Here is a 60,948-nt window from a genome sequence, read left to right as displayed (position 1 = left end):
TGTTAGAAAATAGCATTTAAGATGCCACTCAGCTTTTCCAGAACGGAGGAGTTAAAAAGCAGAGGAGATTTGTGGAAGTCAGTGAACTGCTCTGGACCTCACATTTTTGGGAATGCCTCTGTTTCTTTTGCAAGGGAGCGTAAGTATAAACATGGAGTATTTGCTCTGGTTTTCCTGTCTCAGCTGGAAGAAACTGAGCTGCGGCTGCCAGCTCCAGGGAACACTCATAGGTGAGTACTGCATTTCTGGAAGGTTTGAGTAACTGAGCTAAAGCAGCTCTTCCAGAAAGGTAACTTGTATTCAGGAAAGCATTGAAAAATGAAGGATCGACCATATTTCTTCATAGTTTTTTTCCAGTGAATAAGCACCTGTAATTTTACAAATGCCATCTTGTTTTAAATTTGAATTTGTCTGATTTCTATTTCCATCTAATGCTTTGTGCCTTTCTCTTTTGAAGTGCCCTTTTTTTCCCTGTTTTCTCCCTGCAGAGGTTCTGACACATCACAACCATATTTTCTGTCAATCAGATTTCTTTTCAATAAACTCACACTGGGAGATTTTAAAAGCTTAACCAACAGTGCTAGCCCTCAATAATTCTTTTTTTTTCTCCTTGCAGTAGTCCATATTTTCCTTTTTTCCTTTCAAAATTGCAAGTTGTACATCATGAGCATTAGTCTCACCGATGCAGTAGGCAAAGCCAACATCTGTGTTATGCTCGTCTCCATATATATTCAAAGATCCCATGGAAGAAGATGGTGAGTTTTTCACTAGGGTTTCCAGTGTCATTGCTTTCCAGGGAGTTAAGTGTTGCTCTTGCCCCCTGCACTAGATGTAAGAACTCAACTCCGCACTGACTTTGTACACAGTTAGTGGGAGCCAGCCAACAGAAGAGGCCAGGTTGCTCTGCCCTTGTCAGTATTCACCCACAGGCTGCCAGCTCCAGATTTTATCATCAGAAACTCAATGCTTTACCTCCTGATCGATGACTGAAAGAATGGATAACCTCTTCCCTAGTAACTCCAACAAACAGAAATCAGCAGCGATTCCTTAGAGGGGAATTTTTTATGATCTACTACTAAATCACTTGACTAGTTATAAGGTAAGCGTAAAGAACATTTTTAAAAATAATACGGTTCAGATGGAAAGCATCATGATAAATGTTAAATAAACTAAAGTGAGATTAGGGCTTTTCTCATTCCAAGCAGAATGCCGATTAACCTATTCATTACCCTAAAATGATGTAGTATAAATTATTTATGAGGGAAGGAATTTATTTTTCCTCACTTTTGGGCTCCAGTCATTACAAATTTGGCTTTGCAGCCACAGCTGTTTCTTTTAGAAACTGAATAGCTGAGAAAAACAGGCCAGGCAGAACACAATTCTGATTTCAATTGCAAACACTCAGAAATTTAAAGAGCCAGCAGGTAAAAAAGCATTGTATATTCTTCATTGCTGCAGTGAAAACTCAGCCACTAAGTAAGTTGGAGCCAAATTATCAAGGTGAGACAACCACTAAAATTGAACATATACATGGCTAGGTAGTGCAGAGCTGTCATCCCAAAGGACCCTCTGGAGAGAACAACTGAGAAGCAGCCATAATTTTTTAATAGCACTGATGGATTTATACAGACTTTGGATATACTTGTTCTCAAAGTGATAAAGTTCTGTACTGAAACACTATGGCAGTAAACAAAAATGAAGACGAATAGGAAAAAGAATAGAAAACAAACAAACGAAAAACCTGCAATGGCAAAATTGTAAAGTTGTATCCAAGATGTGAGGGTAAGTTTGATGTCTCAGCAGAATTTCTTGGTGATGTTACTGTTATATAACTTTTTTGACTGGACTGTGTCAATGTGGAGAAGTATTCATGGGAAAAGAATTATCTAACAAATTATAATCTAAGCAGTTTTAGTTCATTGTGTGCTTTAGACCCCTCAGGGCCTGACTAATGGAGAGGCTAAGCTAACTGTTCTCTATTGGTCTGTAATTGATGGCAGTAGGACTATTCAATTCACTGTCAAATAGAATTTGGATTAGTGCATGTCCAGAGCTATACCAATTAACTCTAGCTGTTATCTGACCCATTATTTCAATGCCAATTTACAAACTGATTTTATTTTTTACAGGCCTGTCTACAAAAAGGCCAAGCTGAATCAGCTACTAGAGCGTATATATAGAGCTGCCATCTTAAAGAAGTATATGCCCACAGCCGAGGTAATTCACATCAATCCTAAATTATCACTTCTTGGCTATCTAGTTCTGGGTGCTGTCTGCCTCTGTAAGGAATGGATGTATTTCATGACATTGAAAATGCTAAAATTCTGAAGTAGTTAATCCATTTGTCTGTATATGCTATAGGTATGGAATCTTTAACAGCACAGATCATCTTATTTTTCAGTATGTTAAAAAAAAAACCTCAACAGGACAATAATGTTCTGGCTGAATCCTGAATGTTACCGATTGTTTTCAGTACTCAACTGAGTAGAAACTGATTGTGCAGAGAACAGTTTGCAAAACAAAGCCACACTGTGCATCTGAGAATAAAACCTGCAGTTAAAACAAAAATATGAGGTCACCGAAGGGACCTATCTATTCTTCAAGAAACCATCTCCCATTACTGATAGCACCGCAAATCTAACTTCATTCTTAGAAGATCTGTCAAGATACTTCTGACCAGTCTGCTCCAGTGTAACCTGGATCTGCGCATACTGTCAAACTTGCTTTTTTCTTAGGTACAGAACTCACCATGGGAACATGTGGCGCTGGGCTGTTGACATCAGAGAGCAGCCAGTGTTACCCTGAGAACAGGAGCCGCTGGTGTGTGCCTGGGAGGCAGTCGCTCTCTTCTTGTCCTTCTAGGTCTCTGAATGCTCTTGCATTTTAAGCCAGCCTGGGCAGAACATTACAACTTACTTCTGGAAGCATGTGAAAAAGCTATTTGTCAAGCCTTTAACTTCAGATTGGTCAGCACAACTTTCTGAAAATTCATGTGGTGTTCAGCCTTTATTCTGTGCCAAGCCTGAGCTGCCTACAGAGGAGAACTATACCACACTTAGAGCAACTACACTTAAACTGTCGTGTTCTAGATGGAATCTCAAATGTTTACTAATCAGACAGCCTTCCACAGTTCCATGTATAAATACCTTAAGTCTGGCCCTCTCCCACCACAGTGAAGGAAATCCAAGTGGAAGCTCTGGAGCAAGTTCTTGTGTGCCCATGATACGCTGCAGCCATCAATCAAGCAAAGACTTTTGAAGTCATGTGCAAAATATTGAAGAACAACAGCAAAGAGCTCTAAGAACAAGAGTAAGAATATGTAAGACATTTTACAGCCTTGCCTTTACAGCCTTGTATTAAACATACACTCAGCTAGCATATATGCTGCCAGATTGTGTGAAAAAGTATTCTGTACTCTATCAGTTACTAGCATTGGGTAAATCAAGTCCAGAATGAAGAGCTCAGAATAAATACACATATATGCAATTCAAACAGACCATACTTATTGTAATCAAACATTGAAGTAACATACTCAATGCAAATAAACTTTTTAAAAAACAAGATGGACTTAAGTGGAACAAAGAATTTTCCTGACATTTTCCTCTCTGAAGGCCAAGGGAGTAGGAGGTGGCAGCAGGGCTGTAGAGTGGTGGGGAGAAGCCACTGCTCCCACGTGTGAGGTGTGAGTGCCCTGAGCAGCTCCTGGCAAGAGCTTGCAGCAAAGAATGGGGAACGAGAAAAATCCATGGGTGTGGGCATGGCTTTCCAGCCAGCTAGTAAAGAACAGCTCCATGCCAAATACCAGGTTTTAGAGTATTCTCCTAATTAGTATTGATTTAAGTCATTTTTCACAGTAGCCAAGTCACAACAGTATCTCATTGATCATTCAGTTTCTGCTTATGCTTCCCCTCCACTTCATCATCTATTAGACACTTCCCTCAAAGTGAAGCTGGCAAAAATTAAATGTTCAGACTTCAAGCCCCTTTCCTGATCCTCTCTATTCAGCAGCCTTATTTTCGCAGCTACTCATAGACCTGGTTGATGTTGTAGTTCCAAATACAAGAATTTAAAATATATCGTAAGAGACTGTTGGCAAATTATTGTATCACACTTTAATTTCAAAAGGCCTCAAAGATCCATATAATTAAAAATTACCCATAATACGGGCAAAGCTAGAACACAGTAGTTGTGGATCAGAACAGTGACTCTTTTCAATTAAATGTGAAGAGGGAACTATTGATGAAAGATATGACTGCCTTGTTTGTAGAATTCAAGCTCTTATGAACTACTCAGTGAATATTTGCAACACAAGTCAGAGACTTCAAACCACTCACTCTCTAGCACACGTCGAGAGGAATGCCACCAACAGTTTCACATACTCTTAACTTCTTCGTGCTGTCCAGCAACTTACTCAGGGAAAATTAGAAAGAATATGTTCAGTAACACATGATAACTCATTTTCCACAGACTTTTTTCCCTGTTCTGCATTTCTAGTTAAGATACTTTTTAATTGCACTTCTTTTTTAAAAATCTAAGCAAGTTTGCACAACTATAAAATTATGTATTATTAAAAACTGGAATAGGTGCCACCATATTACAGTGCACTGAAAGAGCCTTAGAACCACAAGTCCACTAAATTTTTTATTAAAATAACACCAAGTTTAAGAAATCAATGCAGTGAAAAGAAACTTCAACTCGTCATACAAAACAACCAACCAACCAACCCACCCCCAGATTTTCCATCCTTAAGTATGGAAACTGCATTCCAATCCTGACATGATTGGCATAAAACAGCAACAGAAACACTGTATCTCAGATGAACATCAAAGTTAAAGACTGGCATGCTGGGCAAGGAAGGTTCTTATTCTTTGCAAGAGTTCTTTCTTTACGCTGTCTGGTACCAAGGCTGAAACACAAATAAGAAAGCAAAAAGGAAAAAAGACAAAATGGAAAATATGCTAATTTGAACCTTTTACAACAGCTACTTCTTTGTTCTTGCAATTCTGTTAATACCTAAGTAACTGAAGCTACTTGATTTTCACATAGCACATCTACATTTTTCCCATTTAAAATATGCTAAAATTGAAGTCTATTGAGAACACAGTTGTTACTGGTAGTTTTTTGCCTAACCATTGTCAAGAAAATTGGAAATTTGAGGGAAAGGATTATTCAACAGTAAACAGGATATAATCACCAGAAACTAGTTGGATTATGCTACTTATTTTCTTCACAAATTTAAGACCAAAAAAAAAAAAAAAAAAATCTCAGCTATCACCTCAGAGTAAGGGTCTTCAGCAAGTTATTTTGAAGGCCTATTTTTATTTAAGATTTAATGGAGTTTCTCCCACTAACACCAAAGCTTATTATAGAGTCTAAGAAGAACTATCTAAAGAAGACTACAGTGTTTCCAGAAGAGATTCAATTTTTCTCTATCTGTATGCTATGTTCTTTCCTTTTCCACCTCCCATTATACTAGTACTGTAAGTTCACATTCTCCCTCTTAAAAAGAACTGGAATTTTAAAAGACCTCTGCTGCATACCCCAAGTTTTCTTGGGACCATTAAGTCAATTAAAAAGATCAATACAGACTAATAACTAAATAATGTAACCTGCAAAAGTAGTGTACACAGCGCATTACAGATTTTGAATGGTTGTCACATAGTACAAATTCACGTTTTATTTGTAGTTAATATCAAACTATTAACATTTTTCCTTGAATCCGACACAGGCAAATTCATAGTACTGCTTTCAAAATACTAAATACAGGTGGATATGTTTATTGATGTACTACTGCATCCATGTTTGCATTTTCTTACCTCTGCCTTTGGGAGTGATTTCTGCCACCAAATCATCAACAGTAACGTGCTCTAATCCTTTTTCTTTAATGACATCTGAGGAAGACCAGGATAGATATTTTAAGTCTTTTAATCCATTTATTAGAAGACAAAATCTGTGCCAATGATTAAGAAACAAAACCTGCATCCATAAGTCATCAGGGAAGGCGAAGTAACTTGTGACCTAAATGTAGGTTATGAACTCAGTACCTACACTGCACTGTACAGTGGATTTAGTCTCTCATTCACACCATAGGTTTAAAGATGGGAAATTGTCACTACTGATGGATCTTGATCAGTTCATATTTTAAAAACAAGCATAATAAAGTTTAAGCTTATCTGAGCATTACCAGATGTGCATATTACGGTTGCAGCAGCTCACAAGTTGGTCCACTTATTTCTTCTAACACATTATTTACATAATAGTGAGAAAGAGATGCAATTGGAAAAAACTTTGGAACATACAGGAAGGAGAGCACAGAGACAGTAAATAGTTACTGCTCTTCCTAAGTGGTTTAAACAAGATCTATTTATTTCAGTGAAGTTAAAAAGCATATCTGAAAGGAAGGTAAACATCTACAGCAAAATAAAAGCTATGATTAACATACACTGTATGGTTAATATATACCAGTATTTAAATGAATTGTCTACTTATAGTGCCTTGAAGTCTACTGAAAAATGCAGAAGTCAATGCTGAGAAGAAACTTCAAGTCAGTAGCATAAACCTACAATATAGTTAAAAACATTAATGTTTAGACAAAATATGCCAGTACATAGCATTGATTGTCCCCAAGACACTAAATATGTTTTCTGAACTGACATCACATGAACTATTTGTAAACTGGTTTTCGTGGCTGAATTATCTGTAGAATTTAATCACGGATTGCTCAGTTATTGGCCCTAATCCGCAACGGCAAGAGGCTCTAGAACAGGAGTGTCAAACTCATTTTCACCAGGGGCCACATCAGTCTCACGGTTGCCTTCAAAGGGCCGAATGTAATTTTAGGACTCTATAAATGTAGTAGTTTGACACCGCTGTTCTAGAACAAGCTACCAAATAAAAAAACTCCACAACACAACAAAATAAACAAACCCCCCAAATCCCTCTCTGTCCTTTCTCATGGGGTTATTAGGCCCTCAACAGGGACAACTGAACTTAGATTTGCATCCTCAGCAGCTGCAGTTACAGTTCAAAGTACTAAATGTAAACCAAACAATTTTATATAACTTCACTCTAGCAGATTATAAAGTGCATAGATGAGAAGGCAGAAAGCCATTCCTTTTGCTATCTGTACTATAGAAATAGGTAATTGCTGGCAGTAGCACCACACAGACAACTGCAAGCATGAATCATTTCAGCCTTCTCTGCAAATCCACCTATGAAAACAATTTAAACACTCAGCCCTAGAAAAAGAAAAACTCTGTAATGGAATATTGAGTTGCCAGGCACAATAGGCCAAATCAGAATTAAAGCAAAAGCTCAAGGGATTTTTTTAATTTGCTTTAAGGAAATTTCATCATGTGGTAATGTTCTTAGGTGCTTAAACACTGTTTATAACAGTTTCATACAATTTACAAGCCAGGAAATTGTAGTAATACTAAATACTTAAAACTAAATATTTGGGTATTTAGAGGTTCATCTGCTTGTTTTCTCTTTAGAAGATAATCTTATTTTCAAAAATTGTATTCAGGAGTACGAATGCACTCCTTTCTCTCCCGTATGTGGACAACAAAGTTCTCTTAAGTTTCTAAGTTGTGTACCACTGTATTGGCTCAATTTTCCTTTATCTTGGCTTTTATTTCCTGGGATAAGTGATCTCTCTTAAAACAAAAAGCTGTATCATCGTGATTATTTAGGGAATACATTCCAATACTTTTCTCAGAAGCTTAATAAGTTTCAGATGAGAGAAGAAGTTTCAAGATATTTTTGCCAAGATGGCAAGATGCTTTCTTGCATGCAAAACCAAGTGCCAGGGATACTTTCTCCTCTTGCCCAAGTCTCATTTAAATTGACTGTTAGGCAGCAAAGCTTTCACCTGGGGCTTTCATTTGGCCAAAACCTCAGTTGATTACAAAGGATATTAGTTATTTGATCACCATTACCTTTGCAGTGTGCCTTCAACTGATCCTTCCAGCCACATTCAATTAATTTGGCTCTCAGCAACTCTTTAAGGCTGTTAAAAAAATACAGAAACTTGTTAGGAACAGCAAACATGCCCGAGAGCTTAAATACGGTTCAGTGTGAAAGTTAAGCCTACAATTACTACTCATAGCAGCACTCCCAGACCAACAGCAGAAATGGCTGAACAGCATGTGAATCCTAACTCAAATGAGCACCAATTTCTATTTAACATGGACTATGAGGAGGAGTGGGCTTAGGAACTAACTCACATATTTCCTCAAGCAGCATTGACGCTGCAGCTACAGCAAAGAGGTAGAAGCCCTTGAATCACTTTTACTGCCCAAGTCTACCCTGTTAGCAAATGTATGCTTTCAAAGTTAGGAGTATTTCACCTGAAACCAGGCCTTCAAAATAAATAAAACCTTCCCCCCTCCTTTCTGAGAGGAGGAGTCTGTACTACTGTTTTCAACAGCAGGCTCCTCTCCCCAGTGACAGAATCACAGAATGTTAGGGATTGGAAGGGACTTAACTTTTTACTCCATTAATTGTGTAGAGGGCAGATGAACTGATGACAAAAAGCAGAGTAACAACACAGGTGAAATTTACTGCTTCTGCATATTTCTTAATTCAAGAAATCTATGTGCTCTGTCTCTGATCACAGTACAGCTCGGATAAAGCTTGTTTATAAAACAGCTTCAGACATCCTGTCAAAACTCTGCTTACACTTAAATTATAATAAAACAGTTTCCAGTACTATTTCAAGAAATTGTTTGCTCTGGTGAAGCTCTGTGCAATCTCCAAGGAGATGGTGACAACCAGGAAAGCAGTGGAGCGCAGACACCATATCAGTCTACAAAACGTTACACTTAGGTACAGGGCTATGCAATGCAAGATGACTCCTTCTCATACTGGCCTTGAAAAATGAAGAAAACGGAGCTTTTGGTGCATGGTGCTACAAATACAGTGAAATGGTGAGGAGGGAAGTGTCATAAGCACAATATAGTTATATGTAAATACAATGCAAATGGAACAGACTGAAGAGACAACAAAAAGCCAAAAACCAGTTGCCACACTACATTGCCTTTACTGGGATCTCTGCAATAACTTGCACAAGTGCTGTTTTACGTGTTCTACTGTATATTTCCCTAACAGGTAAACAGATAGGAACACAAGAAAAACTTAGAAGAAAAAAAAGATTTTTCTCCCATTCTGTTTCTCAGCAAATAACAAGATTTAACTGCAACAAGTTGCCGTTAGTGGTAATTTTTATATGAAGCAAGAGCTTTCCAACACAATAAGCCAGAATAAAAAAAAGCTTTTGAGTTCATAAACCAACCACCCTGTCCTTTGTTTTCCGACCTTCTCAAGTGTAAAACTAAAACTGTTCAAAAGGCTTTTTTTTAAAAATATACCTTTACATAATGCATAAGACTTTTGTATGCAGACATTTGAAGAATTTAGGGTTCAAATTTACTTCACTTTGCAGTGAAGTAAACTTCACAAACAGTTCCTGTTTGATAATATGCAAAGCCTCTCACTGGCACGGGGAGGCAGCCCACTTACCGCTCACGCTCTCCTGTTTCTATCAGCTTCTGGTTAATGGTTGCTCTCATCTGGGCATCTTTATTCATTTTGGAAATCTAGGTTAATCACAAACCTGCACAGGGCAGAAGAGTTGTGATAAATATCGGCGTCACTAACGCACCAAAGTCACTCGCACAGCTACACGCAGCGCCAGGCCCGTGCGCACACCCCCGCCGCTCCCGGCCGGCACAGCAGCGGGCGCCAGCGCCGGGCCCGACACGGACACGCACACGCTCCGCAGCGCCGGCACGGCGCTCACCCGCCTGCCGCAGCGCCGGGGGGCCGGCAGGTCAGCGTGGCGCGGCCCACCCCCGCCAGGAGCGGCCTCCCCGCAGCCCGACCCTCCCGCCCGGCGCCGCTCCCGCCCACCCAGCGGCTCCCCCGCCGCGGCCGGAGCGAGGGCGCGGAGAACGGCGCCGACAAGCCCAGGCCCGGCCCGGTGCGCTCCCGCCTCACCCGCCGCGGCGCTGCCGGTCCCGGGCGGCAGGAGGCGGAGCCGCCTCCCGGACGCACAACCCGCCGCCTGCCCCGCCTTTTCCGCGCGGGCGCCGCCGGGAAGCGCAGTCCGGGGAGGCACCGCCAGCCCGGAGACTGCGGCTCCCGGCGTGCCCGGGGATCGCGGCCGCGCTCGGGCCTGGACTGCGGCTCCCGGCGTGCCCCGCTGCCGCCCCGCCGGCAAGGCCCTTCCCGTGGCGCTTCGCGGCGGTTCCGCGCGTCCCCCGAGGGGCCGCCAAGTTGCCGCCGCGTCCCGAAGTTTTGCCGGAGCCGCAGCATGGCGGGCGCCGCGCACTGCTCCCTGCAGGCCAAGCGCCTGCTCTTGGACCCCAAGTTCGAGGGCTACAAGCTGTCCCTGGAGCCGCTGGCCTGCTACCAGCTGGAGCTCGACGCGGGTGAGCAGCGGGGTGGGTGCGGCTGCCGGGCCTCCCCCTCGCCCTGTGGCCCGGGCGGCCCGCTGGGCAGCGGGCAGGGCACCGGCGCTCGGTGCGAGCGTGCCCGGGGGCGGGGAAGGCCCGGGCCGCCGTGCCGGAGGCCTGCGCGCCTGTTCTCTGTCGGGAACGACGGGCGTTGGAGAGACGCAGCGCTTCGTCTCGACTTTTCTCCTTATGGTTGGGGGTAGTGTTGCCATTGGTGCCCTCCCCCAGCCTCATGCGGCTTCGTGGTGCACCCCGGTCTCTGAGTGTTGTCAGATCGCTGCCTTACAGCTCTGTGAGTTTGAGCTTAAGTTTCCAAAGGGGTAAGAAATTCTGTGTGCTAAATCTGGTCTTGGCTTGCGCACGCGTGGCGAGGCCAGATGGGCAGCTGAGGTGATCCCAAGTCATGGCGTCTGAAATGAATGCATCTGATTTAGACAACTATATATGAAAATAGTATCTCTACAAACTTTAGCGAATTAACCACTTTTCCTTCTTACTCTGCCCACAGTTCCAAGGTGGATCTTCAGGCTATTCATTCCACGCTCTCCTTTTTCTGTTAAGCATTATTAGCATTTGAGATACTGGTCTGTTAATGGATGATTTATTTCATTGTGTTCTCAGTTCACTGAGAAGAACATTAACACAAAGTCTCATTGGCTATGTGCCCGTAACCTTAGCCATGCCCTCTGAAATCTCTCTGTATTCCAACTTTATTAATTTGTGGAATTTAGGTCTTTTGTAAGATGGATAAATTACTTTCCTTTTTTGATAAAGCTGGGACAGTAATACACAATTTGGGTGTACTGCTCTCTAGCTGTATATATTTACCAAACAATATACCTGTATATAGAGTTATGTGTTACTTTAGTTTTGTGTTGAATACATTGTGTTAGCAGTGGGTCAGAAACGTCTGTTTGCTGTGGTGAATTGTCAGTAGTAAGATGGAAGTTGTCTGTATTGTTCATTGAAAGATGACTGAATGAGATTGAAGGATACTGTATGTGTATCTATGGTAAGCCTGGAAAATTTAATGAGTAACATCTTTGTTACATATTTTGACACTTTTACTGTAAGATTGATTTAAGTGTCGCCTTTCAAAAAGTAGTCCAAATGTGAGTGTACTTGTGTTAGTGTACTACAGCTGGGTCAAATATAGCAACAGGTAGCATAGCAAAGGTACAGTCTCTGTGCTTTATTTGATGTTCTGCCTATGGTCAAACAAGTTCTGCGGTTCTTGGATAGTCAAGTGTGCACCTGTTCTAAGTAGGTGAGGATTATAGACTTTCATTAAAGTATCTGAATGATGGAATTGCTAATGGAGAGATGGATGTAATCGGTTCTTGTCCTTTTGGATATTTTATATAATAGTTACAGTAACTTGTGTGACAGAAGGTTGGTATGTGTACCTGGGTTCTTTCCACTTCCCACAGCACAAAGGCAGTGACACATTTTAGTCTAACTTATTCAGCTGTCCTTCTAAATCTTAATACCAAGTCCCTTACTCTGTTCTGCATGTGTATATATAGATACTGGTCTACTGGAGGGTGGAAAGCTTTTTTGTTGTTCTTATTTTTTAAAATTAGCAACATGAAATATAAATCAAACCAGGCCCTGTGTCTGTCTTCTAGATGTTTTGTTTGTCTGTGTTTCAGCCTGCTCTTAGGCTGTACAGCTGTCTCGCTCTCCTTGTTGGTTTTCTTCTACTTACTTCCAGGCAGTTTCCTCACAGTACAGAGATGTTCTGTACCTGAACTTTGTTTTTCCTGGTGGCAGTGGTCTACGTATGTGTTAGACTGAGGGCATCTGTCCATAACTTGGCTTTTATGTTGCACGGGAATAATAGCTCGAGTTGCAGAGACCATAGATGGTGTGTAGGCCATGGCTTTTTCAAATTACTGCATGGGAGAAGTTAAAACTGTGTGAGAAGGACAAGGACTTCTGGTTTCCAGCACATTTGTGAGCAGATTAAAAGTCTCAAGAACTTGCTAGTTCGTGGGTTATTAAATTAGTATTTGTCACTGAGCAAAGAGTTTGATTTTGTTTCCTCAAAGTGGGAGTGAGTAAAGTACAATAGCTGAAAAAAATGCCAAATGTTTAGGAATGCTGTCAGCATTACTATTTTCTTATTTTATTCACAACTGTTTGTGAAAATGTGGTAGTAGAATCTGGCAGACTAATGTAAAAAGGCTGTTGAATTTTTTGTTTGTTTTCCAGGAAACAGGAAGTGATTGTCTCAAATGACCTGGGATTTGGAGTTCTGCCTGTATGGCATTCCAAATTTCATGGCAGTAAGATGAACATGTGAGGTTTAGAGAACTTGAAATACGTGACAATAAATAGAAATAGATACTTATGTAGAACTGCATCAACTCAGCTGTAGTTGAAGTATTTATGCAGAGTTATTACAAACTTGTGTATTAAGCATGAGACTATTAATCTTTGTCAATATTTTTGTCTGTGCTTTTTATATTTATCCTTTTTAATGAATTTCACTGCTAGCTATAAAATAAAATGGTCAAAAAAATTGACACTTGGAATTGATGCAGGCTTCTACTACTGGAGTGGGTGGATAGCAGCACATGGTGTTGTAGGGCAACTTGTGGTTGTCGCGCTCATGTGGACTACAGGGAGCTTCGTTTTCTGATCATCGTGTAAAACTCTGTATTCAGTTCTAATTTGTCTTTAACTGTTAAACTGTGGTTGCCAGGAATTTGCTGTGGTCAGACGTGCAGCTGAAGCAGAAACACATTTAAAACATTTATTTGTTTATATATTTATTTGTTTGGTCTGTGGTAGAGGGGAATTTTCTAGAGAATTTCTTAAATACATTGTCACAGTAAAGACCAATGGTGAAATTCTGCTACCTTATGTTCCCTTTTAAATACTCTGATTTGCCTGTTCTTTTATTTCTTCCTTACTCCTACCCATTCTGTCCTAGTCTAAACTTTAACAGTAATTTCTTCTCTCTCATTCTGGTAACATGTTTCGACTAGTCATGAGTCCCACACTATTGTACCTTTAATTCCTAACTCTTCATCCTAAATTTTGTCTGTTTTTCTCCTTATTTTCTTTAGTTTATTTCCATAAAATTTCCAAATGCTTCATTTGCATTTAGCTTTGTAATGCCTTTTATTTATATCACTGAACCTTTGGGAGTGAGGAAAGAGCATTTTGTTTACTGTCACCTCCTTGTCCCTGATCTGATCTAGGCAGAGCCCAAAGCAGCAGTTGTGGGGCAAAGCCTTGTCTCCAACAAGGAGTATGTCTAAGATGCGTGATAGTTTTAAAGGAATGAGAATCTTGCTCTTGACTTCCACTAGTCAGATGTAACTTGATTCCTTTTTTCCGGGGACCTGGAACTTGTTCAAATGTGGGTGTCCCTCATGCCTTTCCTCTCTCACTTGCCTGTTTGGCAGAACCATTGTACATATGATGTGGTGTATGTGAGGCACAGCTTTTTCAGACATTTACAGCTGTGGTTTTTAAATACTGCAGTAGAATAAACAAACCTTGTACTTTATATGACAGCAATGAGATGTTGCTGCGATTAACAATAAAAACGTATTTGTTAATTTTAAAAAAGAGCTAATGCAGGGTTAGAAAGATCTTTGAATGCTGATACTAGGAAATAAATTAAGGTAATCTCTTCCACTAGTAGATAAGTGTATGTGAAATACTAAATTGCTTCCACTGGGTGGCATTGCAAAACAAGGTATTACATACAAGCATATAACATTAGATGCCCCCAAGTAATATGTTGGTATAATTATTTTATGTATTTTCTGGTATTATAAAGTTAGTTTGGTGTATTTAGCAAAACAACTGAAATAGTTTGTGGGGGGTGTTTATCACCTTTTTTCTTTACTTTTTTTTTTTCCCCTGCTTATGCTACATAGTGTTTGATGACAGATGTAAAATTTCACTCTTCATTTAAAGAATAAGTCCCTTGACAGTGTTCTTTTTTCAGAGGATTTTTTTTGCAGTGAAGAATAATATTTATAATAAGATCCAGTAAGGTTAAAGACATCTTACGCATTCTGTTGATTCTTATGAGTTGCTTTGTATTTAGTGCTTTTGCTTTTAAGTAAAGGTGGTGTGTGTGAAAATCTTTATTTAATTACCTTTGAAATATTTTGAGTCAAATTACTTTTTTTAAGCATGGAGCTGGAGATAAATACAATTCTAGAAAGTGGCATAATTTTCTTTTTACTAGTCTGAAATAGCCCACTTAACAAGGGTTGTTGGAAAATAATATTGAAAGCTGAGATTTAATTTATGCATTCTGTATATTTGCTCTCTTTTCTGCTATGACGGAGCATGAATCAATGTTCCTAGGTTTTAGAAATGCAGATTTATTTATCAGAAACTTGAAGGAGATGATGTATCTTACTGTTGAATAGCTATCATTAACTGCTGCTTGCGAGTGATCCTAAAAAGCTGAAGCCAAGGAATTAGTCTGACTCTGAAAACAAACAAACTAACAAACCAAAGCAAAAACAACAAAGAAAACACAAACCAAGCAACAAACAAAAATCAGCAAAAAATCCAAACAAAAAATGCATGACTGTGTAACTATGTGACTGAATAAGGTGATTATCTGTTTTAAGTATTTATTCTTTTCCCTTTATATTAACATCTCTTTTTCTGAATTTACTTTTAACAAAGTCTTCATTTCTTCTCTCTTTTGTCCTTCGTTATTTTGCATTCAGCTTTGTTGGTTTTCTCCTTGTTTTTCCAAGGGTCATCAAGAAAACTTGAACCTGGAAGGCTGTAGAAAGGAAGGAATGAACTTCATCCTAGTTTAAAATCGCCTATAAACTATCTGAGCACATGGTATGTGATAGCAGATGGCATTTGTGCACAGATTTCACTCGATCACAGAATGGGTTTCAATTAATTGAGGATGGAAGAGTTTTTCCAATTACTGTTGGCAGAGAGCTATATAGGATACATTTTGCAAGCAGTTGATAACCTTATTTGAAATGTTTCATGACAGTACAGTACATATTTGTTTGATTTTTCTGGTTTAAAATCACCTGCACATTGTATAGTTTCTGACTTATGTTTATAAAGAGTTAATTACATATTGCAATTATGCAGGGGATTTGGATCTGCTATTCCTGACCCCTTATTATTCAGGGCTTGTCAGGAATACAGGCTGAAAAACTCAAGGACAAAGAATTCATTAATGCTTTTCCAGCTTTTAAAAAGCTTATCACCTTAGAATCAGCTAATCAATAGTATATTGTTCCAAGAATTTTCTTGAAAGGTTATACATTTGCTTTAGGAAGCTTCTAGTTTGGACTATTTTCATTATTTGTATGTATTTTAGTTACAGTTCTGACAGTAGCAACATGTCTAGGTGGGTGGGAAGGGAGAAGTGGAGAAAGGAAGCTTTACAAAATAAGACAATTTTAGATTTTCTGTGCTTAAAAAGCTTTACATGCTTCCACATGTGCATTGTAATTTCAGAAGATCAGTTAATGTAGCTATACAGGAAGTAGATGACTTACTTGGTTTCACAGAAACTAATTATCCTGGGTTATATTTGGTGTTGTGTTTAATTGTTTACAGAATATTCACATCATCTCTTGTCGTGTTGGGAAAAATATCTCTGTGATAAAGCTTGATTGTACAAGCAGCTTTAAAACACATTTTCACAACACATCTTTGTAATTTACTGTGAAATATTCTAATTAGTTAAAGTAGAAATTGGAATGAGTAGCAGTCTTTCCCATTATGACAGGTGTATTTTCTTCTCACTCCTTTGTTGATATTCTAGCTTTTTTTGAAGGGCCACAGTTTCAGGAACAGTAATTTATTAATTGCAGAGGTACAGAAATCCCTCCTGTGTGGTGAATATGAATAATGATTTGAGCTGAGTGGAATTAATGCTGTTGGTTTGAAAATATCAACAGTGATTAGGAGACTAATTGCTAATTATATGGTCATTTTGCAAGCATTTTGTGTAGTACGGCTGGATTTTTTTTTTATTAATCAGACAGTATAATCTTGCATAGTTTCCTATAGCCACTTTTATGTTAAGAGCCAGTATCTCTAATGGGGTCAGTTCTGAGCCGTCTAGTGACCATCGGATGGGTGGCACTGTGGTAGCTTTGCAGTGGCACTGATTGTGCTGCCAAGTGAACCACTGTTTGCAGTAACTGGTGTTCTCACAGAGTAGAATAAACTGCTGCTTCTTCAGTAGGTTTTAAGTAGAGGCTAAAGAAGAATGTAAAAAATCTGAGATGAGGACTACTGGAGAGAGTTGTGAATGGTCCCTGTTACAGGAGTGGGTGCAAGTGAGATACTGGAAATAGCTTTGGTCTTTTTCTGAGCAGAAATGAGAAGAAAGTGGAAGCTGGAAAAGTAGCAACTAAACTGTTCCTATAAGCAGGAGCAGCCTTGAGGTGCTTTCCTCCTTATGCTGGGTTTGAAGGCTAATTCTCATGTGCTGACAGAGTTACACTACAGCTTTCTAGAGGATTTTGCTTGTTGTGTGAAGTTCAAGATAAACTTCCTGCAAGGAAGCCAAGGATCCTGGGATGACTCTGCTGGAGAGTGGAGTTCCAGTCTGTCTGAGGCTATTTGTAGAAGGGTGGACTAGACCTCTGCTAATGTCTTTGCTAAAACTGGAGGATTTTCCTGTGTTTTAAGATGCTGGGACTACAGCTGTTTGATCTGTGTATAGATATGGAATATGAAGCAAGAGCTGCAGGTAATTTAAACAAAAACTTTGTTAGTCTTAGAAAGATAACCCCAGTTGTGATTACTGGTAGCTGAGAGGAGGTTTCCTATTTGGAAAAATCTTGCTGAAGTGAATGACTGTAAGTAGCATGCTTCTTGCCTTGGAGAAGGTACCATTATAGTGAACAGTCATTCTTTGCAGTCTCTTTGAGTTATAAAAAAGCTTAGTCTGAAATTTTGATGGTATCTTGGACATTTTTCAAGATTTCAACCTCAGTGTGAGTGCTAGGAACATAGGGTTTTTTTTGTAATGACCATGTGCTAATTCTGTTTTGTACAGTTTTAATCTTTTTGCCTTGCAAGTGTTGATAGTTTGGTTCAGACTTTTATGAAATCCATGTAGTTAGACAGGATATTTCTTTTGGCTGCTGTTTTTTTTGAGTTACTGTAGAGCAGATCTTTTTCCCTTACTCTGATACCATGTAGATGTCAGGAATGATTAGCATTCTTCACAAGCAGACCTGGAAGTAGGTTTTACATAGTTGTTGCATGTGTGTTTCATCTTGTGAGGGTTATTGACAAATTGTGTCTCAGCACATGTTGGGAAGAGACAGTATACGCCACAATAAATGGTAATAGTTATTACCTCATCACAGTGAATGACCCTTCAGTGTGAATGACCTGCTTTCCAAGTTGATGATGAAATTTTAAACTATTTTACTTCAAATACACCAGACCTATGTGCTAAGGATGGAAGACTTATTTTTAAATGATTAGTTTGAGTTTCAAATTATTGAATTATAAATAAATAATTGTTAAAACAGCTGTCTTTTTTTTTTCCCTCCAGCTGTAGCAGAAGCGAAACTTCGTGATGATCAATATACCCTTGACCACATGCGTGCTTTTGGCATGTATAATTATCTTCACCTTGATTCCTGGTACCAGGATAATGTCTACTATGTTGATCAATTCGGAAGGGTTATGAATCTGTCAGTGACTCTGGTAAGAATTTTTTTTTTTTTTTTCAATTACTGCATTTGAAAAAGTAGGAAGTAGATAAAGTAGAAAATATGGCAAGGAGGATTTGAATGCAAAAACTGGGAGAACCTATTGCTGGGAAGACAGATAGATTGACTAAAATGCAGTTCAACAGGGAGGATGAAAGGATTTTAAGTGAGGCTTCTAACATCTTTTCATTAATCGTATTGCATTAGCATTGAAATAGTTTTGCATCTGCTTCCATTCTGGGGAAGACAGACATATGATGACAAGCTGAAGAAAAGAGTAGACGCGTCTTTTTTTAGTTGCTGGCTGTTTCTTCCCTATGTTACTTGATGTTTGTAGTCATTGTACATATAAGGAGAGAAAGAAGCTGTACACATTAGAATTATAAATGAAAGCCTCTATACACATGAATAGGTTAATCTAGGCCTCACTTATGGGAGGCAAAAAGATGCTGGTGGTCCTGCACAAACTTGCAATAGAGTGTAAGCAAGCTAGACCAAGTCTGAAAAACATGACAGTTCTGCTTTTATACTGATGTTCTTAAGTAGTTGAACTTTCTTTTGAGTCATTTTAATGCCTGGATGCACTAGTTTCCGTTACAAAGTCATTTGTCATTCTGGAGGGGAAAGGACATGGCTCTATGAACACTGTGTACTGGTACATGCAATTGTAGTGCTCAGTCATCAAGGAATAGAAGGCTGATCACTGGTGGTGATTTTTGCAGCTATCATAATGTCTTCTTAGCTTTGAATGTTTAGTTTAGAGTAAGGCCGTATATCTGACAATTTTGAGTTGTATCCTGTTGAGCAATAAATATATGCTTACATTTTTTCACCACAGAGTAGGACTTTTTTCTTTCATTACTTTGATTAACTCAATCGTTTTGACTCATCAAGTATAGCTTCCTAAATATTCATCTATGCAGAATGAAAAAAAAGTCCATAATTATATCCAGTTGTTAGCTAATTTAAATAGTGATGCTTCATTTATAACCAGTTATTTGATTAACATTTTATGTTGAGAAAGTTAGTAACATGTAGATACTTTATTCTTATAATGAGATTTGCTCTGGCAGTCAATTATTCAGGGCTGCTGTTTGATTTTTACATAAAACAATGTTAATTTTATATAACAAGTCACTTGAGTTCTGCTATGAGGTGTTAACATAATTCTGGAAAATACAAAATGCATCACATATTAATATTTTCCTACTATCTATAGCTGTTCCTGTTTTGTTCATATATGTTGGTGTGGCAGCTATTCGCAGTTACTGTAATCTGACCCTTGGAATCATGTTGGTTGACATAAGATTAATTAGACTCTGTGAATGTTAAATAGAAGGAATCTTTAAATGAGTTGTGTGGAGGAGAAAGTCTTTAACCTTTTGTTAATCAAATGATTCAGAGTGACTGTATATTGCTGAGATGTTTAAAGTTTATGGAGTCTCTTCATACTCTTCTCTCTAGACTACACAGAACATTTTGCTCTGCAGTCCGCAGAGTAGTGGCCTAAATTGACATGACTCCATGTTATTTTCAGGTTTGGAAAGGAAAATGCCCATTGTTGTGCTACCTTATGGGATAAAAGAAAACACATGGGCGATGTATGATTTTTTTTTTTTTTTTGAGAGTGCGGCTTAGTCTGTGCGAGGTTCTGGGAGTGGAAATTACTAGGCTAGGGCTAAGCTGAGAGAAATCCTGAAATGGTAATTCTAGATTTTCCAGGAAATACAGGTCGCAGAGGATGGTAGGCTGAGAACTGGAGCTGCAAAATAGTTCCTTTACTTTTCATAGAACATATAGGAAGTTGGAGCCTTTGGCAGACTCTTGCTGAGACAGAATAATCTTCTGGGACTTCTCCCAAATCTTTTGAGATTGTCTGGATTCCCAGTAGGAATGTCTGAAAGAAAGACGCCTGTTGGGGAAAGCCTTCTGTGAACAGTGGCTTTTCACTATCTAACTTTTTGTGTTTTTTCCTTGTTGGTTAACCTTGGCTGGCTGGCTTCCAGACACCCACCCAGACCGTCTCACTCCCCTTCCTCAACAGGTGGGGGAGAAAATGACACAGAAAAGCTTGTGGATTGAGATAAAAACAGGAAGATCACTTACCAATTACCATCACAGGCAAAACAGACTTGACTTGGGGGAAATGAATGTAATTTATTGCCAATTAAAAATACAGTAGAATGATGGGAAACAAAGCCACACAAAGCTCCTGCAGGGAGCTTGCTCCTGCATGGGCTTTCCATGGGTGGCACGTGGATACCTGCCCGCTATGGTCCTCCACGGGCTGCAGGGGGACAACCTGCTTCCCCATGGGCTGCAGGCGAACTTCTCTCCCACAGCTTCACTTCTGCTGAGGGGCTCAGCTGTGCCCCGTGGTGACGCCGCTGGAACTGGCTGTGCCCAGCACAGGGCAGCACCGGCCTCCCTGCACAAGGGCCGCCCTGCAGCCCCGCTGCCCCATGGCACAGAGCCACAGGACATTCCCTTAGCAGGAGGACACGAACGCCTGTAAGTTTCTTTCTTAGCAGGTAAAGTAGGTAAAGGATTTTACAACAGGGAGCCATTTGTATTTTTATATGCAGTAAATTAAAATAATAAATATTCTTCCCTGGGACTGGCGAGTCTATTGGAATCTTCAAGAAAATGGCACTTGGTTAATATCCTGTTATGAGTTTTAGTTCCACTGGACTGTGAAATAAAAAGCTGACATCTTGTGTCCTGATACTCAATTCAGTGCTGTTTTGCAAAGGAAACACGTTTGCATATGTGTAAAAGGGACTGTGTATTCAGAAATATTAACAAGGTGTCTCATTACAAATGTGCCTGGCCATGTTAGTCACATGTATATTACAAATAATGTTTTCAGCCAAGTGTAGATTACAAGTTAGCAGTGGCCAGAATTAAAATTAATGCCAGTCATCTTTCAAACAGAAGATGAAACAGGTTAACATGCTTGTCGTAAATCCAAAGTGAAAGAACATGTAGGCTTTTTAACACGCAATTATTTCTATTCCTGTTGCAACTTAGCATGGCGATGTGTTAGTGATCCGTAAATCACACGTTATCCCTGCAACTTATGTGTTTAAAAAGATGTCATCTGTGAAGGCAAAAACCATAGATAATACCTTGCCACTTGCTCAACATCAGACATAATTGAAAAAGAAAAGTGATCAACATGAGCAGTTTTTCTAAGTTGATGGATGGGTATCCAAGCGGGGTTTTTTTATACCAAGTTGGGAAAGTTGTTACCCTTACTTGACTGAAAATACTGTATAAAAGCTTTAACATTGTTCTAGTACAGCTATTGGACTTCTTTCATTCCATAAACCAGAATCAATCATTTGTTTTCAAGACCAAATGACTAGTGTAGTGATGGGATTACTGAGTTGGGTTTTTTTTGGGTTGTAGGGTTTTTTGTATCTGACCTGACTTTTCTAGTTGCTTGATATTTGTAATACCAGAATATAGCTGGAAAATAATACAAAGTTTTCTTCTCCAGCAGTTAAATACGTGGACTTGATTTCTCGACCTTCAGCTCTTCTGGCACAGATGACTTTGTTTCCTTTTATATTCAAATAATGGAATTGAGAAATTGTTGCAACTGTAACTCTTCTCACAATTAAAGTCCTTAATGGTATTTGTATTTTTATCTTTCTGAATTCCAGTAAGAATTAGCTGTGAAATGCTGTTTCTGTAACTTTCAGTTGACTTAAATTCAGAACAACTGTTGGTGGCACCAGAAAGAATGTAGGAATTCTGTTTGAAACAAGTCAGAATAAGGAAGCAGATAAGGAATAATAAAATCTTTCCAACTTCTGTATCAGGGTTTTAAATACTTGGCTCTTCATTATTCAGAATGCTAGGTGTGGACCTTTTTGCACAGTTAGAGAGACGTGTCCAGTGCCTAAATATTTTGATTTTTCATAAAACCAGAGTTGTTTTGTATTCATTATGGCTACTTTGTAGAAATTGCCATATAACTTACAGCTTTTATTTTTTCTTTTCTCTTTTGGTATGTTGCTTCTTTTCTCGTTCCCTGTGTTTTCCTTGAAAATTCATTCTTATTTTAAATCTCTTGTAAAGTATCACTTGTTTATACAGTATGACAGACTGGGTTTGACTTTGGAACAATACAATTACAATACAATCCTTATCCTGAGCACATGGAGTACACCCTGTTTTGGTCTGCCTGACTTTGCCTGTGGAGGAACCGTTTACTCTGAACTTCTATACAAATTTGAAATCTGAGCTGCTTAAAAGACTCAAAATCAGGGTTAGTGTCATAGGCAGGTGTGGCAAATGAGCTGCTGAAAGGAATGTAAGGTTGTAATAGTGAAGGCAGCCAGATGAAATCTGGAATAGACGAACAGAATGACAGTGGCCAAAAGGAAGCAGAGTGCACTGTCAAGAAGTGTAGAAATGGGTAGAGCTAGAACTAAAGGCCAGTGGGAGAGATAAGAGCGAGACTTGGTAGTGGAAAAATAATTAAACAAAGGAGGAATCTCTGTAGGGAAGTGAAGGGACACAAAGAACTGGGTCTGATGAGAAGCTGCACCTAGTTTTTTCTTAAAGAAACCGTGTTGCTGTCATCTAAATGTAATAACAGGGAGTAAATCTGCCTTCCGTTAAAATGACTATAGTTGTTTTAGCCAATTCTTACTAGTATAGTACATGACTGTAGTATCTCAGCATCCCCTCGTACTTCTGCAGTAGGGAGTTACTATTGACCGCTGTTAATCAGCTGCTGGACAGAGAAATAGTGAAAAAGCAAATCTGAAGGGTTTGAGGCCAGATTTTGTTTCAGCTTCAAGTAAGTCTATCGTTTTCATTGTCAGACTGAGATTAGAGACTGTTCTAATAAATACCTAAAGTTAAACTAGTGAGCAGAAATGTGAATAAGAGCATTTCCTTTCTTGCCTATTGAGAGGGAGGCTTTGTAATGTGTAATGAAGGTTGTTTTTCACTCATTCAGGTGGTGTATTGAGTCCTGACATTCCTGCTCAGTGCTGATCAATCTGATGTGGGCTTTAGAATATTAAATAATTGATAGTTGATTTTTTTTTCAAATACATCCAAAACTATTTGAAATTTATTGTTAAGATTAACTTGGAGCCTGACAACAGTGTGGGCTTCTGTAATGTTACGTAGAATAGACCTGTAAATCTCTGTTAACAGGGCTGGCGTTTCCTTTTTCCATGATAAAATGTGTGGGATTTTGATTACTTTTTTATTTTTCCTATCGGCACAATGGTCAGGCAACTTGCTAGTTACAATGGAATGATTATATTGTAGAAAATACTGCCTTTCAGTAAAACCTTAAAATCGAGTAAAAGATGACAAAGCCAAAATTCTTTGTATCTAGTGTTTGTAGGCTATTTTGGTTTGGTTTGGTTGGGAGATTGGTTGGTTGGTTTTTTTTCCTTCTTTTCTTCCCTCCTGTGTTATACACTAGTGGAATACTTCAAGGGGCATAGTGATGCAACTGAATCTACAAAGTAAACCTGAGTGCTTTCAATAATTAAAAATCAAATTTGCATCTTTTCCATTGCAGGTTTCATAGTAGCCCTTGTGCCTTTTTGTAGTACCCAGTAATCTCTATATTAGAGTTCAAGTAGGCCCAAAAGGCAAGCAGGCTATCTATTTGTCAGCTGGTCTTTTGCTGTAGTTTATTAAAATGGTACTCACTCAAATCCAATTTATCTTGCTTGCCTTCAAACGTGTTTTAAATGCACGTCTGATTTTAATAACATCTGGAAAATATGAAGGATTTGAAATCCCCTCAAATACAGGATTCTCAACAAGTCAGGCCATGTTATGCTTTGCACAAATGTGCTCTTTCCGTATTGCATACATGTGCGCAAGTGTAAACAGCTTGGTGCTTTGTGTGTATATTTTTGACTGCCTTATTTCATAGTTGAGAATGAGTTTCTTTTACTATATGTATGTAGATGATTTTCAAGCCCGCCCCCCAAGGTATCCATTGCTTGAGTGAAGACAGAGGGACACGAGATGCCTAGAAAGTATTGTAATAATTCGCGGCTGAAATTCCAGGACCTGTAATGAGACAGTGTTTTAATCTGATACTTTTTCACTGCTGTTTCTTAGTCTCGTGCCTACCCGTGCTGTAGTAATAGAGTGCATTTTGTGTGGCACAGAATAGATGAATACTTGTTCCTCCCCCAGATTTTCAATACAAAATATAATTCTGTTTGTTTGTGCTTCCTTTCATGTACTTGTATCTTCAAAACCATGCCTGTAATGTTTTCCTTTCAAATTCTGTTTTACTATTTTAAAAAATACATTTCTGCTTAAATATCTTTTCATTTTAGTGACATTCATGCTGTTTTTAGTAAAAAGGGAAGAATTTATTTATTGTTAAGCAGAATTTTCTGATTTGTAGAGCTTCTAAAATAATTGTAGATCAACTGATTGGAAATGAGCCTAGTAAAATAAAACTGAAAATAAATTAATTGCCTCCATGACCATTAGATGTGTTCTCAGCCTAGTCTATTTGTTGTTGGATTAAGAAGATAGATTTGATTTAAAAAGGGAAATGTCGATCTGTAAAGGCCAGTCAGGCATCTTTTTTTCCAGAGAAATTTGTTTATTTGTTCCAATATCTGTAGATACATATCTGTAGATACATACCTTCATGAGAAATGGTTCTTTAAGATACAGAACAGAAACAACAATAATTGGTTTTGTTTGTTATTTCTGGAAGACCTTTTTGGAAACCTCAGATCAGATCCTGAAGTCTGTGAATCAGTATAAGGAGCAAGGTAGTGAATATATATATAAAAATTATATTATTAATGTCCACTATTTATTTTAGAATCATAGAACAGCCCAGGTTGAAAAGGACCTCAAAAACCCATATGGTTCAACCTTCTGTGGGCAAGAAAGCCTGGATAAGATTATCTGGCACCCTGTCCAGTTGTGTCTTGAAAACTTCCATTGATGGGGACTCTGCCATGTCCCTGGGGAGGTTGTTCCAGTCATTGATTGTTCTCAATATAAAATAACTCTCTTATGTCAAGATGAAACCTCTCCAGGTGCAACTTGTACCCGTTGCAGCTTGTCCGCTTTGTGTGATTCCTTGTGAAGAGAGATTCCCTGTCCTCTTTGTAGCCGTCCTTTAAGTACAGGAGAAGGGTGTAACTCCTTCAGTCTTCTCCCGTAGGGCAAGTTCTCCAGCCCTTTGATCGTCTTCATGGTCTTCCTTTCGATCCTTTCCAATCTGGCCATGTCTTTTCTCAGTTGTGGGCCCCAGAACTGGACACAGTACTCCAGGTGTGGCCTGACAAGTGATGAGTAGAGTGGGATGACCATGTCTCTATCTCTGCTGGTAACGCTGCTGCAGATGCAGCCCAGGACCCCATTTGCCTTTGTTGCTGCAGGGATGCACTGCTGACTCATGTACAGCTTGTCCACCAGAACCTCCAGGTCTCTTTCAGCAAAGCTGCTCCCCAGTCACACAGATCCTAGCCGGTCCTGGGCTCTTTGGCTATTCCATCCCAGATGCAGGACTTTGCCCTTGGTTTTGTTTAACTTCACAATGTTCTTCCTAGCCCGCTCTCCCAGGCTGTCTGGGTATCTGTGCAAGACGCCTCTCCCTTGTGACATGCCTACCTCATCACCTAGTTTAGTGTCATCAGCAAATGTGGTGAGGGTGCTTTCAATCCCATCATCCAGGTAATTTATGAAGGTCTTGAACAGCTTGGGGCCTGGTTTCAGTCCCTGGGGGACCCCACTTGTGACAGACTGCCAGGCCGTTTTATTTAGCAACTACTTAGTTCAATTGAAAAACTTTGAGCAATTAAATTCTGTTTCAGTTATTTCAAAGATTATAAAGTAGAGATGTGACTGTGGTGTTGCTGAATCTCCAGTCTGCATCTTATGTTTTTGGCAGTAATATTTTGTTTGTGCTCTCAATGCTGCAGCCAGATCTGCTTAGTAAGTAGCTGATCAAGCTGTGTTGCTGATAAAGCATGTCCCGATGGTTTTTTTTAAACTGTGATGCCAAGTTCTTTTCAAATCATAAAGACTTGGTCACTATTTTTTTCTAACAAGCTTCTCGGATATTCAGAGGTTACTTCAACTCACAAGAGGTAAATCGTAGTCCTAAGCAGGTGGTGGTGGTGCTGGCATCCTGCAAGCCAGATCATGAGGAGTTACAAAGCCTTATTCAGGAACGGAAGGGCTTTACGTAAGAGTGAAGGCACAAGATAAAGAATAATCCCTGAAAGATATCCTGGAAGACATGCCTTTGTACTTAATGACAACAGTTGGAAATCCAATTTACAGCATGAAAGCAAGTTCTTCTGTTAGAAGTAGCAGGAAATGAAGAAGGCAAGACTGTACTAAAGCAGGAGTTATGAGAACAATTACTAGAAATATAGATGAAATTTCTAATCTAACATTCATTTTGTACTATTATTCAATCGGGCTGATTTATGTAAATTTTATACAGCAGGAAAAACTGAATTTTTCCTTTAATGATGTGTGTCATTTTTAAAAAAATCCATATATCTTTATTGTTCAATGGAGGATTGTATCTGTGCACTTTGCTCACTATAGTGTCTCCATTTATTCATGCTCAAAAACTATCTGTGCTTATAATTCGGCTTAAAAACAAAAAACAAGATTGCAGTGTGCCACTGGTACAAGGCGCTAAATAAATTTATCCTGATGCATAATATAATCATAACATGATGGAAAAGTTATTTGTAAATATGATATGAATTAGGATAGCTTTTCTTTGCTAGCTAATCACAATTATTACTTCTCTAACCTACTGAATAAAGTAACCATTCTAAGAAGGCTGAGATGTCATCTTGAACGTAGCAGTTGTGCAAGAGAATAGGCTACAGTTCTTTTTAATTTAGAAGTGACTTTTTATGAACTAGTTTGAGTACAATTCTGTTGCTTTTGTTTCTTTTAACTGTGGCTTTAATTTCTTTTAAAGTCTCCACATTTTTACTGGGACTAGAATTATTCGATGTAAGGTATTAAGTATATGGGGATGTAGGGGGGAAAGAAGTGAAAAGACTTTTTTTAATGCAAAATGTAATTAGTGCGGTAAAATGGAAGCGGAAAAAAAAATGAGTGCTGAAATATCATTTATACAACACTCATGTTTTCAATAAATAGAAACCCACTCAGTGATGAAATTTCACCACCTTTTCCATATACGTGAGAATGATGCTTGCTGCCCACTTTTTTCCAAATATGCTCATCTTTACAAAGAACCTGGTGAATTGCTGCTCAGATTCGTTGTTCTTAATTTGTGTGTAATATATAGTGAAATTGAGAAATACTTCGTAAAGTCTTAGTGTGTGACCGTTTGCTTATAGGACACTGCTCTACAAAAACCAAGAGAAGTTTTCAGGCTACCTACAGATTTGACAGCTTATGATGATCGCCTCTGTGCCTCAATGCACTTCTCATCTTCCACGTGGCTCACCCTTTCTGATGGAACAGGAAGACTGTATTTAATTAAATCAGGCAAGCGTGGAGACGGTGCCTCTGAAAAGTGGGAGGTAAGTCTTGCAATAAGATATTTAAGCATTGTACCTCTACCAAATAATTCTTATTCTTATATTTCATATGAGAATTGCACATATGTGATGTTGTGAAGAATTAAACTTTAAATCATAACTCTGTGTCATTGTGACAACCTTGAAGCGCTTCCCCTCCCATCATTAGCAGAACAAAGGACCTTGTTATGCCTTAAACGACTGGTTTTTGTTACTTTGGGAGGACAAGGTCCGAGCTTGCGAAGGCAGGCATCTCCCTTATCTTTCCTAAGGTTTGGCAGAGGAAGAGGTAAGATGGTTATGGTGTAAAGCACCTTGTTAATCGCTGTGAAGGCCTCATGGCCTGGTTAGAATGAGATGATCTCATCTGTCAGCCAGCTACCTGAAGAAAGCCATGAACCAGCAACTAGACAAGTCACTTCTGGTCGGCACTGTGAACTTTCCCCCAGTTTGCAGACCCCAGACCCATTTCCAGAAGTCTCCCTAATTAGCATGAAGAGCCTTCAGAGAGATGAACTGCCCACATGTAAATGAACTGGGTTATAAAGTGACCCGCGTGTGGCATCAGGTTGTGGCGTGTATATGCTGCGCAGCGTGACCAAAATCTTCAACGAGTCCAACCTCCCTTCACTGGACGTTGCTGGATCGATAACCTGTGGAGTGGTGGTATCTTACTCTCTTTCTCTCTCATATCTTAGTTTATATCTTATTCTCTCTTATTCTCTTTCTCTCTCTCATATCTTAGTTTTCCTTCCCTCTCTCTTACTCTCTTTTTCTTCTTGAACATATGAAAGTAACATCATTTTAAGTTCTGCCGTTAAAGTCTTGTTAAGTTTTGTGTTATAGCTACTAGTGGTTGCCAATCCATCACTTGTAGGACTTTTGCTGTTAATGTATTGATAAGTTCTGTGATATCATAAAATACTTTTGCCAAGTCACTCATCACTGTAATTAGTATTTCCACCACGTGCTTTTAGTAAAACTCATAATTGAATTGGACCCCTGGAGTGATTGTCTGTCATTCACTTCACATAACCACGCAGAATTAACCCAGAGTTAACTCACACCTGATCTCATCTGTCAAGTCAGGGCGCATGTCGTGTTCAGAGTTAACTCATCCCTCATCCCATCAGTTGGAATGGGACAGTCACTGATACAGGATTGTGTTCAAGTATAAAAATAATTGATTTTTATACAAATGACTAATTAGTGATGTTTTTATGCACAAAATATTGAAAATTCAAGTGTTTAAAAGAGCACAACCTTTTGACTGAAGAGGAATCTAAGTAAAAGTGAGCGTTTCTGAATAGGTAGCTAAGTGCTTGTGTAGCTGAACTTTAAAAACTGTTTCCCCTTTCCCTTTGCTCTAAATGTATCTCTCTAGGCTTTTTTTCCCCCCCCATCTTTTATGGTTTGCTACTTCAACTGGCCTGTGGAATAATAGATACATAGATATATAGAGATATATAGATACATATTTTAACGTCTGAAATTATTGTCAACAAAGTTCAAAGTTACTTCTGTTTTTAAATTGGGAGATTCCTGGTTTGTGTGATGATTGTGCAGATGTATTTGTGCTTGAAATATTCACCATTTACTTCGTACCATCTTAACAATGCATCCACAGAGACTAGAATAAAACTTAAAACAAAATTGCTGATTAAAAGGCTTTGATAAGTAACCCTGAGCGTTACCTGCAGAGCAGGTGTAATGTAAGCAATATTATTTCTGTCTCTCTGATGGGGAAAATCTTCATACTGTACACTTAGCTCTGGAAAATCATAGGTGAAGTATGTTTTTATTTTTCTCATGATTAAATTGTTTACATGATTAATTCTTTTAAAGAATCTTGATAAGGAGTGGTTTTTGTATCCACATCAAAGTGATCTTACTACACTAATAATGGTATTGGTTATTCTGCTTGGACACAGTAAAAATTAATATAATTAACTTACATTTCTGTCTGAGCTACTGAGTCTCGTGGTCTGTGGTTAGTTCCTCTTTATTAATGGAAAAGAAATCTAGTATAAAGCTCCCACATTTTGCATCTATTTTCTTTATTAGAGGGCCATTTCTTAAGCAATCAAGGAGGCTTCAGTATTGGCAGGAGCTGAAGTATATGTCCTGAAGTGGAAGATTTCAGCATGATTGATTAACTCCTTCCCCTGCATCTTTTTAGAGTTCAGTAACTGGGAAACGGTTATCCTGTTCTTCAGATGGTTGGTCATGAATGCCAACTGTTTTTTATTCTGTTCTGTGTGAGAATACTGATACATAAATAAGTTACACTGGAATTACCAGTGTAACAAAAACATAAGATTCATGTGTTGAGGTTCTGTCACCATTTAAATTCACTTTTTGAGTATTTAGAGCACCCCGTGGTTTACAGCGATGTTAACATACCAACCCCACAGATGTTTAAACTTTTATCATGTTTCAGTAGTAACAGCTGGATTGAGCCTGTACTCATTCAGCCACTGCAGCTTGAATTCCTTCTCTTTTATTCTTTTGTTTTCGTGTGCTAATGTTCTAACAAATAGAGAATGTTTTATTTCTTCTTCTCCTCTGCTGTTTGGATTCATTTTGGTTTTATCTTCTTGGGCTATTTGCTGAATGACTACTTTTTTGAGAAAAGCTGAAATATTCCCAGCTATAGGTACCAACTGCTAAATGTCTCAAGCTACAAGACTTGAAGTCCTTCTGTATGAAATTATTTCATGTTTACAGTGGTGCTTACTACTCTTTCAATATGACAGTAATATTTACATACTCTGCCTACACAGTCCCATCCAAATATGGATGGACTTTTCCAAACTGTATACATAAAAACGAAAAAAACTTCTAAGCCTAGCATTAATATTATACACCTTAATTTAGTTACAGGCTTTTGTTTCTGACTTTGCTTCATAAACTTGATAGAGAAGGAAAATTTTTTCTCTCTATAGAGACAGTAGCCAGACGAAGAGAGTCCCCCTCTCCTCAGTACTGGTTGATGATGAAACACTGGCAGCAATGAACTGGACCTTTTATCTTCTTGTCTGCACATGTCAAGGTCTACAAAGATTTTTAGGATGTTGGTGTGTCTGGGGAAGTAGGGAGGGCCTTGGTGAAACTGCCCACATTTTCGTCTTGAGTGAGAGACTGTTTTCCCCAGTCGGTACACTGTGTTGATGGATCCTGTTCTGTTCATCAGTTGTTGTACCTCGCTTATTGTGGTAGTAAACAGCCGTAATGCGGTTTTGTGGAGCTTTGTGCTCTCTGTAATGGGTCCTTATGATGATTTTATAATAAGAACAATAATAATGAAAAGCATGTCAGAACAGTGGCTTGATAGCCAAGGAGGGAGGAACTAGAAATGTACAGCATTTGTGGATTCATATTGTCAGAGAGGTTTGTGGGAAGCAAACTTGAACTGATTTGACATTCACTGAAGCCTTTCACTGGTTTCTGAGAAAGAGCAAGACTTTCAGTTTTAACTGACTGACTTTTTACTACAATTTTGTCTTTTAGATTGTGTTTAATGAAGAACTAGGAAGACCATTTATTATAACCCACAGCGTTTCATTTGTAAAATCTGATATGTATTCAGTAGCTGTGCTGCTGCTTAGGGTAGAAAAAGATGAATTGGACGCAAAAGGAAGTGGATTCCATATTACCTTGGAATGGATTACAATTGCAGAGATAAGCAAAGAGGGTAAGTGGTTTACATTTATATTATTGTGAGTAATTTAAATTTAAAAAAAAAAATCATGTTTTTATTCTTTTGTCTTAGAAGTAGATTGTTCTTCAGGTTCTGATATTTCATTTCCCCAAAACATCATCTTGGATTTTACCTAGGTAATTTTTCTTATATTTTGAGACCAAGTTATAGGTTGTAGACTTAAATTCTAACAAACATTTGGAAGATGGGAAGAAGTTTTATAGGTGTGTGGTTAATGTAATTAGAAAACAAGATAGAGCTTTACTTTGTGACGTTATGAAATGCAATTTCTGTTTAGCTTGATCTTGTGGAATTGAGGTTATACAGAACTATTTCTAAATAATGTCTGTTATACTTTTCAAAATGTTGTACAGCTGGATATGGAGTTTTGTTTGGTTATGTTTGGGATTTTTGTTGTGTGTTTAGCCTCAATTAACAGTGTCATGGGATTGGAATTGGTATGAGATAAATATAAGAACTGTAGCATGAAAAGTAAGTACTGCATATTCTAGGTTTTCCTACAGCAGCTCAAAAAGTATCTGGAAAACTTGTTTGTATAGAGGCTGTGAGGGGTTTTGTGAATTGCTGGGCCAGCTGTGATCAGCAAGGCCATCATGAGAAAAAAAGGGCAATCATAGAATCATGATCTTCCCAGATACAGAATCATGATCTTCCCAGATACAGAGTGAGACTGACAGGCTGGTAGTTCCCAGGATCATCTTCCTAAACTTTTATAAATGGGCAATGTTTGGGTAATTTTAGGGTCTACATATTTAAAAAACTCATGGGAAAACAAAAGATAAATTTCTTTTTAAACTGTGGTACTACGACTTAACTGGTAGGATTGCTTAGTGTTTTTAAGTGTAATCAGTATAATAATTTGTCTTTTAGAAAAATATCACCAGTAAGATTTTTTTTTTAATTGTGTAGGTGATCATAGATATGAAATCTTTAAAAGGAGAGTTTTACAAGGAAAATCAGTCCCCCATTATGCAGCAATAGAGCCGAGTGGGGATGGTCTAATGATTGTTTCCTACAAACCATTCAAGTTTATGAAAGATGAAGACGACAAATTAGAAGAAAATGACGATGCAAAAGCAACAAATGAAAAGAAAGGTAAGACTTATCTGTCAGATTATGATAGGCTACTCTCTCTTTTGGCTTAGAAAATAGCTTTTCAGTTTAACATCTGTTTGGAAATTCTAGCAGTAAATGTTTTTCTTTATCTGTCTTTCAGCTTTTCTTTTTTTTAGGACAGATTGGCCTTTTTTTTTTTTTTTTTTTTTTCCCCACCCTGGAAAGTTGTATTGTGCATAAATGTATATGGGAAGCTTTTTTGTATAGGAGACACTTAAAGAATTTTTTTGTCCTAAGGAAAATAATATTTTGCAAACAGAACTATACTAAGTATTTGCTAGTAGTTGAATTGCTGAGGTTGCACCTAAATTGAGACATCTGGCTGAAGTACTCAAATTAAGAAGCCAGTCTTCCTAGATGAGAGAGGGCAATGTGGCACCCATTGACTGCTCCAAATAGTTACTCATCAGAAAGCTCTCTGATATGTAATTTAGTCCTGCCTTCCTAAATTTAAAAAACCAAACAACAACAACAAAAACCAACAAAAATCCAAAAAAAACACCAAAACCAAACCAAAAAACAAAAAACCCACACACAAAACCCAAAAAACCAAAAACAAAACGAAACTTTTTTTAAAGAATGGGAATCCTGTAAAATAGTATCTTTTCTCCAGTGGAAAAGCAGTTCAGAAAAAATAATAAACTTCAACAAAAGGCATGCATACTTTTTTTCTTTGAGAACAAAACAAAATTAGTTATGTAAAATCCTATTAATAAAATCATTTTATCTTAAATATCACTGAATGTTTATGTAGTTATATTTTATTGTTTCATATTTGATTTTTGCTTCTGAATATGAGACATTGGTTAATGAACCAATTCTAACTGAATGATACTAATACAATCTTTGTCAATGGTGTGAAAATCTGTTTGGGAAACAATACAGAAAGATCAATTTTCTCGGATGTATTAATGTTATGCACTGTGATAACTGTGATGTTGTACGTGTAATTGTATGAAGAATAGTGTGTATGTGTAAATGTTGAGGCAAAGGAGTTCTTCAGTACACTGAGCACCATAATGCAATGTCTATGCAGTTACTGCCTGAATTAGCTAGTTCAAGGTTCTAAGGATTTTAAAAGCTTCTTCAGTTGTGTGCCAGGTGTGATTAAAGAAACAGTCAAGGGCGCTATATAGCTCTTAGGATAGCTCATTTCATGCCTGTATCTGTGCACATGGTATTGCCAAAGCCAAGAAATCTGTAATGTGTGGAGTACTGTTTGCAGCAATACCTTTAGAAAACTTCTCATGGTGCAAAAATCTAATGGTAGAGAAAGTACTGACTCCTGAACTCCTAGTTTAGAGGGAAGTCTAATACCTCTTTAAACCTAACATAGGCTGTAGTTTTGGTTGCATGGTTATGTAAAATTGCAGGTATAATAGAGATCAGATAATGAAACAAAATGTGCTAGCAATAGAGCTCATTTTTATAGGATTTTACAAAATAGATAAATGTTATGGTGGTTATGTCACACATCAGTGTTTTGGTTTTTAATTTGCTCCTTCATAGTCTCCTCCACACGCTTTTGACAGCTTATGAGAAGGCTCTCTTGAAGACCAGGGAGAGGGGAAGTCTAAGCTACTTATTTGGTGTCATTCAGTTTCCTTATAAACTAAGACTATTACTATCAGATACAATCTGTGTCAAAGTTTAGAATTTTGAAGGCTGTCATATCTCAGATATTAATAATCTCTGGGAAGCGTATTTGTAGCACCTGTGACTGGTCCACTGCAAACAGGAACCTCGGGCTAAGGGACAGCAGTGTCACAGTCCTTCAGAGTCACAGCTGCTGACATGAAGCTTAGATCAACTAACTCTTGTATTGTGTTGTGACAACCTGAGAGCTTCCAAAGGGCCTGTCCGTACTTTACTTTTCCTCTAAATAGGAAGGTAACGTGTACAAGATTGCTCTTTAGAAAAGGAATGCAGCTGTATTTGTGTTTTTTGTGACCAACTGTGCACTATCCGGTCATGCCGTCATAGCCTGCCTTTTGTATAAACATTTCTGTTAAAAGGCCACTTCTTGTAGCAGTTTAATCAAGATAGACATCAGGCAGATTCTAGATCCAGGAGCAAAAGGCAAGCATTACCTCTGGGCAGGCAGTTTTATTTCATCTTCATCAACTGAGGCAGATGAACGCTATTTAGTCTTCTAAAATAATTTCTGGTAATAGTCAGTGTAGCTTCTGGCAAGATAGGGAAGAAAAAAATGTTCACATCTCTGAATGTCATATACTTCTGAGCATGTAGTAGCTTGTCAGTACCACTGCACCTGATGTCCCTTCAAACAAATTCTTAATCATTAATGTTTCAGTGTATTTAAGTACATTTTGGTTATCAAATTTGTACACTAGCATAAACTTAAAATAATAGGTAATGCCAGTTGTATAACTCTATTGACATATTTGAGTATAGACATGAATGTAACTTGCCCTCCAGATGAGGGACACAAATGAACTTGATTGCTAAAAAAAATCTCTCTCAATCAGAATATATTTTATGTAAATTGTTCAGAGTGAAAGTTAAACTCCCACTCTGTCAGGAAGTTCTATTATGTACCTCCCAGCGTTGCATGCTGTGGAAACCAGGACAGCATTTGTAATCTGGTTTGTATTTTTCTGTATGTTTCCAGTTGTAGACCCTCTCTATTACTGGCAGCAGACTGAAGATGATGTGACCATAACAGTTGACATTCCTCAAGACATCACTAAGGATGACATTAAAGTACACTTTTCCCCTGATAACATATGCGTTACACTGAAAGACCAGCCTCCTTTGATGGAAGGAAAACTCTCTTCCTCTGTGGACCATGAAAGCTGTGCCTGGATAATTAGAGACAACAAAAGGTGTGGTATATGGTTTTTAGTTTTCCCATTGTTAGGAACTGATTTCAAAGTGTATACCGCATCTCTGACTTCTGGCCCATCTGGGAATGGACTCATTTAATGCTACACCCTGCATAACTCCTTAAAAGAATCTGTCTCCTCTCCTGAAAATAGTTCACTGGCTTTTGCAATGCTGTCTCACAATACTGGTTCTTTAGCTAATTGTGAAAGTAATTCCCTCCTCTTATGGTTACTTGCTCATAAGCTATATTACCACCTATTCTCTACAACAACATAGAACAGCTTTTCCAAAATAAATTTTTCTGTTTCAGAAAAAAAGTCATTATGTGTAACTGGCTGTACTGACACCTGTATCAGACCAGGAAATTAAAAATTTCTACTACTGAGCTGTGAAGCAGAGTTCTTTGTAATATTAGACTACATTGATGCTCATAATATTAACCTTCTCACATTATTTTCACATGCTTTGCCTGTTTTTATTGGCACCAGAGTTCATGTCCTGTTCTAATGTTGTCAGTTGCCTTTCTAAAACAATATTTTGTGATATGAGCTACTGGAGATTAACCCATGCATACCTGTATCACTACCTGTTTTTTTAGTTTTCTTTGAGAATAATTTTGTCCATTCAGTTCTAGTTGATTATGGTGAATAGGTAAACTGTTAAATTATTTTCATAAAGACAGTGTATCATTATGAAACTTCAGTGATAAATTAAGTAAATTCAGTGATATTTTGAAGTGCTGAAGAAAAACTTCCTTTTTTCCAAATAGCCAGAGAAAACCCAGCTACCAAATGTTAAAAATACCTTTGTAAGCAAAGTAAACTATTGGTTCAACAATTTTTTCCACTGTCTTTTAGGACTGGTTAGCCTGACTTTTACCCAGTTTGTGTTAATAATTTCTACTTCTGCTTTCCACAAACAGAAGCCTTTTTGATAATAATGTAAAAGAAATTCTTCAGCTTTGACTTACAAATTCCTTATTATATTTTCCTAATCCATCGTACATTATGTAAGTGATACAAAATGAATCAGTGTGAACTTAACGTGAAGTAAAGCACAAATAGCCATGTTCATGGTTTCATTTGAGAAGTAAAGTTTTAGTTGTCTCTTTCTTTCTGAAAAAAAAACAGCAAAGCATTGAGAGGAAAACAAAAAGAATTCAGAGCTCCCTAAACCATCGTCAAATTTACTTTTTTTTCCAAAAACCTGTTAGTTATATAATTTTAGTTCTCTGGTAGAGAATTGCAACCTAATTCTGGTCATCTAATTTTGCTTTCTACTTAAACTCTATATTGTTAGTAGAGCCTCCAGGGGGCCCTTCAGAGCCCTAAACTGATCTCAGCGACAAGACGTGTTCAACCATTGTTTTAGGGCTTTTTGTGGGTGCAAATTGTCTGCAACATTTGCATCAATAAAAGTGGTTCATATCTGGAAGGTGACGTAAGTATTCAAATTTATTTCCTCATGTGTTTCTGCACATGTAAAAGGGAGTCTGAAATCCCTTTAATTTTGGAAATGGATCCCTATATTTTTGGAAATGTACCCTTCCAAGTTTTCTATTTGAGACTTCAAGCTAAAAGCTTGTGTTATAAGCCACTTTCTTTGCTGCACTTGACAGGTGCAGTGAACACTTAAATGCACCGTTTTGTCCTACCTTGTAGGACGTGAACTGAGGGAGATGTTGAATGTTTAAATACTGCTGAACATACTCCTCTTGTTCCTTCCACTTAAAAAAGGGATTGAAAGTCTTTGCTCATCTTTGGCAGTTGCACTTCCCCTTGTGGTACCCGGTCAGAACAGCTAGAACTGAAGCACCATCTAAATGGTTCAAAGTAAGACTTAAGTCATGATAAATTAAAGGCAGTATGAGCATTACGAAAAACAAATTGTCGATCCATGCTTTCAATGGTCCTTTTCTTCTTTGTACCCTAATACCATATTACTTCTAGAAGTACCTTGGAATCTTTATGGCGGCTTTTCTCCCTTGTGCTGGTGGGTTTCTGTTTGTCTCCTTGAGGAAGGAGGGTTTGAAAGTCTGGAAGGAAGTGTGCTGGTTTGACTGAAAACGAGTTAATTTTCTTCATGTAGTTAGAAACCTTTCTTTTTCATAGCTAGCACAGTCATTATTTGGACTTAGTTTGAGAACAAGAAGATAACACCCCAGCACAGAGTTAATGTTTTTAATTGCTCTGGTCTGAGAGCCAAGGACGTTCTGAGTGCTCTGCCCACAGGCACGAGGCATCGAGGAAGGGGGGCATGGATGGGGCAGAGCTTGACTGACATCCAGACTGATCAATAACAGTATTCCATCCCATTGGCATCATGTTCCATATTTAAGGAGAGTCGGGAGCTTCCGCTCTCTCTCTCTCTCAGGCGTCCCCACTCTTGCTTGCTCTTGGGCACTTTCTGTCTTGAGCCAGGGGAGTCTGGTTCAGGACATTTAGTTCGGCCTTTTGCTGTTTTGCAGAGGCCTCTGGGCCTTTCTGCCTTTTTTCTCTTTTCTCTCTGTGGGATCGGCTGTTGGGACCAGGTGCTGCTTCCTGGGTCTGGCTGCTTGGCGCGAACCGAGGTTGTGAGGAGTTGCATTGAGTATCTTTTATTTTATCTTTTATTTCTATTTTATACATATATATTTACTAGTAGTGTATTAGTATTTTGTTATTTTATTAAACTGTGCTTTTCTCAATCCAAGTTTCTCCCTTGCCTTTCAATTTTCTCCCCTATTGGGGAGGAAGGGGGAGAGAGTGAGTGAGCAGCTATTGTGGCTGTATTGCTAGCTCAGGTTAAACCATGCCATGGACTAAACACTTTCTGCTTTAAGAGCTTTGTGGTCGTACTTCTGAACTTTGAGAAGTTCATACATTTTACAGTCTGTAACTCAGCATATTGTTTATTTAACCTAGGGGTATGTTTCATTGTTTATAAGTCTCATATTAGTCTCTTAAATGTTCAAGGAGGTGTTTGTCCACAACTACCAGGTATTGATATATGTAGTCTTACTGTAAAATAGAGTTGTCTAGGTTCTTCAGATATTCTCTGTAATATCTGTGAATCTAAGCACCCAAACATTTCTTCACTAGAGGTAAAGTATTCTAACCAGTGCTAGCCATCCATACCTATGGTAGTTACTGTAGCCTCTATAGTAAAATGCTGTCACTCTTTAAATAGATTTTTTTTACAGGTGATCTACGTTAGTTTAAAATATTTTAATAAGACTGCTTCAGGGAAAACTGCATTTACATTGAAAACTCTGAGGACACTTACATGAATACATTCTCTTTGTTCTTAGACTTTTAGAAGTCTCATGTTCTTGGTTTGTTTTTCTTTAGAGTATTTTATGTTAGACTAGCTTATTTTATAAACTGAATGCTAATGGTTTCTGTTATGCAATATTCATTATTAATTCAGTTTGGAGAGGAGAGGTGCTCAAATCTACATTTAGAGCATTTTGACTAATCTGAGAAACAGATGCAGTGTTTTCATGTACTACTCTTTGTCCTCTGTTCGCATTTTAGTTTGGAAATCACTCTAGTTAAGAAAAATGAGGGACCCTGGTGGCCAGAGCTAATAGTTGGTGACACAAGAGGGGAATTCATTATGGACGCTGCCCAACGCTCTGAAATAGCTGAAAGCCTGATGCATCTTACGTCTGAAGTAATGGTACGGAGTTGAAAGTAAAACATTTAAAATTGTGGGTTTGCATTTTGTCTCTTCTTGATATCCTAATTTGCACTTCGTTGATGTAGCTCATCAGTTCATTTACTATTCAGAATCCTAACTCTACATTCATTTTTAACTGAAACTTAAACTGGTGACAGTAGTTGTGAATATACTTTGAACAGTAAAATCATCTTCATGGGGGACTGAATTTAGTTTACACGATGGCATCTATGCACCAAAACAGAAGTCTGATTTAACATTGAAAATATTTTTTTTCCAGCACTTACAATGTGGCAGTTTGTTTTAAGGCAGTTGATTTAAGTAGTTTTGAAGGACGTCTGGTTCTTGTTTAGCAGTAGGTTAGTGACACTTTTATACTGTCTTCCTAGGGATACTGTACTTGATTTATAGACTGAGTGTAAATGATATTTCTAAAAGGAATATTTAGGAAAGTGACTCAAACTTTCTGGCGTTATTATTATACAGGGAGTCTACTTAAAATGTAATTTTTAAACTGCTGTTTGCTTGATACTTCCCATTTTGCTTTAATTAGAAAATGGCATCTCATCTAAAATTTATGAAGTGTGACTCCCTATGGATCTTGATATATTAGTTTTGGATTATTACTTTTTTTTAATAGGACTGAAAAGTGTTTTTAAAATAAATTCTGTTTAGTGCTTAAATTGATTTCCCTCCTTCAAGATATTGTAGTACATCTTTTGAGCATATATTTATTGTGAACTTCAAATTTCTTTTATTTTGTAACTCATACTGAGCTCAAAGTGATGATTATTTTCTGTCACAACTTTTCAGCTTGCGTGCAATAATGATCATGTAAAAAAAAAAATCTTTCCTTAGGTAACTGTTAATTTAAATAAATGTTATGAATTTTGTTATGCTGCAGCTTTAACTACATACTTATAATAAAGGCATGGATTCTTTTTCATAGAATCGTAGAATAGTTTGGGTTGGAAGGGACCTTAAAGATCAGGTAGTTCCAGCTTGCCTGCCATGGGCAGGGACACCTTCCACTAGACCAGGTTGTTCAAAGCCCCATCCAGCCTGACCTTGGACACTTCCAGGTATGGGGCTTCCACAGCTTCTCTGGGCAGCATGTTCCAGTGCCTCACCACCCTTATGGTGAGGAATTTCTTCCTTATGTCTAATGTAAATCTCCCCTCCTTTCTTTTTGGCCATCTCAATTGCTTATGGTAATGATCTTTACCTAGAAGGTTTTTTTTAAAAGCCAGCCAATGAAATAGTAAACTGGAGGCCATTAAGGATCCTTGGTAGAGGAGAGGTGGACCCCAAAGACTGGCCTCTAAAGAGACAAATACCCTATTTTAATTCTCGTATGTTAGCCTGCAGTATGTGACACTTAATTTTCCTGGTTCCTGACATTTAAGGACGTTTCTTTGTTACCTCTCCGTGTTTGTTTTCTTAGAACTTAAATTGTTGTAGCAATTTGGAAAAAAAAAAAAGTGCTGATCTCCTTCACTTTGTGGACTGAACCAAAAGTTAAGCTCTTAATCAGCTGAAATCAGCTTGTTTGTTTTGAAAATTATCCAGGGAAGATGTCATTAGCAGAAGTAAGCTGTTTCTCTATGCAGTAGTGTTATATCTTGCTCTCAAATTACTAGTAAAAATGATGTTTTTTCCTTTCTTTGAATTCTGGGATGTGAAAAAATACTTGTGCTTTTTTCTTGTTTTGAGCGCCTTGAAAAATATGCATAACAGGTTTATTAAATAATTATTAGAAAAGCTAAAAGAAGGCATATATTTAGAGATACTTACAAAATGAATTAATCCTTTTTTAATAGCATTTCTGATGGCAATCTGAAAGAAGCATACAATGATGTAAATTTACTAAGCCTGCATAGGTTTTCAGAATTGTGTACTTTTGCTACTTACAGAAGGGAATTTAATGTCCACGTTTTAGTATGTACCTCTCCTTAAACTGAAATGAATTTTGTTGTACCTACTATTCATGCTGTCTTTCACAACAGAAATGGTTCTGTTCATTTTGAATAAATACATACTAGCTCGATCTTTAAACATGTAAGGATATAGAAATGATTCTTCCTGTTCCATTGAACTTTTTTGGTTATGAAAAGGGATTTATATATATATATGTACATATATATATATTTATGTATTCAGTAGCTTGGAGTTTCAGTGTAGTTCATTGTCTTTTTATTTCAGAATCCAAACCCTGAAAAGGAAAAACCACCTTGTAATGCTCAAGAATTAGAAGAATGTGATGCTTTTCTTGAAGATAGCGCAAGCTTGTGCAGATTTGATGGTAATACCTTGAAAGTCACGCATGTAGTAAGTGCTGCAGGTTATTATACAGAAATATTTTTAAAACATTTTTTATGATATGCAAGTTGAATACTATTATCACAACAAAAATCTGTGCAAACTCTTGAAATGAGATAAATTTATTTCATAATGTAAAATCACAGTAACAACAGACATTATCAACCAATATGTGTTCTTCAATGTCCTTTTAATGTAAAAACAATGCTCCTTTTATTCTGATTTTAAAGATACATATATTTTCACGACTGAGCCATTTGAAAAAGCAGTTATGTCACAATAGTGATAAGAAAGGGGTCTTCTTCAGGGGCATCAAATTCTTCGAGATTCCTTAACTTGCATTTTTCTCAGTAACTTTTCAGATAGCCTGGTAGAAAGTTGGTTCTTTTTACTAAGGAGCTGGAGCATAGATCTCTGTATAATACTTGTTTGTCAATGACACTGGAAATAACAGATTGTAAAGAAAATGGCTCAATAGCAGGCTTGATCTGGTTTCTAAGCAGCCTTGACTAACAGTAAGTTAGGGCTTGATCTGGTCCGTTGGCTAAAGCAGGAAACAAAATAATCATGTGAAAGTGTCACAGATTAAGTTGTCTTGGGGTTTTTTGGAGTTTGGGTTTTTTTTTCAAGATGTCTCTACAAAGCTTATAATAAACACTGGCCTGGATGAGTGTACTCTTTGCTAGGAAAGGAACTGGCTGGATGTTGTGGTGAACGGAGCCAAATCCGGTTGGCGACCGGTCACGAGTGGTGTTCCCCAGGGGTCAGGTTTGGGGCCAGTTCTGTTTAATCTCTTTATGGGACATGGTTTAGCGCTAGAGTTAGCTTATGGTTGGACTCGATGTCGAGAGTCTCTTCCAACTGAAAATGATTCAATGATTCTGTGTTAAGATGTTTGAGGGACTAGGACTTCATACTTTCTGTTTTCCTCAACACATTGCACCAATACATTGTCTGCCTCCTGTTTTCTGTTTTGTTCTCCTTAAGGCACCTTATTAGTGGATTTCTTTATTAGCATTTCTTTGCCTCTTAGTTGCTTAAAAAATTAGTAACACTCATTTCATGATTGCATCTGACCCTAATGGAGGCTGAGGATTATTTAATCTCTTTTGTTGTTTTAATACAACCGAAGAAATTGTATGCCTGTTGAATTGTGTAGTAATAGAAGACTGTTTTCAAGTTGTTCCATTAGACTTGAACTTAATCAGCTGAAATAATTTTATTAGTTCTGCCATAGACTGTATAACTGCAAGGAGACAAATTTCTGGTTCTCAGCAGCTGTTGTTTATGTCCACTGGATCTTATGTTAAAACTAAAATAAGGTCTTTGAGACATCCTGTGACATTTTTACAATGGCAGCATAAAAGGCTTTCAGTTCATAGTCTTTGCCACAATACAGGCAATAAAAAGAATGCTGTGACAACTGCTTGAGAACAATTAGTCAACGAATGTCAGCATCTGAAATTGCTCATTGAGGAGTAATATATCATACCATGTATTGGGGTGTAATCCTGCCTGTTGCAGTTGCAGACATAGCTTCTGGAAATAAAGAATAGTTTAAATGTATTTGTTCATCTAGTAACATGAATAATGTAGATCAGCTCTGAGTACAAAGAGGAATTCCTGAGCATTCTTTCTTGATAGACCTTAAGGGAACAGATTGTTCTTTCCTCTTTAAGCATTTACTAGTCATAGTGCTACGTTAAAAGTATTGCCATTAACGTCCTTTAGAAGGCTTTACATAGAAGACTCAAAATATGTGTTGTTTTATTGCTTATGCTTAGTATTGTTTATTCAGGTAGCACGATATGCCTGTCTTGTCTTTCTTATGTAATTGATCGTGCCTGGTGAATAGAAGTGGTTATTGAATATTTTTGGTGATCTAGACATATTTGATGAAGAGTGTGCTAATCTGAAATTGAGTAATTATTTGACTGTGAGTAAATAAAAAATTGTCGACATTTCATAATTTTAGTATTCTAACTAAACCTTGTTCCAGTGCTGACCACCTTTTACTGCAGAGGGGACAGTATTTCCTTCCCTGTTGGCACTGCAGAAAACCAGACCTGATTACTTAGAGATAACATTTTCTTAACATCAGAAGTTGTAGGTTAGGATCTTCTATCCTAGAAGACCATTTTTACGCAAAACACATTGCCATTTGCTTGAGTAGTGGACATAATGTTTTCCTAAATACTATGCCAAGAAAATCGCATCTCCTTGAAATGTGTTACCTACCTGTAGTGTATTGAGCTGTTGATCAGTGGGATGCTGCGTAATGTGTTCAAACATTTTGTCAACTAACAAACACGAAACTGTTGATGATCTCACTTTGGCAGTATGTATGACAGACTCTGCTATTTATGCTTTGAATCAATATTTTGTATTTCTTTGTTTTGTTTTCAGATTAATCTTGGAAGCAACCAGTATCTTTTCTCAGTCGTTGTGGATCCCAGAGAAATGCCGTGCTTCTGCCTGAGGCATGATGTTGATGCTCTTCTCTGGCAGCCCCACTCTGACCAACCAGAGAACATGTGGGAGCACATTGCAACTTTTAATGCTTTAGGTAGGAAGTTAACTTCCATGTCACACTTCTGTATCTCAGACTTTTCTACCTGAATACTCTTAATATGGCTTCTGTTGATATTTCACTTAATTGAACTTGAATTGAAAGGTACTATAATTATGTTGATAGCAGCATGCTAGTCTAACTTTAGAAATATTAGAGCATAAGAAATAAAATATTTATTCCTTGGGAGGAGAAGAAGCCTCTTCAGACCATATACAGGATGGAAGCACGGTAAAAAGTAGAGTTCATTGGATAAGTGACCTCAAGTTAAAGGCTTAAAAGCACAATCAACACCTTAATAGCCATACAGAAATCATCAGGGGAACAGCTGCAGTTCCTTGGTGACATGTCCAGGTGTATATATGCTTATGGTAAGATGTTTTAATAAGTGACCTTTAGATTTCTCCTATCTTGTTGTCCTAACTGACAAATCTGAAGAACTGGAAATGGTTCTTCACTGGTTCTTCTGTTATAATAGCTAGGAGCATCAAATGGTGCTGGTACATAGTAGGTTAAAAAGAGGCTAAAAGAAGTACTTCCCATATATGTGTTTAAGATATGGAACCCTCTGCTGCAAAACTTGGTGGACCTGGAAAGTTTTCCTGAATAGTTTTTTTTTGGGGGGGAGGGAGGAGGTGGAACAAAAACAACAACAAAACAACAACAAAAACCAAACAAAACACCTAACCACCACAAATAAAAAGACCCATGTTGTGACAGGAAAAATGAATCAAGAGTGTAACTGTGCCAGCTCTGGGTCAAGAAGTGTCTGACTGTTCTGAAATTACAGACTGCCAGCAAACTAGAAAATGTGATTGTAAAGAACATTAGTTATTGCTGTATTCTTGCAATCAGGACTAAGAACTTTTTTACCCTGTTGGAAACAGAATCTTAAAATTCAGAAGCAGAAAGTACTTTGAAAAATATGGATGCAAGAGTAAGAATTGGCCATAATTGCCATATCACATCAAATCAGATGGTCCGCATAGCCCAGTATTGTATCTGTCAAGTAAGAAATAGATCAATCAGTTTTCATAAAAATTAATCTGGTCCAGAATTTACTTCTGCTGTGACAACTATAGTCTTCATGTTCTCTAAGTGTTCTCTAGACCAATTCCTTCAGTAATGCCATGAGTGTGGCAATTTATTCCCTCCCTCCTCCAAATACATTTGTTTGACCACGCCACTCTCAGTCTGGGTCCAAAATGAAAGGGAAGGTATTAGCTGCTTAATAGAGCTCACATAGGTTATTGTAACACATAATTGGTTTTGTGCTGAGTTTTTGCAATTTCTTTAGTTTTATAATAGGAATGATTTTTAGTAGCCTGTTATTTTAACTTAATATCAAATTAGGCTGTAGCCATCTTATCAAATCCTCTAACAAAAGAGATTAATTTTGCCATTTCTTTGTTTACTCATTTCAAATTTCATTATTCTGGGAAAATGAGATGATAAGCATTAAGATGTGGGGTTTTTTTTCAAATTACTATTTGTTTCAAGTTTCTATGCTGACTTTGTAGTCCTGCTTTAAAAAATGTGTTTGTATTGTTTTGAAAATAAGAGGAAGGAAGTTATATCTTTGAGCTTTTTGTACCTAAGGTGATAAAAATCAGCATTGTTCCGCTACTTTTTTCTCCTCATTGTACTGTCATTTTACAGTATTAAATTGAAGTTGACACTTCTGTACTAATCTAGTTCACCTTTTATGAGCCAGGGGTGATGTAAGTCATCAGCTTGTTTATCTACAACCAAATTTTGGTTGCAAGAGCTAGTAGTAAAAATTAGTATTTTCTAGATTAAAAGGCTAGTTTTCTAAAACCTACAGTATTCGTTATATTGACCAAAGCACCGGTAGTAGCTCTATTTCCTTCTTCCTCTGCTTGAATTTTTGGAATTAGTTTTTAACAGGCTATACAAAGATGACTGAAAAATTAATTCAGGCTTGGACTGAAACCCAAGGAAGGAGCCAAAGGAAAGCTGAAGGCACCAAGTTTTTTGTTCTGTATATCTGTCCTAACAACTTTCTGCTGAAAGAAATCGCTTGGTCTTGAATAGACCTTTGGCCATTGACAGCTGACGACTGGCTGCTGGTTGAAGAGCAGTTGTGTGATCTTGCCCATTCTTACCACAGTTTACTGAAGAAGCCTGGATCTTTCACTGCTCATTAGTCTCGCTCTGTAAATCCCTTGCTGCTAACGGGGTTGTATCTATAAATCAGAAAAATAGAGAACGGTGACATTTTTTTAGATTTGTTTAAAAAAAAAAAAAAAATTCTGGGAAATCCTGTTTAAATACAAGTCCCCTGGCTGCAAGCCTATAGTTAATCCTGCTTTCATTGTTAATGCCAGTGTTTAAATATATGAATTAATTAATGAACTTACACTTGGAAAGTTTTTCTTGCTGTCCTAATATAGTATTTCCCACTACAGCAATTATTTCAATTGATTGTCTAGCCATATATTTACTAATTGTTTTGTGGTGAAAACTGTCAAACTGAATGTTTTGAGGACAGTGGCAAGCATTTGTAAATTTACAAGTCTTAAGCTTAACATCAAAAACAAAACCAAAACAAAACAACACCCAGGGCATGAAAGTGAGCTGTTAAATTGTGGTGATGCTGTTGCCCTGGTGCGGAGCCAGCACGGCACAGCTGCTGGGTCCCTTCCCATTCCCCGTCCCTGCCGACAGTGGGACTGGACAGTGCTCTTGGGTCAGTTGGGGTCACTTGTCCTGGTTGTGTCCCCTCCCAACTTCTTGTGCATTCCCAACCAACCGGGGCGCGAGGTGGGCAGAGCTGGAAAAATAGAAAGCCATGACAATGCGCAAGCACTGCTCAGCGACAGCCAAAAAATCGTACGATATCAACACTGTTCTAGTCACAAATTCAAAACACAGCACTTCATGGTCTGCTGTGAAGAAAAACTAACCCCATGCCAGCCAGCCCCAGTACAAGTACTTTGACCTCTGTCCTGTGATAATACGAGGGACAGCCCAAACCAGTACACTTGAGCCTGCTCGCTGTTCTCAGAGCTGCTTTCAGTGATAACCATTGCCGTGCATCGTGCAATGGGAGTGAAGTGCATAACCTTCCAGAAAAACGGTAGATCACTTTGCAAAGATTGTGTCTCAAGTCTCTTTGCAGAAGTCTGAAAGGAAATCAGTTGGAAATAAGTCTGTTTACTGATTGAGTTTTGTAACAGAAGAGGAAAAGGAACAGCTTTCTCAGTGAATATTGGCAAAGATTACATTGTGGTGAAAAGTAATTCGTGGGGGTTTTTTCAGTCAGTTCTAAACAGAAAACAAGTTGTGTCTGTTCAAGATTAGGTAGACTCAGAAATCTTAAATTGTAAATATAACTACAAACTGGGGGATGAGGGGAGAGAAGAACTTTATTCAGCTTAGTACTAGTATTGGGCCAAGACATGTATCTGTGCCTTACGATCCTGCTGAGAAAATGGAAGAACTTCTGGGGTAGAGAGGGGCTACATGTGGGAACACTATCGAGCTATTACATACATGCACATCAAAAACGCCAGTTAGGAAGATGTGCAGAAGAATTGTGTATTAGTAATTGGTATTAAATTGATTAATGCATACCTCCAGAAACTCTTGGTTTATTTAATAACAACATGTATGTGTGTATATATATATATATTTTTTTTTTTACTAATTGCTTATTATTTTTTAAACTAAGCTTGATTTTTTTCTTAGTTAGAGTGCTGGTGAAACCAATATTTACTTCTCCCTTCTACTTATTTTTGGGCTATGCAGGTTATGTACAAGCATCAAAGCAAGACAAGAAGTTCATGGCTTGTGCTCCAGATTACTCCTATGCTGCTCTTTGTGAGTGCCTGCGACGAGTTTTCATCTATCGTCAGCCGACTCCTCTGTCCACAGTTCTCTACAACAGGAGGGAAGGAAGACAAGTAGGACAGGTTGCTAAGCAGCTTGTAACGACCCTGGAAGCCAGTGATCCTATCTTAGGCTTTCAAGCTACAAGGGAGAGATTATTTGTTCTCACAACAAAAACCTTGTTTTTAATAAAGGTGAACTCTGGAAATTAATTATTCAATATATTCTGCTATAATTTGAGTTAACAATTTGTTGAAGAACTGGCTGGGTTAATGGTCTGAGAAGTTCAGTACAATTTGCTTAATTTTAAAAGGGAGATATTTTACAGGGGATTTAACATTTCATTATAATTTGTGAGATGGCGAGACAGTTTTGTCAATTTTGCTGTCACTGAATTAAGCTTTTCCAGAGCTATGGGAAACTGTCTTATGCGCTAACAGCTTTCTCAAAGCAATCATCAGAGGCTGCTATTGCATAGGTAAATAGATTCATGCCTTTTTTTTTTTTTTCCCGAATGATTGTGTTTGCCGTACTTCTGAGTTTTGAGAATTCACTTCTGATTTTAAATGGCACTGTTTACCTATGAAAGAAGTAGATAAAGAAAATAAAGCCTGGAGTTACAAGCATATGACATGCAAAGTAGTGTGTATCATAAAGAAAAAAATCCCAAACTGAAATACCATTGGCTAAAAAAATGATTTAATGTTTCAATAGTCAGTAGTATTGAGTGAAATGTGAATGGAATGAATAGAGTGTTATGTTTCATATACAGGTAATTAATTCAAGTGACGTAATGTCATTGTATATGCAGATTTTAGGTTATTGATTTGAGACTCATGCTTGCAGTGAAATCTGTTCATGTTTTAAGAGACACTAGAATAGCTTTTAGTAGCTTTTTCTTGAAACTAAGGGTGAATGTATAGCTGGTGATTACATATTGAATGGTATGAGTCAAGGCCTAGTTACACTCTCAGTTGTGTCATTTTCACTTGACATAGTACTTCACCTCAAGTGAGTAATTTACAATTAGAAAATTGCTAACAGGAAAAGCACCTGTATTGTAACCTGAGATGGGAAATGCAGAAGTGCTGCTTCTGCCTCAGATGTCACTGTAAATACTGTGTAACTAGTTAATCATTCTGTCATGATGGCAAGTCCAAATGTGGTATATGCAATGGAGGAGCACACAGGGCATGAGGATGCTTCTGTTTACCAAACTGGCTTGAGTTATATCTGAAGATTTTTGTTTCTTATTTTAAATTGACGTTGTCAATACAGTTAAACCAAAAAAGAGTCAGTTGTGACAGTTCCACCCTGGGTTGGTTTTTTTTTTCAGTTTCCTTACAAGTCCGTAGCAAAGCATGCCTAATCGATATGTTGTGAACTGGCAGGCAAGTTGTACCAAAGTACTTGCCAGACACAAATTACTGAGACACAAGTACAACAAGTGGCCTAATACTTTGCATCTCTTCCAATATTGTTTCTGAGCTCTGTGAAACTCTTTATTGTGAGGAAAATAAGTGTTCATTTTTAATGGACTTACAGTTTCTTAGCTGTGATTGTTTTGTCTCTCCTGTAAATTCTCCAGACTTGTATTGGTGAAATGATTAAATAATATACTGAGAATTTAAGAGAGAGACAAACACTTGTGGCTTGCAAAAAAACCCTCCGAAGTCAGTAGGATTTCAAGGAACCTGATTTTCTTCCTCCTTACAGCAGTATAACACTCTCTATCCAATATTGAAAAGTTTTTCCTCACTCTTACCTGGGTAAGTTAAAAAAGACTTGATTTGCAAACCTTCCCTTCTCATTCTGTTTTTTTAAAACTGTCTTGAAAATGCTTTTTAAAAAGGCTCAGTGAACATATTACTGTTTCATGACTGTTTTCCATCTAAATTTTTAATTGTTGGGCAATAATGTGAAACAAGGTGGTAGAATTCATGCAGATGTCCTTTAGAAAAGATTTTATGTAGTTGATTACTTTGCAACGTAAAGCATGTTCTTTGAGAATTAGATGAGTATTGCTTAGTAACCTGCGAGTTAATCACTCGGAACACAGAAGTAAGAACACGTCATGATGTCTGGGAAAGGGAGGAGTGAAGAGGGAGTGAGGGATTCATAACCCACTGGCTTTTGTAACTTCAGGTCTGTTGCAGGAATCTTCAGTATAGATGAGAATTGCAGCTGTTCTTTGTCAAATTCTCCTTGCGATGAGCTAGATATCTGGAACCATACTTTTGCTGTCTCCTGCAACAGAAGAAACAAAGTCAAGTAAAATGGTTACCTCTTCAGAGACTGTATGATAATGACCAAATGACAAAACTTCACATTCTGCCCAAATGTGTGTCTATTCCAAGAGAGTTCTTGTTTGTGCCTGGGAAACATGGGGAAACAAATTCACCCCTTTTTCCATGTGACTCATCTATTTGTAGTCGTGGTGTTCTCAGAAAGGATATGTCAGACAGTGTCTCTCTTATTTTGCTTTCTATGAGAGTTAAAGGCATTGTATTATTCAAAAGATTTGTTGCCTTGAGGAATGTTGCATGCTGTTGCACAGCAAGCTACTGTAATTAAATGGCTGCGAGCCACAGAGAGGCACTTACTATCAGCATTTCCATTTCTGTGTTCACTTAATTTTAAGGCTTATTTGTTAAGCGTATTATTGTAGGCTTATACGAAGTATAGAATGTGGATATTTAAAAGAGGTGGTTTTCTGAGAACCATACTTCAATTTTTCTAGGATTTTATTTCTTGAAATCTTACATTTTAAGACATAGTACTTCCTGAGCCGTTCCAATCACAATCTGAATCTCTGAGAAAATATTTGGCTGTTACAGACTTGCATTATTTATTTCTTATATTCTTTTTCAGTGTTTTCATTGACTGCATATTTGGAATGTATCATGTATTATTCTACAAGTTTAAATAAATTGAAAAAATGTTAAATTTATTAATAAAGGGGTTTAAAAATTATTTTAAAGGATTTCTGGTCATTTCAAATGTGTATCCTTCCAATGCTACTGGAACAAAATAGAAAAAATAAATTCCTTAAAATAAGACTTGTTATGTTAAGGAGTTTCCTGTTAGGGCAAAGTTCTGACGAGTGTCTGCACTGCAAGGCTGTGCCTGTTGCACTCCATATTCACTTCTGGGAAAACCCTTGTATCTGCCAATGTGCAGATTTACAGAGGTCGCTACTGGAGCGGCTGGGTACATATTCAGGTGTGTTCTTGTGTTAAAGTGCACATTGCATCCCCTAATCCTGTGTCTCTGTTGTGCACAAGACCCAGATGATCTGGACAAACCTCTCTGGATGGAAGAAGGAGGAAGACCGGCACATCCTCCTTCTCCCCCGGCCTCTGTCCAGGGTCACTTTTCTGCAGGAGAGGGAAGAAGAGGAAGGATTTTGTCTGTCTATGTCCTGTGTCAGAAAATGGTTCTTCATTAGTGAAACAGCAGACCCTGTGAGACTAACACATAAGATTGAAGCTTATATTTTATTTCAGTTTGCTGTGCTTTGTTTCAATAATGGACATTATTACCACTATAACTTTGGAATTTCCTTGCCTTCTGTCAATTTATTTTTTCTGTTCTCATTATGTAAATTAGATGAACTTGAAACCTGCAGTCAATCACACATTAGCATGTAATAACGATTTTTACTTGAATTATTGCTGTCCGATTCTGCCATTTAGAATACTTTAGAAAGGTTTGATTTTTTTTTTTTTGAGTTAGACTGTTGATGTCCCAAAATTACATATCACCACTTGCTTATAGATTAAATTGCTATAGTCACAGTGGCAGTCATCAACTTCTGATTCTCATGTCAAGATTTTCCTCATTCTGTGGGAGAATAAAATGTGCGTGGTCACCTCTCTGATGAAGGAATCAGTGGTCCTAGATTTTTCATGTGTTATTTCATCTTCTTGCTGGGTAGGGCAGATATACATAACTGAAGTAAGAACTTATTCCCCTTGTCCCAAAAGGAATGTGGTCCTTGTACACCCAAGCAGAAGCTGCTTCAGATACTAACAACTTCACTTAGACAAGGAGAATTGTTTTTGCAAACTGCTTCTGCAGTTTGGTTTAGAATTTTGCGCAGCCAGTCCTACGTGCCATTCACAACAGCTTTCTGGAAATCTGGTGAGATTTGTTTCCCCTCCTCCCCGTGCAAGCCATTTGCATTTGTGCTGTGGGTAAAGATCAGCAAGCTCAAAAGATAACTTAGCTTCAGTCTTTGAGGTAGAAAACCCAAATATCAACCAAGTCTTTTGGTCAAGACTATTGCAATTTCAAAAATGAAGGTTTAGTACTATTTTGCTTGTAGAAGTATCTGCTGGTATGATTTTTTTTCCTTCAAAAAAGGTTTAAGCTACTTCTGAAAAATCTTCTTGTAACAAAGGTGTTTACCATGATGTGGTATCTCAGTATTGATTAAAATCTGATGATAAATATAAGTAATATGTTCAGGTGTAGACCTGGAAAATATTTATCATAACCTTTACTGATTTAGTGCTGTAGGCAAAATATCCTTTATAAACCATTCTAGTATGTTCTTGCAATCAATTTAAATTGGTACTTGCAGGGCATCATCAAGGACAATGCAAGAAACTAAAATTTTAAAAATGAATAATTTTAGAGTCACTTATTACACTGTGATGAATATACATTATCCACTAGCTTTTGTTAAAGCATTACTTGCATTCTGGGTGTGCAAGAGTTGTATGTGTATATATGTTTGTATTTTCAGCTACACCTGTATCTGCACACAGGCGTATGTATTCGTACTGCTTTAAAGTATGGGGGAAGATGCGGTGGATTCTGGAGTGGAGAATCTTTTAACATTACTGGCAGCAAAGTGCAGATTCTTCATGAACAGGAAGCTTTTCCAGAAATGCATTGGCCATTCATGAGTCTGTGTGCTGTGAAGCCAGCAGTCTGACCTTAAGTAGAAGTATTTTACTGTATGCTAAAATGTGGATTTACACTTGGGAGTAAGTTCTTGACTGTGAAGAAATCTTGATTATTAGTTCAAAGACCCCTTGGAATATTTTTGGTTTTCCTTTTCTACTGGTTTTTGGAAAAGTTTTCCTGCACATGTTGTCCCACATGAAAATGCAAACACCTATCTGTCTCGTATATATGTGCTGTAATGTCATGATAACTGTTTTATTGAAAACATCAGTTATGAATCCTGTGGAGTTTTTCCTCTGCTGAGGATTAAGTACACGATATCTGAGTATTGCATTATACCCAAATTTAAACAGCTCAGAGACCAAGTATGAGCAGATGCCTCAAGTTGGAAGAAATGATGCAGGAGTAATAAGCATTTATTTTTATCAAAACAAGTAGGGTTTAGTGGGAAAAGAAATAAGATCCACTGAATACTAATTCGGTCACTTTGTCACTGAAATTGCTGCTGCTTGGCCTTTAATGATTTTGCTCTTTGAAGCTCTTCATTCTCCTTCTTCCATCTGTCCCCTGTAATGAAAACAGAGTACCTTATGGTAATTTAAGGTTGAACAATTTATTGGAATTTCCTGAATAACTGAATTAGTCTTGCACATGGGATATCTGAAATCTGGGCATGTGGTACAAGATGGATACATCTAGTTGTAAAGAGACCAGGAACACTGGCTCTTGATTTGATCAGGAGCAGATGACCATCTAAACAGAAATACAAACTGATGCTGTGAAGACATTTTTCGAGTTGAAATGTCAGATTCTAAAACGTCTAAAAGCATGGGACCGTGTGCAGAATAAGCTTGCTGAGGCCAGACAAAATGTAGGCAGATTACCTTTCAAAATCTGGAAATACGTGCAATACTCCATTCAAAGCAGTTGGATTGATCACAAAGATAGCGTGTGTGGCCAAGACCTCCTCTGTTCCCATTTTATGTGCATTTGGCAAGGGTAAGTCACGGGCAAAGCTGCCTGCGTGCTGCTGTGAGCGGCATTACTCCTTTCGTGCCATTTCTTACCTGGTGGAGCTTGCCGCTGTCTGAAAAACTCACCAGTATAATAGCTGCCAACAAGATGTTTAAAGAAAAATGTATTGGCTGCTGTTAGCAGTGCAGTTCTGAACCTCCTGGGATCCAATGTGACATCTATGATAAAATTGCCTTTTCATATGAAAGCAAAAAAACCCTAAAGCTCAGGCTGCTTTATTGTTGTTTCACTTTTTTTTTTTTTTCTGGGAAGTACATCAATAACCTTTTTCTCCGTTCTTAGAAATCTTCGTATTGTGTTTCAAAAAACAGATGCAATCTCCTCCAAGTTTGAACCTGGTGTGTCTTAATACCACGGGGACATCAATTTATTTGTCACTGACTCTGTGTTTCAGACAAGTTACCCTGCAAGTTGCTTGAACTGCTCACTGTTCCATCGGGAAGTAGAAAAAGAGTGAAGTCAGACTATTTTTAATAGGGTCACTGAATCACAGAATGGTTGGGGTTGCAGGGGACCTCTGCAGATTGTCTAGTCCAACCCCCCTGCAAAGGCAGGTTGACCTGGAGCAGGTTGCTCAGGATCGTGTCCGGGTGTGTTTTGAATGTCTGCAGAGAAGGAGGCTCCACGTGTCCCGGGTTCCCGGTGTCTGTACACGGCTGCAGCCCTTGAGCTCCATGACACACTCGGAGGTCTCGGGTGCCCAAACAAAGGGAGCTGTGGGCCAGTTAGCACCGCATTTCACAATGTGAACACATCTGATGTGTCTATACAGATTTTAGTGCTCTTATTCAGCTACTGAATGTCACAAATCTCTGTTTTCTAATAGCAGAAACTTTGCAAGGAAAGAGCACAAAGCAGGCTCTTGGAGATACATTTGTATATCAAATGCAATTTATACCATGACAAATTGTTTCATGTGTTTCCACCTTTGAGTTGATTAGTGTTGATTCTTAATGAATTCCCACAACTCAGATTTTTCTAGTGGAATTATTCACAGACCTTTAGGTAAACTTAAGAGAACATTAATTCAGAACTGGAGATAATTAGCACTTCTCATTAGTATTTCATTTTCAGTTAGTTACTCAGTCTTCATCATGTGAACTAAATGATTTGAAACCTATAAAAACTAGTTGACTTTGTAACTCTTGAGTGCTACGAAGAGAGCGGAGCTTTGCCTCCTGAGTGCTGGCGGTGTTCAAAGGCAACGTGGCCAGAGAGGACAAGCGGGTACTTCATGGTGCTTTAAAAGCACCCTGTTAATAGAAACCTGCCAAGCAAGGGAGCGCGGCTGCTGAAATCCTGCTGCTTCTGGATGTTTCCTGAGCTCAGCAGCCCTCATTGTTCCTAAGAAAGATTGTAGCCTAGGAAGAAGCAACTTGAAGCTTCCGTGTGAATCACGTCGTCTTTTTTAATTAAAGCCAGGCTTATCTCAAGTAATGATCACAATTCCTGAACTTGCTGGTATCCCGGTCAGTAACCGTGTGGCTATTGAAGTCACGGTACTTAAGCATCCAGCCCATGCTGCCCTGCAGCTCTGCAGAGATTCTGTGTGAAATTAAAACAATAATCTATTTTGAGCTTCTGAATACCAATGATGTCCAGCGGTGCCCGTATGCACAGGACTTGCCTCTGAAATGCAGGATATGTGTGTGGTTGGGTTTGAAATAAAAAACGCACGATAAAGTGGTCAGGCCAAAGCTCAATCTGTCCATCCCTCCCGTCCCTTAAGCACCTGGTTTTAGCTGCATGATGGCTTTGCTGTGAGCAAACAGGCAGCAGTGCCCTGCATGGACCTTCTCTGCTGCCTGCAGCCCCAGGCCCCCAGCTCTGGGGAGCTGGCGTGATCGGCACAGCTCCAGCTTTGCTTCCCATCTGCCAGGTCACGCTCAGCTCCTGGGGTCTCTGCCGTTCAGAGGAAACTCCCATGCGCGGGTTAAAACCACCCTCCTCAGCCTCCCGTCCCCTGTGCCTCAGGTTGAGCTCTGGCCCTGGTCCTCTGCCTTGTGTTGCTCATGGCAAAACTGAGTCCTCCAGGGCTTCAGGAGCCGGGTGTGAGTCTCCAAGCCTGATCAGCCTGGAGGGGGTTGTGGCACTTCTCACTGGAGAGTTTCCCCATATGTGTACACAGGCAAAGTCTAGACGTGTTTCCAGGAACAGAGGTGGACAGACTAAATTATAATGAGGGTGGGATTGAGGAGATGTTAGAAGATGAGTTTAAGGGATGCATGATAGGCAATGAGCAGGTCTGCTCCTAAAGGGCTTCTGGCAGAGGAGGACATATCTCGAACCATGGCTAAATGCTGTTGCTTTCATGTAGTTTCTGGGCCAGCTGTCTCCTCCTTCTCTGTTTTAATGGAGAAAAGCTGGGTCAAGGAAGGTGCATTGCTTTTGAAGCTGTTTTGAATTTTTCCTGTTAAAATACTTGAGAGGAAACAGAATATATGATGGCTGCCCACTGAGAAAAACATTCAGAGAAACCTGAGAATATATTTTAAATAAATTGACTATCATATGTGTTTATATGTATGAAAATGTGCACAGAAGATGAGAAGTGAGCCATATGGCAGTGGGTTAGAAATGGCTGTGCTGCTTAGGGAAGTTAATAACTCTAAGCATTGATGTATATGAGCCTGCTGGGATTCAGATGTTCACATACTGGTGCTTCAAGAAACTAGCTGAATCAATAAACAAACATCTGAAAGACAAAAAAACAAGCCAGCTTAGAAGTTCAGAGTAGAAGCCCTTAAAAATGTCTTTAAAGTCTGGACTTCTACTAGGACTGAAGCACAAATAAGAATAAAAGGAGCATGTTTATTTTTATGTATTTGTGCTGCCCTGTAGCTATTTAGAAAGTATCTGTTTCCTGATGTTTACAGGGGTTTTTTTGTCTTTGACTGTAAAAATATTCTATTACCATCGATATTAACTTCTTTAATTACTGAAGCAGAGTCATTCAAAACTTCCTCTAGAATCATCAACCACTCTTACTCATGGACTGCAAAATACACACTATCTCCCTTTTATAAAAGAGATGAGGTTTTTATACAAGATTCCTTCCTTTCCTCTGCGTCTTTGGCAGAAAAAACAAACTCGTATCAAAAAAAAAAAAAAAAAAGGCACTGGAAGCAATGCACAAAGGTAAGTTCAAAGCAAAGCTGTTTGGATCTGTCTCTTCAGGACACCTGTCCATAGCAGCATGGGCATGTCAAAAGATTATTGAGATGGAATTTGGGCATTCTTCTGGCAACACCTTTGTTTCCTGTTTTGAGCCAGAAAAAAATAGGTTGAAAAACTGGTTCTCCATTCTGTGGCTGCTTTCCCTGAAATCCTGTGACCAGTCAGCATCTCCAAACATCTTGTGAGGGATGTGGTTGACTCTGCTGTTGGGGCTAATGTTCTCCTTGGGGAAAAATGTTGAAATTTTTTGTTATGGCACCGGGATGGGAGCCGTATGGAGAATATTCCAGCTGTCTCCATAGCAGAACGTAAACAACCCGGAAAGTTGCACAGTAGTGTGCTGTTTTAACTTCAACTGAGACTTTGCAAGGCCTGCATGCCCTGACCAGCATGAGCTGGACTTATTAATATTGTGTTTTCCTAGAAAGAAAAGAAATATACATGGTAAACAGTCATAGTGCATCACAGTGTTTATTTAGATTCACTCTGAAGGAAAATTAAAATTGACGTCATATTCATGTGAGAGTAGTATCACTAAATTTATAAGGAAATGTAATCAGATTTTAGCTAAATAAAGTTAACTGGCAACCAGAGCATTCAGTATCTCCAGTAACCTGAACAAACAGCTTTAGTAAGCGTCCTGATGAGACATCAGTGAAATTGTTTTCCGCAGGCAGCGTGGGAGGCCTGGTGTTGGCGTAACCAAATGCGGGGGGACATTGTGGGGCTCTGTCCCGTCCCAGGCTGCCTGGCAGGGCCGGGGCAGAGGACAGCCCAGGGGCTGCACCAAGCCTGAAGGCAAACCCAGAGCCAGCTCCTGCCACGCGGCTCCTGTCCCACCTCTGAAAGCAGCACGCAGCCTGCGACTGTCAGCTCTTGTCTCTGTCAACATCCCTCATCAAGAAAGTGCAGATGAGTGAAGTGACTGAAGAGTGTCCTGTCCGCTCATCTGTAAAGCCACTGGGTTCATTCAGCCCGGAGGAGACTGAGAGGAGACCTCGTCATGGCTCCAGCTTCCCCACAAGGGGAGGAGGGGGGCAGGCGCTCATCTCTTCTCTCTGGTGACCAGTGACAGAACCCGAGGGAATGGCAGGAAGATGTGCCAGGGGAGGTTCAGGTTGGACATTAGGAAAAGGTTCTTCCCCCAGAGGGTGGTGCAGCACTGGAACAGGCTCCCCAGGGAGGTGTCACGGCCCCAAGCCTGACAGTGTTCAAGAAGAGACTGGACAAGGCCTCAGACACATGGTGTGACCTGTGGGGTTGTCACATTCAGGGACGGGAGTTGGACTCGGTCCTTGTGGGTCCCTTCTGACCCAGGGCATTCTATGATTCTGTGATTCTAACAAAAGTATAACCCTGACTTCTGTGAATTCGCGGCAATACGATTCTTTGATCCCTCTGCAGAGATGACTCTATATTTCAACACAACATACTGTATTATCATATGGTCTATTGCATTGTATTATTTTATTGTTTTGTATTATTAATTGCTTCAGTTTTTCATAGCTTATATTTTATAACTTATACATGATTTAACTTAAAATGCAGGAAGATTTTAAGAAAGAAAAGGCAGTTGTATTCTGTCGTATGCTGGGATGGTTCTTCACCCTTTTTTACTACTTCTAAGGTTGCTCTGTTTTTGCATTCATAATGGGCACAAGAACATTAAATCAGTAAGCATTTTTACACTGATTTCACTAAAGCATGGATTGGTTTCAGCAACTCTTATTTTTATCTTCTAGGAGGAAATGTTTCCACCTGAAGAAACATTGCCAGAATCTTGCCCCCAGCAAAAAACCCCAACAGAACTATTGACGCGGCTGCACTCCCAAAATGCTCAGGAAGGGAGCGAAAGGCCAAAGGTTTGTTGTGTCAAGCTGCAGGCCCCTGGTGTTCTTTGCAGTGGCAGGAATGAAGACAGCTTTGACACAGGAATGAACGCTGGCTTCGTAATGAAGAAAAGGGGCGGTTAAGCAGCTGTACCTGTGTGTAATATCCCACACCAGCTGGCGTTCTGGTGCCATCAGTGGAAGGCTTTGACTCATGTGCTTTGGGAGCTGCCCGTTGTTAGATTTTGCAAACATTACCCTTCCAACCCTGATCATCCCTTTTCGTTCTCATACCCTGGCAGCCCTAACACACAATGTGTCCAGGAACTTGCCTTTACGGATGATGCGTGTCTTGCCCCGTCAATATGTTGCTGCAGTCACTGGAAATTGTCTGGACTCTTATCCCAAAGACCCTCTGTTAAAGAGTAATTTAGAGTTATCTTCTCTTTCAGGGTTCTTTCCTCTTTCTTTCCTTTCTCCATGATTCCATCATAGTTACCTATTTGTTTTCCTCTCATTTTCTTCTATATTGTTGAAACATCATTCTCTGATGCAGAAATTATCAAGGCTTTTTAAAAGGTTACTCATTTTTATTGCACCATCTTTATAAAATCTGAATTTCTCTGTTTTTACCATACTTTCTCTGGTGTCCAGAAAATCTGTGATTGCGAGTCAGAACTGTGACCATGCTATCAAGTATTTCAAACTTAGAAAGTCTGTTGCCTAAGTGAGATCATGAAGATGCCCATCCAATTTGAAATCTAGATCAACTCGTGTGTTAGTAGCGGCCTGCTGGTTCTGTTTGGTTTTGCTATCGAGCACACACTGATTGTATATGCTAGTATGTATTATTTCCCATTTTTTTCCACTTCAGGCTGAGAAAGAATAGCTTAATTTAGTGGATAAATGCTATACACTCATGTAGTTCATCTACTGCTTCAGCTAATTGTGAAACACCTTCTTTTGGTCATGTTGTAGAGAATCTCCCTAAACGTTCCTACATCTCGGATGCATAAGACCAGCATTAGTTTCAAGAACAAGTCAGTTTTTACCTAAGCAAATCCTGTTCATTGATGTACTGTCTGGTACCTCTAGTACCCTACAGACCTGAAAAAGCAGAAGACATCCATGTGAAGGACAGTCCAAACCCCATGCCTCAACTCATCCCTGATGTAATTGACGATAATTTGTGTTCACAAGCACTGTTTTACACATGTACATTATCTAGCATTTTTTTGTCGTTTGTTTCTCTCTTGAGGAGGGTATATGGGATGCATTTATCTGTAGATGAAATAGCTGTGCATATCCATCATGACTTCTCTCTATGCCTGTATTCTTTTACAAGAAGGCCTTAGTTGTCCATTCTGCAAAAACATACAGTGTGTTCACTCTGTTCAGATGCCATCTCCTGGTTAAGGGCTAGCCAGCAGAAAGCATGCATGGCCAACGGAGGAGTTGCAGTGTCACAGCATGGTTCTATACCAAGTCCTGAATTGTACTGTAATCAAGAGAGAGGGATGTGTCTGGCTACACCTCAGAGGCAGCCACTTCTTGTAAATCATCAAAGAGGGACTGAAGCAAGTTAGGGGGGAAAAAGACAAAATTGAGATGAGATGCCCTCAAAATTCAAGGAGCTTTGGTCAGTCAGTAAAAATTTAAGGATGCTGAAATAGGTTCTTCGTTGCTGCTGTAAAGAGCTAAGCTTAGTTTTTCTGCCCATGACGTTACTAGCCAGCTTCATTTTTTGAGCTGCTTTGTTCACCCTGAAGCCCAGGAACTTAATAACCCACTGATCTCCACAACAAACTATAAAACATCGAAGTCCATTAGAAATCTTCAGGTTAGCAGTCTGAAAGTATAGGTCAAGATCCAATATGGGTAGAAAACTGTTTCTGGTAAGGATATGGCACTTGATTCAATTCATACTCTCTGTATGGATCTCACTTCTTTTGGCTTCTAGGACTTTTTCACTTGGTTTTCACTTGAATGCCCAAAAGTAAATATTGGCAAGTTCAGGCCTTGACATCATCAGCTGTTTGAGATCTGTGTCTTTGTAAAGAACTCGGTACACTTAGCTCTATACACAAATAGAAATGTCTTAGCTACCACTTATTGAGCATGAAAATGTGGGATGAGTTATAGCTTTACAATAGTTTCTAATTTTGCCAATTGGCTGATTAAACTAGAGGATTTATTGTTTCCCATTTGTGCAGAGCTGATTA

At 38.5% G+C, this 60,948-nt stretch overlaps 2 protein-coding genes across 5 annotated transcripts; one reads left to right on the top strand and one right to left on the bottom strand.

The window, feature by feature from the left end:
- Positions 1-4,628: 4,628 nt before the first annotated feature.
- Positions 4,629-10,166, bottom strand: ENY2 (ENY2 transcription and export complex 2 subunit). Of its 3 annotated transcripts, none has more exons than XM_065628236.1 (5): positions 9,997-10,166; positions 9,520-9,613; positions 7,938-8,008; positions 5,817-5,891; positions 4,629-4,906 (listed from the first exon to the last, which is right to left on the bottom strand). In XM_065628236.1, the coding sequence occupies exons 2-5, from the start codon at positions 9,585-9,587 to the stop codon at positions 4,830-4,832; spliced, it is 291 nt and encodes a 96-aa protein (XP_065484308.1). In that variant the 5' UTR covers positions 9,588-9,613; positions 9,997-10,166; the 3' UTR covers positions 4,629-4,829. The 3 variants fall into 3 exon arrangements, with proteins under 3 accessions (XP_065484308.1, XP_065484309.1, XP_065484310.1); XM_065628237.1 differs by lacking the exon at positions 9,997-10,166 and adding an exon at positions 9,910-9,985; XM_065628238.1 differs by lacking the exon at positions 9,997-10,166 and adding an exon at positions 9,800-9,845.
- NUDCD1 (NudC domain containing 1) lies at positions 10,094-50,682 on the top strand. Of its 2 annotated transcripts, XM_065628234.1 has the most exons (11): positions 10,352-10,430; positions 15,194-15,287; positions 17,989-18,143; positions 27,505-27,690; positions 31,198-31,381; positions 32,318-32,503; positions 35,157-35,370; positions 38,887-39,031; positions 41,234-41,359; positions 43,757-43,916; positions 47,691-50,682. In XM_065628234.1, exons 3-11 carry the CDS (start codon positions 18,036-18,038, stop codon positions 47,981-47,983), a joined length of 1,602 nt encoding a protein of 533 aa, XP_065484306.1. In that variant the 5' UTR covers positions 10,352-10,430; positions 15,194-15,287; positions 17,989-18,035; the 3' UTR covers positions 47,984-50,682. The 2 variants fall into 2 exon arrangements, with proteins under 2 accessions (XP_065484305.1, XP_065484306.1); XM_065628233.1 differs by lacking the exon at positions 15,194-15,287 and having other exon boundaries at positions 10,094-10,430.
- The last annotated feature ends 10,266 nt before the right edge of the window (positions 50,683-60,948 follow it).

Source organism: Caloenas nicobarica, chromosome 2, assembly GCF_036013445.1.
Source record: "Caloenas nicobarica isolate bCalNic1 chromosome 2, bCalNic1.hap1, whole genome shotgun sequence".
NCBI classification, from domain to species: domain Eukaryota; kingdom Metazoa; phylum Chordata; class Aves; order Columbiformes; family Columbidae; genus Caloenas; species Caloenas nicobarica.
This window is presented reverse-complemented; position numbering and strand designations above follow the sequence as displayed.

What these genes read in the sequence shown, in the direction of transcription:
- ENY2 (XM_065628236.1), bottom strand. Translation starts at nt 9,587, where the DNA reads ATGAATAAAGATGCCCAGATGAGAGCAACCATTAACCAGAAGCTGATA. An exon ending in GAAACAGGAGAGCGTGAGCG is followed by an intron (nt 8,009 to 9,519) that starts GTAAGTGGGCTG and finishes TTTTTTTAACAG; the next exon opens with CCTTAAAGAGTTGCTGAGAG. An exon ending in AATCACTCCCAAAGGCAGAG is followed by an intron (nt 4,907 to 5,816) that starts GTAAGAAAATGC and finishes TTTGTGTTTCAG; the next exon opens with CCTTGGTACCAGACAGCGTA.
- NUDCD1 (XM_065628233.1), top strand. Translation starts at nt 10,313, where the DNA reads ATGGCGGGCGCCGCGCACTGCTCCCTGCAGGCCAAGCGCCTGCTCTTG. An exon ending in TGCAGAGATAAGCAAAGAGG is followed by an intron (nt 31,382 to 32,317) that starts GTAAGTGGTTTA and finishes TTAATTGTGTAG; the next exon opens with GTGATCATAGATATGAAATC. An exon ending in TGCAACTTTTAATGCTTTAG is followed by an intron (nt 43,917 to 47,690) that starts GTAGGAAGTTAA and finishes TGGGCTATGCAG; the next exon opens with GTTATGTACAAGCATCAAAG.